The sequence below is a fragment of the Schistocerca serialis genome, chromosome 12 (genome assembly GCF_023864345.2).
Source record: "Schistocerca serialis cubense isolate TAMUIC-IGC-003099 chromosome 12, iqSchSeri2.2, whole genome shotgun sequence".
Classification (NCBI taxonomy): domain Eukaryota; kingdom Metazoa; phylum Arthropoda; class Insecta; order Orthoptera; family Acrididae; genus Schistocerca; species Schistocerca serialis.
Window position 1 is genome coordinate 73068945 of NC_064649.1, and position 72089 is coordinate 73141033.

Genomic DNA, 72089 nt, shown 5'->3' on the forward strand with positions numbered 1-72089 from the left:
TCCCATATCCCACCTCTTTGCGCACTGGTTTTTGCTGACTAATCTCTTCAACTTCACCTAAGTGCGCCTTTAATCCAGTATCTGATTTTGGAATCACTGTCTGACCATGATGTAATCTAACTACAAATTCTTCCTGTATCTCGCGGCGTTTCCCCTGTATTCCTCCTCCTCTTGTGATTCTTGAATAGAGCTTTCGGTGTTACTAGCAGAAATGTATTGCAGAACTGAATTGGTCTCTCTCCTCTCTCATTTCTTGTCCCAAGCCCACATTCTCTTGTAAACTTTTTTCTACTGCCTCCCCTACCACTACATTCCAGTCCCCTATGAGTATTAGATTTTCATCCCTCTTTGCGTATTACATTACCGTTTCAATAGCCTCATATACTTTCTGTATCTCTTCATCTTCAGCTTGCAATATCGGCATGTATACCTCAACTACCGTTGTCGCTGTTGGTTTGTCGTCGAATATAATGGAACAGTCCGAAGCTCGTGGTCTTGCGGTAGCGTTCTCGCTTCCCGCGCACGGGGTCCCGGGTTCGATTCCCTGCGGGGTCAGTGATTTTCTTTGTCTTGAGAGAACTGTGTGTTGTGTGTCTTTCATTATCATTTCATCATCATTGACTCGCAAGTCGGCAATAAGTGGCGTCAACTAAAAAGGACTTGCAATTTCGGCGGCCGAACACCCCGCATGGGGTCTCCCAGAAACAATGCCGTACGATCACTTCATTTCATGATGAGAACAGCCCTATCGCTGAACTGTACACAGTAACACACTCTCTGACCTACCTTCCTATTCGTAACGAATCCTGTTGTCTTTATACCATTCTTTGCTGCTGGTTGCATTACTCTATACTCATCCGACCAGAAATCTTTTTCTTTTTGCATTTCACTTCACAGACTCCCATTATCTGTTGACTGGGCCTTATCATTTCTCTTTTCAGATTTTGTAGCTTCTCTACCACATTTAAACTTGCGAAATTCCTTGTCTCGACTCGTATAAAGTCGTCCTTTTGTTGGTTACTCAGTCTTTTTCTCATGATCTCTTCCCCCTCGGCAGTCCCATCCCGGAGATCCGAATGGGAATCTTTTGTCAATAGAGAGATTATCAGACACTTTTTGAATTACAGGCCACATGTACTGTGGATACATGTTGTGTCTCTTTAATGCAATTTCCGTAGAATGTTGGAACACATGAGGCAATACTGACCCTACGACTTATCTTAGAAGATAGGTTAACGAAAGGCAAATTTACGATTCTGGCATTTGTAAACTTAGAAAAAGCTTTTGACAGTGTTGACTGGAATACTCTCTTTCAAATTCTGAAGGTGGTAGGGATAAATACAGGGAGCGAAAGGCTATTTGCAATTTGTACAGAAACCAGATGGCCGTTATAAGAGTCAAGGGCACGAAAGGGAAGCAGTAGTTGAGAAGGAAGTGAGACAGGGTTGCAGCCTATCCACAATGTTATCCAATCTGTATACTGAGAAAGGAATAAAGGAAACAAAAGAAAAATTTGGAGTAGGACTTAAAATCCATGGAGAAGTAATAAAAACTTTGTGATCTGCCGATGACATTGTAATTCTGTCAGAGACAGCAAAGGACTCGGAAGAACAGTTGAACGGAATGGACAGTGTCTTGAAAGGAGGATATAAGATGAACATCAACCGAAGCAATTCGAGGATAATGGAATGTAGTCGAATTAAGTCTGGTGATGCCGAGGGAATTAGATTAGGAAATGAGACACTTAAAGCAGTAAAGGAGTTTTGCTATTTGGTGAGAAAAGTAACTGATGATGGTCAATGTAGAGAGGATGTAAAATGGAGACTGGCAATGGAAAGCAAAGCGTTTCTGAAGAAACGAAGTTTGTTAACTTCGAGTATAGATTTGCCAGGAAGTGTTTTCGGAAAGGATTTGTATGGTATGTAGCCATGTATGAAAGTGAAACATTGACAGTAAATATTTTAGACAAGAAGAGAACAGAAGCTTTCGAAATGTGGTCTACAGAAACATGCTGATGATTAGATGTGTAGATCACGTAACTAATGAGGAGGTACTGAACAGAATTGGAGAGAAGACGAATTCGTGGCACAACTTGATTAGAAGAAGGGATCGGTTGGTTGGACATGTTTTGAGGCATCAAGGGATCACCAATTTAGTATTGAAGCACAGCCTGGAGGGTAAAAGTCGCAGAGGAAGACCACGAGATGAATGGTGAAAGGAGAATTCGAAAGAACAATGAAATTTATCAGCTAATGAAGCAACCCACTATCATCCAGAAATTAAAAAGTAGGAGCTGCAATGGAGATACGGCTAGAACGGAAAACAACAGAACCACCAAAGAAGTGTTTGAAGGAACTCTCTAGGCAACAAGACCATTGGGCCGACTTCGTACAAGGTGGAAAGATGACATAGAGAAGGACATCGCAGCATTAGGAATTTCTTCAGGGTGGAGAGAGACTGCGAGAGATAGAAGGCGGTGGAAGCAGCTACACTCCTGGAAATGGAAAAAAGAACACATTGACACCGGTGTGTCAGACCCACCATACTTGCTCCGGACACTGCGAGAGGGCTGTACAAGCAATGATCACACGCACGGCACAGCGGACACACCAGGAACCGCGGTGTTGGCCGTCGAATGGCGCTAGCTGCGCAGCATTTGTGCACCGCCGCCGTCAGTGTCAGCCAGTTTGCCGTGGCATACGGAGCTCCATCGCAGTCTTTAACACTGGTAGCATGCCGCGACAGCGTGGACGTGAAGCGTATGTGCGACTTTGAGCGAGGACGTATAGTGGGCATGCGGGAGGCCGGGTGGACGTACCGCCGAATTGCTCAACACGTGGGGCGTGAGGTCTCCACAGTACATCGATGTTGTCGCCAGTGGTCGGCGGAAGGTGCACGGGCCCGTCGACCTGGGACCGGACCGCAGCGACGCACGGATGCACGCCAAGACCGTAGGATCCTACGCAGTGCCGTAGGGGACCGCACCGCCACTTCCCAGCAAATTAGGGACACTGTTGCTCCTGGGGTATCGGCGAGGACCATTCGCAACCGTCTCCATGAAGCTGGGCTACGGTCCCGCACACCGTTAGGCCGTCTTCCGCTCACGCCCCAACATCGTGCAGCCCACCTCCAGTGGTGTCGCGACAGGCGTGAATGGAGGGACGAATGGAGACGTGTCGTCTTCAGCGATGAGAGTCGCTTCTGCCTTGGTGCCAATGATGGTCGTATGCGTGTTTGGCGCCGTGCAGATGAGCGCCACAATCAGGACTGCATACGACCGAGGCACACAGGGCCAACACCCGGTATCATGGTGTGGGGAGTGATCTCCTACACTGGCCGTACACCACTGGTGATCGTCGAGGGGACACTGAATAGTGCACGGTACATCCAAACCGTCATCGAACCCATCGTTCTACCATTCCTAGACTGGCAAGGGAACTTGCTGCACCAACAGGACAATGCACGTCCGCATGTATCCCGTGCCACCCAACGTGCTCTAGAAGGTGTAAGTCAACTACCCTGGCCAGCAAGATCTCCGGATCTGTCCCCCATTGAGCATGTTTGGGACTGGATGAAGCGTCGTCTCACGCGGTCCGCACGTCCAGCACGAACGCTGGTCCAACTGAGGCGCCAGGTGGAAATGGCATGGCAAGCCGTTCCACAGGACTACATCCAGCATCTCTACGATCGTCTCCATGGGAGAATAGCAGCCTGCATTGCTGCGAAAGGTGGATATACACTGTACTAGTGCCGACATTGTGCAATGCTCTGTTGCCTGTGTCTATGTGCCTGTGGGTCTGTCAGTGTGATCATGTGATGTATCTGACCCCAGGAATGTGTCAATAAAGTTTCCCCTTCGTGGGACAATGAATTCACGGTGTTCTTATTTCAATTTCCAGGAGTGTAGTTGATGCAGCGCGTGGTCTACAGGGCCCGTGATCGCTGAGGAGAAAAAGAATGATCACACCAGGGGAAAAGAAGCAGGCGATCGGAGTCAGTTTTCCCAGTCCCTACCCTTTATTAATAACCCGAGATAAACGTAGTATGCATCGCTTGGTAATTATCACATGCCTTACTAGAAGGTTTCAAACATGGAATGCTTTACATTACAATAAAAGAAAGGAGAGCCACAAAAATAGTCGGTTAAGACTGAAATGTATCAAAGTGTTGAGATATCATTCATACGATGGAAGGCAAAATTCCTATTACACTTCAAAATTTTAAATTTTGTTATAATACATTGTAGAGTCAAAGAAATTGGTACACCTGCCTAATATCATGTAGCGCCCCCGCGAGCACGCAGAAGTGCCGCAACAGGACGTGGTATCGACTCGACTAATGTCTGGAGTAGTGCTGGAGTAGTGCCGGACGACCTCAGAAGATGTCTCCCGCAGGTGGAGACGAAACGTCAGGTGGAAATTTTATACAGCGACCACGGCCTCTCAGCCCGGAAGTTTTAACTGATGACACCATGAATCCTGTAGAGCTGTCCATAAATCCGTAAAAATCTTCTGAACAACACGTTGCAAGGCATCACAGATATGCTCAATAATGTTCATGTCTTGGGAGTCTCGTTGCCAGCGAGAGTGTTTAAACTCAAAAGAGTATTCCTGGAGCCACTCTGTAGCAGTTCTAGACGTGTGGAGTGGTGAATTGTCCTGCTGGAATTGCCCAAGTCCGTCGGAATGCACAATGGACATGAATGGATGCAGGTGATCAGACAGGGTGTTTACGTACGTGTCACCTGTCAGAGTCGCGTCTAGAAGTATCAGGGGCCTCATATCACTCTAGCTCCACCAGCTTGACTATCCCCTGTTGGCAAGCAGGATCTATGGATTCGTGAGGTTGTCTCCATACCCTTACACGTCAGTCCGCTCGATACAATTTGAAACGAAACTTGTCCGACCAGGCAACATGTTTCCAGTCATCAACTGTCCGAAGTTGGTGTTGACGGGTCAAGGCGAGGCGTAAAGTTTTGTGTCGTGCATTCGTCAAGTGTACAGCAGCTACGAAAGCCCATATCGATGATGTTTCGTTGAAAGGTTCGCACTCTGACACTTGTTGACGGCTCAGCACTGAAACCTGCAACAATTTGCGGAAGGGTTTCACGTCTGTCGCGCTGAACGATTCTCATTAGTCGTCGTTGATCCCGTTCTTGGATGATCTTTTTCCAGCCGCAGTGATGTCGGAGATCTGATGTTTTACCGGATTCCTCATATTCACGGTACACTCGTGAAATGGACGTACGTGAAAATCCCCACTTCATCGCCACTTCGGAGATGCACTGTCCCAACGCTCGTGCGCCTACTGTAACACCACGTTCAAACTCACTTATATCTTGATAACCCGTCACTGTAGCAGCAGTAACCGATCTAACAACTGCGCTAGACACTTGTCTTATAAAGGCATTGCCGATCGCAGCGCCGTATTCTGCCTTTTCGCATATACACTCCTGGAAATTGAAATAAGAACACCGTGAATTCATTGTCCCAGTAAGGGGAAACTTTATTGACACATTCCTGGGGTCAGATACATCACATGATCACAATGACAGAACCACAGGCACATAGACACAGGCAACAGAGCATGCACAATGTCGGCACTAATACAGTGTATATCCACCTTTCGCAGCAATGCAGGCTGCTATTCTCCCATGGAGACGATCGTAGAGATGCTGGATGTAGTCCTGTGGAACGGCTTGCCATGCCATTTCCACCTGGCGCCTCAGTTGGACCAGCGTTCGTGCTGGACGTGCAGACCGCGTGAGACGACGCTTCATCCAGTCCCAAACATACTCAATGGGGGACAGATCCGGAGATCTTGCTGGCCAGGGTAGTTGACGTACACCTTCTAGAGCACGTTGGGTGGCACGGGATACATGCGGACGTGCATTGTCCTGTTGGAACAGCAAGTTCCCTTGCCGGTCTAGGAATGGTAGAACGATGGGTTCGATGACGGTTTGGATGTACCGTGCACTATTCAGTGTCCTCTCGACGATCACCAGTGGTGTACGGCCAGTGTAGGAGATCGCTCCCCACACCATGATGCCGGGCGTTGGCCCTGTGTGTCTCGGTCGTATGCAGTCCTGATTGTGGCGCTCACCTGCACGGCGCCAAACACGCATACGACCATCATTGGCACCAAGGCAGAAGCGACTCTCATCGCTGAAGACGACACGTCTCCATTCGTCCCTCCATTCACGCCTGTCGCGACACCACTGGAGGCGGGCTGCACGATGTTGGGGCGTGAGCGGAAGACGGCCTAACGGTGTGCGGGACCGTAGCCCAGCTTCATGGAGACGGTTGCGAATGGTCCTCGCCGATACCCCAGGATCAACAGTGTCCCTAATTTGCTGGGAAGTGGCGGTGCGGTCCGCTACGGCACTGCGTAGGATCCTACGGTCTTGGCGTGCATCCGTGCGTCGCTGCGGTCCGGTCCCAGGTCGACGGGCACGTGCACCTTCCGCCGACCACTGGCGACAACATCGATGTACTGTGGAGACCTCACGCCCCACGTGTTGAGCAATTCGGCGGTACGTCCACCCGGCCTCCCGCACGCCCACTATACGCCCTCGCTCAAAGTCCGTCAACTGCACATACGGTTCACGTCCACGCTGTCGCGGCATGCTACCAGTGTTAAAGACTGCGATGGAGCTCCGTATGCCACGGCAAACTGGCTGACACTGACGGCGGCGGTGCACAAATGCTGCGCAGCTAGCGCCATTCGACGGCCAACACCGCGGTTCCTGGTGTGTCCGCTGTGCCGTGCGTGTGATCATTGCTTGTACAGCCCTCTCGCAGTGTCCGGAGCAAGTATGGTGGGTCTGACACACCGGTGTCAATGTGTTCTTTTTTCCATTTCCAGGAGTGTAGAATCAGAACATCGAACGATAAGACTGCATAAGAACTACGCAGAATTATTTGGCCACAAGCCGAACATAATGGTCATACCGCCATAACCAGGGGAAAAGAAAGAGGCGAATGGAATCAGTTTTCCCATTCCCCACCCATTATTAATAACCTGAAATAATCATATTATGCATGACTTGGTAATCATCACGTACCTTACAAGATTACAAACATAGAATCCTTTACATTAAAAAAAAAAGAGAGCTACTAAAACAGTCGGTCAAGACTGAAATTTTACGAGGTGTTGAGTTATCACTCATACGATGGCAGCCAAAATTTTTGTTGCACTTCTAAATTTTAATTTTTGTTGGAATATTAGCATGCTAAATAATTAGTAAATTTATTAATAAATTTTGTCAGATAAAACAGATCGAAAGGGACTGCCAAACGTGGTCAACGCTATGACTGAACTGAGGTCTTCATGATGTCTGAAGACCTATAATGTAAAGTAATGAAAATGAACTTCATGTGGCTAGGGCCTCCAGTCGGGTAGGCCGCTCGCCTGGTGTAAGTCTGTTTACTTGACGGTACTTCGGTCACTTGCGTGTCGACGAGGATGATGGGATGCTGAAGACAACACAACATCCAATCCGTCTGAGCACAAGATCTGCGACTTAGCCGGGAATGGAACTCGTGTCCCCCGGATGGCATCTGCCACTCTGACCACTCATCTATGGAGGGGGACATATAGTGTAATAGGCCAATAGGCCGTCCGGTGTGGCCGAACGGTTCTAGGCGCTACAGTCTGGAACCGCGCGACCGCTACGGTCGCAGGTTCGAATCCTGCCTCGGGCATGGATGTGTGTGACGTCCTTAGGTTAGTTAGGTTTAAGTAGTTCTAAGTTCTAGGGGACTGATGACCTCGGATGTTAAGTCCCATAGTGCTCAGAGCCATTTGAACGATATAGTTTAATAAAAGTCCGGGAATAGATTTGATTAGGGAATATATGTAAGTGACTAACATTGCAAGATCACAGGTTAATGTAGGTGCCAGATAAGTTGTGAAATGCTGTTACATTAATAACCTGTTAAACCGCCAGAATGTTGAATGAAAGCCGTCCGGTGTGGCCGAGCGGTTCTAGGCGCTACAGCCTGGAACCGCGCGACCGCTACGGCGGCAGGTTCGAATCCTGCCTCGGGCATGGATGTGTGTGATCTCCTGGCAGATGTAATTCTGAGTCTAGGGGACTGATGCCCTCAGATGCTGAGTACCATAGTGGTCAGAGCCATTTGGACCATTTTGAACCTCCACTGGAGTGCTGTTGTTGAATGGCAGCACGACAGGTCGAATCAACAGACTGACGTACAAATTTGCAGCCGAGGTGCGTTGAATAACCAGAGGGGTGTTCCTACTGTCATACGAAATCGCACCTCAAACCATAACTCTAGGTACAGGTCCATTGCGTCAAATACGCAAACATTTTGTTTGCAGGCCCTTAACTGGCCACCTTCTAACGAACAGACGACAGTCAATGGCATCGAGGCAGAACCAGCTTTCACCAGCTAATACGACCTCCACCTTGCCCTTCAATGAGCTTCAGCTTGATACCACTGAAGTCGCAAATGTCGGTAGTTTGGGGGCGCTACAGTGCGTTTGGCACTGAGCTGTCCCTGAGGTTCGGTGCGTCACTGTGGTGGCAACTGCTGCTCAAACTGCTGCAGCAGATGCAGTACCTTGCGCCAGAGTCATACGCCGAACACGATGGTCTTCCCTCTGGGTAATGCCGAGTGACCGACCAGAGTCCAGTCTTCTTGCAACCTTACATTCTCGTGACCACCAATGCACTCACTCCATCTTCAGGCCACGAGTGGCCTTCCGGGACCATCCGGACGCTGTGTCATCCCCAGTGGAGGTTCAAAATGGTTCAAATGGCTCTGAGCACTATGGTACTCAGCATCTGAGGGCATCAGTCCCCTAGACTCAGAATTACATAAGCCTTAGGAGATCACACATATCCATGCCCGAGGCAGGATTCGAACCTGCGGTTCCGGACTTGAACGCCTAGAACCGATCGTCCACTACGGTCGGCCCCAGTGGAGGTTGTGCATAGGAGGGGCGTGGGGTCAGCACACCGCTCTCCCGGTCGTTATGATGGTATTCTTGACCGAAGCCGCTACTATTCGGTCAAGAAGCTCCTCAATTGGCATTACGAGGCTGAGTGCACCCCGCAAAATGGCAACAGCACATGGCGGCCTGGATGGTCACCCATCCAAGTGCCGACCACGCCCGACAGCGCTTAACTTCGGTGATCTCACGGGATCCGGTGTATCACCTGCGGCAAGGCCATTGCCGGTCACCACCACTGACAGAAGGAAAATTCAGCTTCTCATATCCCTATTACACGACCTGCTTCAAACTCAGTGAGGTGTTCATAAAGGCGTCTTTGTCGCATTAAACGCATTCTTACTAACATCAACTCACTACGTCGAATCTAAGAGGTAAGCAACGCTACGGCGTGTATTTAAAGCAACCCCGATTTCCATCCTCATAGTGACGCTACTAGCGTCATTCTTGTGCGACTGGCGCGAAATTTGAATGGACATCATCTCTCCGATGTAGAAACACGCCTATGAACCTTTCTTTACGTCGCACAACTCCTTTTGTGCTGCGATATTTTTCGTTCTTCTGTATGAATATTAAATACGTACACCATCATACATCATCAAGTGCGGCAAAATTGTTGAAATGGCTGTAAGCACTATGGGACTTAACATCTGATGTCATTAGTCCCTTAGACTTAGAACTACTTAAACCTAACTAACCTAAGGACATCATACACATCCATGCCCGAGGCAGGATTCGAGCCTGCGACCGTAGCAGCAGCGCGTGTCCGGACTGAAGCGCCTAGAACCGCTCGGTCACAGCGGCCGGCTTCAAGTGCGTCGTTAACCAACAATGACTTTTTGGCCTGAAGCTTATTTGTCATCCTTTAATTTGAAGTAAAAATAATCAATATTTCCAGCAATTTCAGCTGCAAATGAGAGTAGTTGCAACCCCCTTTTTATCGGATTTGAAGTGGACGCTTTTGCTCGAAACTTTTTACGGTGACATGACAAAAGTCATGGGATATCGATGTGCACATATACAGGTCGCGGAGTTATCGCGTAAACAAGGTATAAAAGGGCACTGCTTTGGCGGAGCTGTCATTTGTACTCAGGTGATGAATACTAACTGCCTCTCTGCATCGCGTTTGTTGACTTTTAAAAAGGCATTTGACTCCGTTAGCCATGTAGCTGTCCTCCAAGCTTTGAGTGAGCAAGGTGTGGGAGCAGCATACATTGAAGTGCATAGGAAAATCTACGAGAATTCTTCAGCTTATGTTAACATCGGCGAATCAACTCAAGAATTCCGCATCATGAGGGGTGTCAAGCAAGGCGATCCCATCTCCCCAAAACTGTTCTCTGCTGTATTGGAAATAGCTATGTCAAAGCTGAGCTGGGAAGGTAAGGGAATTAGAATTAATGGAAGAAAGCTTACCAACTTGAGATTTGCTGATGATATTGCCTTACTGGCCAAAGACTTCGCAGAGCTCCAAAACTTAGTTACAGATCTTGCATCGGAATGTCAGCTGGTTGGCTTGACCATGTACCTTTCCAAAACAAAAGTAATATCCAACAAATTGGTCCCAGCTGGAGATGTGAAAGTCAAGGACAGTCTACTAGAAGAGGTCAGTGAATATGTCTACCTTGGCCAGATTATAAATATGAAGGGAGACATAAGACCAGAAATCTATCGACGCATCATGCTTGGCTGGCAAGCATTTGGGAAGAATTCAAAAGTATTCAGATCAAAAATGCCAGTAAATCTGAAGAAAGCAGTATTTGATCAATGCATTCTTCCTGTAATGACGTATGGCTGCGAGACATACGAGACACTGAACCCATTGACAAAAGGGAAACTTAGGACAGCACAGAGAGCCATGGAGAGATCAATGATGGGCTATACAAGAAAGGACAGGAGAAGGGCATATGACATCCGGTCTGTGACGAAGGTTAATGACATCTTAGAGAGAGTAGGTTCCTTGAAATGGCAGTGGGCTGGCCACGTTGCAAGAAGAAAAGACAACAGATGGACGAAGCTAGTACTGCAGTGGAGTCCGAGAGAGCACCGGAGGCCTAGAGGAAGACCACCAGACTGATGGGACAAAGACATCAAGAAGATCGCTGGTGACACCTGGCAGAGAACTGCCCAAGACCGTCCCACTGGAGAAGACTTCTGAAAGCCTACCTGAATCCACGACTCGAAGAGGCCACATCATCTAATGATTGAATTGGCTGATTATGATTATGATTCATGTGAAACGGTTTACGAAGTCGTTGTAGCCGCAAGACGGGAATAGACAGATACGCGAAATGGTAGACGCATGACACACTCCATTTCGGAAATCGTCAAGAAATTCAGTATTCCGAGATCCACAGTGTCAAGAGTGTGTCGAGAATACCAAATTCCAGGCATTACCTCTCACCACGGACGACGCAGTGGCCGACGGCCTTCCCATAACAATCGGGAACAGCAGCGTTTTCGAAGAGATGTCAGTGCTTATAGACAAGCAACATTGCGTGAAATAGCTGCCGAAATTAATGTGGGACGTACTGCGAACGTATCCGGTAGGACAGCTCGGCGAAATTTGGCGTCAATGGGCTATGGCAGAAGACGACTGACGCGAGTGTCTTTGCTAACAGCTCGACATATCCAGCACCTCTCCTGCGCTCGTGCCCATATCGATTGGACACTGTACTTCGTTCAGATGCCCACCCATCTCCACTCGAACCAGTTTAATTGTGAGATCTTCACAGCAGGGGATATCTAGTGAAGGCATAGCACTTAGCTGTTGTCTCTTTAGAGTCGTAATAAACCAAGTCCTTATAAGCTTTGTCTATGTATAAATCTTCACCTCTTCGTGCGCACACTTGTATTATGAGTCTGCGGAGCTCACGATGATCGACTGGAAGGTTCTCTGTCCCAAGCGTCATTTGTAGGTTTGCTCTGTTGTAGGGAAACCTATTTTTTCTCCTTCCGGGTGGCTGAGGCGTATCATCAGACGCAGAGCAGCCTCTAGAATTCACCTGTTTTCTATCCTACTCATGTGTAAGTTACTTTCAAGATTATCATAATGAAACCGAGCGAGGTGGCGCAGTGGTTAGCACACTGGACTCGCATTCGGGAGGACGACGGTTCAATCCCGTCTCCGGCCATCCTGATTTAGGTTTTCCGTGATTTCCCTAGATCGTTTCAGGCAAATGCCGGGATGGTTCCTTTGAGAGGGCACGGCCGATTTCCTTCCCCATCCTTCCCTCACCCGAGCTTGCGCTCCGTCTCTAATGACCTCGTTGTCTACGGGACGTTAAACACTAATCTCCTCCTCCATTATCATAATGAATTACGTTATTATTGTGTGGCTTCGGGTTTCTGTGTGTGCCCCTTGAAACATCCTGACATTTGTTTTCCTCTATTGTTTGTGCGCACTGGGGATTGTGGTGTGTGTAGATGAAGTATTTTTAACTGTACTATTAGGTAGATTGTTTATATTTAGCATTGGACTTTCAGTATATCAAAAAATGGTTCAAATGGCTCTGAGCACTATGGGACTTGGTGCAAAGATTGACAACTTGCTCTAAATGTTGAGAAATGTAAAACTGTGCACTTCACAAAATGAAAAAAAAATGTAGAATCCAATGACCATAATATCAATGAGTCATTTTTGGGATTGGCCAACTCATAGAAATACCTACGTGTAACACTTTGTAGGGATATGAAACGGAATGATCACGAAGGTTCATTCACGGTGAAGGGCAATCAGTCTACAAAGGAGATTGCTCACAAATCACTTGTACAACCAGTTCTAGAATATTGCTCAAATGTGTGAACGCATAGCAGATAGGACTGACAGAGGATATTGAACATATACAGAGAAGGGCACCACAAATGATCACAGGTTTGTTTAATCCATGGGAGAGTGTCACAGAGATACTGAAGGAATTGTACTGTGGTCATCAGTCCCCTAGAACTTAGAACTACTTAAACCTAACTAACCTAAGGACATAACACACATCCATGCCCGAAGCAGGATTCGAACCTGCGACCGTAGCGGTTACGCGTTTCCAGACTGAAGCGCCTAGAACCGCAAGGCCACACCCGCCGGCCAGTATATCTGTTTTTGGAATATTGTTTGCCTATCTCTATGTTTGGCAACTCTTTTCTTTGTGGCTACTATTCTGTGTGTCTCTGCTGTGTGTGCTGCCACCGTACGTAAAATGTACGGGCTTTATGTACGGTCTGCATTTGCTAGAGTCATATAATTTTAATCATGTATTTTGACCTAGTGAACTATTAACAGTTGTTGTGTCTTTTTGTGTTTCTTGTATTGGTGTGTCAATATGTCTATATGTTCCTTGGTTTCGGTGATGTGAGATGAACAGGTGTTGATGTGCCTAGGGCATCATTTTGTGTTTGTTTCCTGCTTGTTTCGATACATTCACCACTACATTGGTAGAAAACATCCTCTTCAACCTCTTCCACACTTAGTCGGGTTTGGAAGATTGCCCACTGGAACATTTCGTGTTTTATCTGCCTCCCTACGTGGTAATTAATGGCTCCTGCACACACATGTCGACTACATGTTAAAATATCTTTGCTGTATTGTGTCACACATTTGCAGCTATAGAAGTTTGTTCGTTTCTAGATCTGTTAATTGTGCTACACCCACACGTTGTCGCCAAGCGACTTCACATCGCCAGTCTCTCGTTTTAGCTGATGGAGGCTTATGTTTCCTCTTGAATGTATAGCTGCTTCTCATATTTATAGCTGTATTTAAGGAGGGCTTTAATGTCTGACTGTCGCAGCTGTACTCTGTGTTAGTGTACGTCGTCGGCAATGTCGTACCGGTGACTTGTATCTGCCTATAGTACAATAGCTTGTCGGAAGGACAGACTCAGCACACACGAAAGTCAAAACAACCTTTGGTGACGGTGGTAACATTAAGAGTGCAACGGGAATTCCACTGTTAAATGCAGAGGAGAGAGCAGGTAGGTGGAGAAGATTACATTGAATGCCTCTATGAGGGTGAAGATTTGTCTGATGTGATAGAAGAAGAAACAGGGGTCGATTTAGAAGAGATAGTGGATCCAGTATTAGAATCGGAATTTAAAAGAGCTTTGGAGGACTTACGGTCAAATAAGGCAGAAGGGATAGATAGCATTCCATCAGAATTTCTAAAATCATTGGGGGAAGTGGCAACAAAACGACTATTCACGTTGGTGTGTAGAATATGAGTCTGGCGACATACCATCTGACTTTCGGAAAAGCATCATCCACACAATTCCGAAGACGGCAAGAGCTGACAAGTGCGAGAATTATCGCACAATCAGCTTAACAGCTCATGCATCGAAGCTGCTTACAAGAATAATATACGGGAGAATGGAAAAGAAAATTGAGAATGCGCTATGTGACGATCAGTTTGGCTTTAGGAAAAGTAAAGGGACGAGAGAGGCAATTCTGACGTTGCGGCTAGTAATGGAAGCAAGGCTAAAGAAAAATCAAGACACTTTCATAGGATTTGTCGACCTGGAAAAAGCATTCGACAATATAAAATGGTGCAAGCTGTTCGAGATTCTGAAAAAAGTAGGGGTAAGCTATAGGGAGAGACGGGTCATATACAATATGTACGACAACCAAGAGGGAATAATAAGAGTGGACGATCAAGAACGAAGTGCTCGTATTAAGAAGGGTGTAAGACAAGGCTGTAGCCTTTCGCTCCTACTCTTCAATCTGTACATCGAGGAAGCAATGATGGAAATAAAAGAAAGGTTCAGGAGTGGAATTAAAATACAAGGTGAAAGGATATCAATGATACGATTCGCTGATGACATTGCTATCCTGAGTGAAAGTGAAGAAGAATTAAATGATCTGCTGAACGAAATGAACAGTCTAATGAGTACACAGTATGGTTTGAGAGTAAATCGGAGAAAGACGAAGGTAATGAGAAGTAGTAGAAATGAGAACAGCGAGAAACTTAACATCAGGATTGATGGTCACGAAGTCAATGAAGTTAAGGAATTCTGCTACCTAGGCAGTAAAATAACCAATGACGGACGGAGCACGGAAGACATCAAAAGCAGACTCGCTATGGCAAAAAAGGCATTTATGGCCAAGAGAAGTCTACTAGTATCAAATACCGGCCTTAATTTGAGGAAGAAATTTCTGAGGATGTACGTCTGGAGTACAGCACTGTATGGTAGTGAAACATGGACTGTGGGAAAACCGGAACAGAAGAGAGTCGAAGCATTTGAGATGTGGTGCTCTAGACGAATGTTGAAAATTAGGTGGACTGATAAGGTAATGAATGAGGAGGTTCTACACAGAATCGGAGAGGAAAGGAATTTGTGGAAAACAATGATAAGGAGAAGGGACAGGATGATAGGATGTCTGCTAAGACATGAGGGAATGACTTCCATGGTACTAGAGGGAGCTGTAAAGGGCAAAAACTGTAGAGGAAGACAGAGATTGGAATACGTGAAGCAAATAATTGAGGACGTAGGTTGCAAGTGCTACTCTGAGATGAAGAGGTTAGCACAGCAAAGGAATTCGTGGCGGGCCGCATGAAACCAGACAGTAGACTGATGACAAAAAAAAAAAAAAAAAAAAAAAAAAAAAAAAAAAAAAAAAAAAAAAAAAAAACAATATCGCTTGTAGTCCTGCCTTGTCTCATGTCCTGTTTCCATACTTGCATGGTATACATCCAACTGTGGCGTACTCCCGGAATTCTGACATCTTGTGGTCTGGCTTCGTACATTTTCCGTTGACTGGTTCTTCATGGTAACGTTTTGGCGGGTGACCTAGGCCCCAGAAACTGAATCACCTCCAAACAGACACAAAATCTTTGATGTATACGAACTGAATGCACACTCTATCACTTTGCAGCAGCAGAAAACGAAACCTTGGAGTGGCTTCCAGGACGTTATTGTTTTGAGCCTTTTTTGAGCTTCATTTTGAGTTCCCCGTAGAACTCTTCCTTAGAGATGTGTTCGCTTAAGTTGGCCCGAAGTAGTTCCTCCCGGAAGTCCTAATCAGTTCGACTAGTTGCGACGTGATAAACTGCAAGGAGTGGTCCTCACATCTAATATATTTTAGTTGGGCTGTCTTTGCTTTGATTTTCTTTTTATCTGCTTGTGTTTCCGTCTCTAAGATGACTGTGTTTTCTGTGGATCTAATTGCTTTTAGTTTTCCTTAGTCTTGTCTGGGACTGATTTTTTTAGTGACTGTTTCACGTATGGCTTTGGCGTCTTGGTTGTTTTCCGATTTGAAGAAAACACTCTACTGTTTTGATTTGGCATGCCGCATCCGTTCTTCTATTTTGCTCTTCGGTTCTGAAGCTAAGCCAGCGGACGCAACTGCCGGAAAGGACAGTGGCGTTGAAATACTTTCTCTTCTTAATCTTTGATTTTCTGATTTGAGATGGGTTATACCTGATTACAGGCGGCAAATTCGTTCCAGCGCATCTTGTGCATTGCCTTTAGCTAGTTCTTCACGTAAACGCTCTTTTTCTTTACTTAACTCCTAATTCTGCCCGTCTAATTTTGCTTGGGTGACGACGAGCACCCAAATTTTTGTTTTTCACTGTTGCTGGTGTAACTGTTTTTCTTCTATGCCTCAGTTAGTTTTGAAGGTCCGTAAAAATTGTGTCAACTACGGCGATCTTTTCCACAGTCGACGCCTTTGAAGGTATTACCGTTGATGCCAATTCGGCAAAACTACTTCGTTTTATAGTACCTGTTTTTCTACCGCTCGGTGTGCAGTCATTCTGTTTACTATTTTTGGTGATCAGCTGTCGCTACAAGGACTAACGGCACTTGTCGCCAGCAGAGATCAAGTAGTTTTCTGCAGTATCCACGAATTCACCTCGATATGGAGACAGCACAATCAGAGGTACAAAGAGGGCGTCCCAAATTCTTCAAAATATGAGGTGTTGGTAGCAAAAATCACTTCTGTTTTTCTAGAATATACTCTGTTTCTAGTTTAATTGACTGTAGGGTAGAAACAGAAAGCACAGGACAAACTAAATCACACGCTGGTTGAACGACATTTCGCAACCCTGTTGCTACATTCCTTGTTGCTACTCACACACAGGCGCTGATGTTTATGACGCGACTGATGTTTCTGAAGTCGCCGGTGCTGTCGCTGATGCTGATGTAAGCCGCGCTGATGTTTCAAACAGACGCGGAGAGCCATGACACGGGGTATCAACAACTGCTACACACATGCGAAGTCACGATGTGTATTTACACGTCTTTTATGGTTGAAACTTCCTGGCAGATTAAAACTGTGTGCCCGACCGAGACTCGAACTCGGGACCTTTGCCTTTCGCGGGCAAGTGCTCTACCAATTGAGCTACCGAAGCACGACTCACGTCCGGTACTCACAGCTCTACTTTTGCCAGTACCTCGTCTCCTACCTTCCAAACTTTACAGAAGCTCTCCTGCGAACCTTGCAGAACTAGCACTCCCGAAAGAAAGGATATTGCGGAGACATGGCTTAGCCACAGCCTGGGGGATGTTTCCAGAATGAGATTTTCACTCTGCAGCGGAGTGTGCGCTGATATGAAACTTCCTGGCAGATTAAAACTGTGTGCCCGACCGAGACTCGAACTCGGGACCTTTGCCTTTCGCGAGCAAGTGCTCTACCTTTCTTTCGGGAGTGCTAGTTCTGCAAGGTTCGCAGGAGAGCTTCTGTAAAGTTTGGAAGGTAGGAGACGAGGTACTGGCAGAAGTAGAGCTGTGAGTACCGGACGTGAGTCGTGCTTCGGTAGCTCAGTTGGTAGAGCACTTGCCCGCGAAAGGCAAAGGTCCCGAGTTCGAGTCTCGGTCGGGCACACAGTTTTAATCTGCCAGGAAGTTTCATATCAACGCACACTCCGCTGCAGAGTGAAAATCTCATTCTGTTTTTCATGGTTACTGCATGATCTGCACGGAGTACACTCACAGTGGCATCAATGGCTCGACATTCACTCGCCATCCGAGAGCGAAAGTCATTGGATTCCGCTTTCCACCATAAATACGTGACAAGACAGCAGCGGACGTTAACGCATTACCGACACGGCGGCCACCTTGAGATGCAGTGAGTGAAGGAAAGCTGCTATTCTAGGAGAATTTTGTTGAGGAGAGAGCTAGCAAGACGTTGCAAATTTTCCGTCCAGCACTGTCCGTTGCTGATCCACTGTGGCGATTCTTGGCACGGCGGCGATGCGGCGTGGCGAGGCAGTAGCGGCTGCGCGCCTTCTTCCGTTCCTCAGAGGCCTGCCCGCTTGCCCGGGGCTTCTTTGGGCTGGTGATTAATGGTCGCCGCTGCCGGGAGCTGCAGGCGTCGCTTTCAAAGGCGCCGGCCGCGGCATAGACAAGGCGCGCCGTTTAAATGCGATTAATGACGGCTGGCGACCGTGCCAGGAGCCAGGTACGGCGAAAGTACACCAGTCTGCCAAACAGCGTGCTCAGAAATAATCAGCATTCATCTCCTCACTGTAGACAGACTTACATCCGTAATTTGGCAGCCTATAAAACTGTGTAGCAGGCATCAAAAGAGTAACCACACTCACGGGAAACTGCGGTGAGTACCTGAAGTGGGGCCTCCTCCTCCCCCTCCTGCATGGTTGCCCACATGCTAGTGAACTGGTTCCTTTCATATCAAATTGATTAATTTTCAAGATGATACACTAAGGTGACGAAACTCATGAGGAAACACTCAGTATCACAATCGATCTCCTTTTACGCTGCACAGTGCAGCAACTTGACATGGTATTGACTGAACAAGTCGTTGGATGTCCACTGCAGCCGTGCACGTGCAGAAATAATGAACCATTCTGCCTCTATACCTGTCCTTAGTTGCGAAAGTGTTGCCAGTGCAGGAATTTGTGCACGAACTGGCCTCCCGAATATATCCCATAAATTTTCGATGGGATTCATGTCGAGCCATCTGGGTGGCTAAACCAGTCGCTCAAACTCTTCAGAATGTTCTTCAAACCAGTCGTGAACAATTCTGTCCTGGTGACACAATCCTCCTACAAGAGCCATATATGCGTTGTGGGAGATTTCCAGACATTGCCAAACGTCTCATAACAATTCCTGGTACCCAAAATTCCAAGGCTACAGTTGTAATGTTGTTGTTTCTGTTGTTCAGTCCAGAGACTGGTTTGATTCAACTCTCGATGCTACTCCATCCTGTGCAACATACATCCTTTTGAATCCGCTTACTTTATTCATCTCTTGGTCTCCCTCTACGATTTTTACCCTCCACGCTGCCCTCCAATACTAAATTGGTGATCTCTTGATGTCTCAGAACATGTCCTGTAGTACCACATTTCTAACGCTTCTCTTTTTGTCCAGACTATTTATCGTCCATGTTTCACTACTATACATGGCTACACTCCATACAAATACTTTCAGAAACGACTTTCTGACACTTAAATCTATACTCGAAGTTAACAAATTTCTCTTCTTCAGGAATTTTTTCCTTGCCATTGCCAGTCTACATTTTATATCCTCTCTACTACGACCATCATCAGTTATTTTGCTCCCCAAATAGCAAAACTCCTTTACTACTTTAAGTGTCTCAGTTCCTAATCTAATTCCCTCAGCATCACCCGACTTAATTAGACTACATTCCATTATCCTCGTTTTGCTTTTGTTGATGTTCATCTTATATCCTCCTTTGAAAACACTGTCCATTCCGTTGAACTGCTCTTCCAAGTCCTTTGCTGTCTCTGACAGAATTACAATGTCATCGGCGAACCATCTCCATGGATTTTTATTACTACTCCGAATTTTTCTTTTGTTTCCTTTACTGCTTGCTCAATATACAGATTGAATAACATCGGCGATAGGCAATAACCCTGTCTCAGTCCCTTCCCAACCACTGCTTCCCTTTCATGCCCCTCTACTCTTATAACTACCAGTTTTATAGGGAAGATAAATTAGACAGTCACAAAAATAACACAACTTTGTTCTGGACATGTAGCCACTGCTGCAGTTACGCATGCACGAGAATCAGATTATCACATCCATGTATGCACAGTATTCATATGACAGAGTCATTTTCTGACCAAATAAGAGAGACTGCACAATTTTCTAGTTACACAAGATTATTCATACTTGGTGTCATCAATGAACGGGTCGAGTCTTAGGGCATGAAGACAGAGCATACAATAGGGGACAAATCGTAGTTTACACAACAAATGAATGCAGCCTCTTTGTTGTAAACAAAGCACGGCAAACACCCACATATTGCAACAACGCAGGAGGAACCAGCAATATTGATACCTCACTAGCAAATGCGAGGTCCATAATATACGTCAACAGACGGGAAGTACTAGAAAATGCGACATACAGTGACCACAACGCCATACTCATAAACACAAACACACGAACTTCACATCAAGAAAAACAACTACTTCTTTTAAACAAGGCTGGAGAATTTCCCTTTATACAGTCAATAGTAGCATAGATTGGACAGTTCAAGTTATGACTGACCTGCTTCAAAAAGCACAACAATTAGCTATTCCAAAGACCAGGCGTGCACCGAAACAAAACCTTTCCTGGTCCACTGAGTTAACAAAACTGAGGAAAGACGCTAGAAATAAAAGCAAACATTACGAAAAAGACGAAACTGCACAAGAGAGGGGTACGACTGGAACTATATCGTGAGGGAAAGAAAAATTATAAAAGCAAATTATGCAACACCAGACAGGCCCACTGGAACATTTTTGTCATCATTCAGCTACAAAACAACACATGGGGGGGGGGGACCATTTAAACTTCTAACAGATAAGGTAAAGACGCCGAGAGTACTGTAAACTCTTCGGTGCACAGACGTCATTACTGTAAGAGACTGGAGATGTTCACCAGAGTACCTGCTGAACAAGCTTCTCCATGATGATGAAAAGGCGAATGGCCAACAACATCACACAGATTTCCGAAGTAAAATAGAGGACACTTACACAAATGGCCTTGTTACTGCTCCATTTGGTCAAGAAGATGTAGAGTTAGCAATAAATTAAAGAATAACATTTCCTGTCCAGATGGCATACACTCAGGTACACTAAAAGTGTTGCAAAGGTCCCCCTCCCCCTCTAAATGGTTCAAATGGCTCTGAGCACTATGGGACTTAACATCTGAGGTCATCAGTTCCCTAGAACTTAGAACTACTTAAACCTAACTAACGTAAGGACATCATACACATCCATGCCCGAGCAGGATTCGAACCTGCGACCGTAGCGGTCGCGCGGTTCCAGACTGAAGCACCTAGAACCGCTCGGCCACACCGGCCGGCACCCTCCCTCTATCACAGTTACTGAATGAACCACAGCTGCAAGGTAGGGTTCCTGCCATGTGGAAAACAACGAACGTAGTAACCATAGAAAAGTCAGAGGATCGGGACCCAACAGACCCAAAGACTTACAGGGCCATCTGCCTCTTGAACACTTTGGCTAAGGTGCAGGAGAGGCTCCTGTGGAATCGACTACAGTCACACAGGACGCTCTTAGGCCTTTGCTCACCTCAGTATAGTTTTAGACCAAAAAGCTCAACAGACGATGCAGTTAACCACGCACTGGAAATAATATAGGACAGACAAGAGCCGGCCGAAGTGGCCGAGCGGTTCTAGGCACTACAGTCTGGAACCGGGCGACCTCTACGGTCGCAGGGTCGAATCCTGCATCGGGCATGGATGTGTGAGATGTTAGGTTTAAGTAGTTCTAAGTTCTAGGGGACTGATGACCTCAGATGTTAAGTCTCATAGTTCTCTGAGCCATTTTAACCATTTGAAACAAGAAAAATATGCAGTAGCAATAGCAACAGCAGGCACTTTCGACAGTTTGTGGTGGCCTGCCTTGTTCGCAAGGCCACGAGAGATGGAGACCCCAACAGTCTTATACACTAAAGCGCCAAAGAAAATGGGATAGGATTGCGTATTCAAATACAGAGATTTGTAAACAGGCAGAATACGGCGATGCGGTCGTCACGCCTATATAAGACAAGTGTCTGGCGCAGTTGTTAGATCGGTTACTGCTGCTACAATGGCAGGTTATCAACATTTAAGTGACTTTGAACGTGATGTTATAGTCGGCGCATGAGCGATGGGACACAGCGTCCTCTAGTTAGCGATGAAGTGGGGATTTTCCCGTACGACCATTTCAAGAATGTACCGTGAATGTCAGGAATCCGATAAAACATCAAATCTCAGATGTCGCTGCTGCCGGAAAAAGATGACTGGAAAGAATCGTTCATGTGACAGAAGGAAGTGCAACCCTTCTGCAAACTGCTGAAGATGTTAGTGCTGGGCCAGCAACAGATGTCAACATGCGCAACGAAACATCATCCGTATGGTCATTCAGAGACGAAGGCCCACTCGTGTACCCTTGATGACTGCACGACACAAAGCTTTACGCCTCGCCTGGAGCCGTAAACACCGACAATCGACTGTTGATAACTAGAAGGATGTTGCGTGGTCGGATGAGTCTCGTTTCAAATTGTATCGAGCGGATGGACGTGTGCGGGTATGAATACAGTCTCATGAATCCATGTCGGCAGCGGACTCTCAAGCTGGTGGAGGCTCTGTAATGGTGTGGGGCGTGTGGTGTTATAGTGTTATGGGTCCCCTATGTATATATACACAATCCATCTTTGTTCCACCCAACAGCAGTGGAATGATGAAATATGAGTTTCCTCTGGTTAAGTCTGGGAATTTGGTGTAGCAATTAAAATCCAAGGAAAAGAAATAACCTCGAGGTTTGGCGAAGATATTGTAATTCTGTCTGAGACAGCAAAAGCGCTGGAAGAGCAGCTGAACGGAATGGACAGTGTCTTGAAAGGAGGATATAAGATGAACATCAACGAAAGCAAAACGAGGGTAATGGAATGTAGCTGAAGTAAATCATGTGATGCCGAGGGCATTAGATTAGTAAATGACACACTTAAAGTAGTGAATTAGTTTTGTTATTTGGGGAGCAAAATAACTGATGATGGTCAATGTAGAGAGGATGTAAAATGGAGACTGGCAGTGGAAAGGAAAGTGTCTATGAAGAAGAGAAATTTTTCAATATCGAGTGTAGATTTAAGTGTCAGGAAGTGTTTTCGAAAAGTATTTGTATGGAGTGTAGCCATGGGTGGAAGTGAAACGTGGACTATGAATAGTTTAGTCAAGAAGAGCATAGAAGCTTTCGAAATGTGGTGCTACAGAAGAATGCTGAAGATTAGAGTGGTAGATCACATAACTAGTGAGGAGATATTGAATAGAATTGGGGGAAAGAGGATGTAAGTAGGCTGTTTATGTTTTCTTTATGTAAGTAGGCTGTTTAGGTTTTTTTTGGTAACGCCACCTCTCTATGAAAATCACTGGCTGTGCTGTGTGCAGTCTGTGGCTGCTTTGCATTGTTGTAATACTGCCATTGTAGTGTTGGGCAGCGGCAGCTGGATGTGAACAGCGCGTAGCGTTGCGCAGTTGGAGGTGAGCCGCCAGCAGTGGTGGATGTGGGGAGAGAGATGGCGGAGTTTTGAAATTTGTCATGAACCGCTATATTTATATATGATGATATCAAGGTAAATACATTGTTTGTTCTCTATTAATATCTTTCATTTGCTAACTATCCCTATCAGTAGTTAGTGCCTTTAGTAGTTTGAATCTTTTATTTAGCTGGCAGTAGTGGCGCTTGCTGTATTGGAGTAGTGGGAGAAACGAAGATTATTGTGAGGTAAGTGATTTAGTGATTTGTGAAAGGTATAGTTTTATGTTAGTCAGTGTCATTCTTTTGTAGGGAATTTTGAAAGTCAGATTGCGTTGCGCTAACAAAATATTGTGTGTCAGGTTAAGCACAGTCATGTAGAATTGTTCAAAGGGTACGTTCCATATGTCGACCCTTAGCCTAGGATACCTCACTGGAATCTTCTGATTTTTTCTTGTAGTTTGTGTATTTAGTGTAGCTTTTGTTTATTGCTAGCGCGTAATTGTAGAGAGAATCTCCTTTGTAGTTGCAGTCTTTCATTGTTGTACAGTAAAACAGTTGTGGCATGCATGTAGATTTGCACCAAGTTTTTCGCAGCTGCAATTAACTAGATATTATTTTCAGTGCTATTTTAATGTGTTCTCTTATTTTTGATCTTCAAATTGTGTTTTTCTGTGTTGTCGTGTGAAATACTGTAACAATAATGGCGTGTGAAAAACGTAATACTAGGCTCCAAAGTAAACTGAGAAATGACAGTGAAAATGAAAGCAGTGTGTTAGCGCCACCGAGTAATGAATTAACTGATGTTCAAAGTAGTAATTTGATAATTGTGCATAGGGAAATGGAGCGGGCGGCAAACAATGGCGTGGACAGTGAAACAATTAGTGAAGAGGGAAGCATTATCGATCGATCGGTCGGCAACAGCTCGCCTCAGGAATCCGAAATGATAGGACACAATTTTGCAAACACTGTAGATTCAGGTTTTGCGTCCTCACCGTTTTCTCAAATGAGTCAAGACACGTTTTCCGCTTGTCAAAATGTGAATGTTGCCGGTGCAAATTCACTGCCGAAAAGCACTGAGGAACATGTTTCAGACACCAGTGCATTGTTATTACAATTAATGCAACAAATGGGACAAAAGCTTGAAAAGTTAGACACAATGGAACAAAATCAGAGACAAACACAGCAAAAGTTAGACACAATGGAACAAAATCTTCGAAAGTTAGACACAGTGGAACAAAATCTTAAAAAGTTAGACACAATGGAACAACATCAGAGACAAACACAGCAACAGTTAGACACAATGGAACAAAATCTTCAAAAGTTAGACACCACACTTGAACAAACACGTGAAGATTTAACTACTGAGTTACATAACATTGAATCTAAATGTCAAAAAGTCTGTAATGACGTAAAAACACAAATTTGTGAGCATTTTCAACCTATTTTTTCGCGGCATGAAAATGCATTACAGAATCACGAAGCAGCCATAAAAGAACTGCAAATTATTGTTCATGAAAATCATGAGACCTTGCAAGCTAAATTTGACTCAGTTGCATCTACCGATTCGGTTACGCAACTTGCAAAAACTCAGGATAACTTAAAGGACACAGTAGATTCGATTTCAACACAAATGGACACTCTGAAACTTGGTTCAGAAAAACACACTGAGGAAATGTGTTCATTATCAGAGAAAGTAGTTGAACTTTCGGATCAGCTAAATAATTTATCTACGAAGGTAGATGATAATCTGAATGACGCAAAACCGGTAGTCTTTAATGACACAGAACAGAGCGAACAAATTAGGAAACTGAAACAAAATCTGAATCAAATTGATACGCAACACCAAAGAGAAATCCGGGAAGTACAAGATCAGCTGACACAGGTAATACAAGAATTACGTATTTCAGAAGACACTCGCGCTCCAACACGGGAAGAGGGACTTAGAAATACGGAAAAGCCGCAAAATAATAACACAGGGCATTTCGGAAGTTATGAAAGAAATTGGCAATGTGCACCGAATTTTGAGATGGAACGGCCGACACGACCTAACAATGACCAATATGCGACTCGCCGACATGATGATTTTGACTATAAGCTGTTCATTACTACACGTAAATTCAAAACATTTAAGAATTCTGGCAACGACATTCATCCACAAGCATGGCTCCATCAATTCTCGCATTGTTTTCCTCCCAACTGGTCGTTAGAACACAGATTAGAATTTATGTGTGGCTACTTGGAGAATGAACCAGCTGTAAGAATGCGATCGGTCATTCACGATTGTCACAGTGAAGGAGATTTTTATCATGCCTTCCTCTCAGCGTATTGGTCTCAAGCTACACAAGACCGTGTAAAACATAACATCATAATGATGAAACACTTCGAACAATCTGAATTTTCCAGTCTTGTGAAATATTTTGAAGACATGTTGCACAAGAATCAGTACCTGACAAACCCATACAGCCCCTCAGAACTCATCCGCATTTGCTTAATCAAACTGCCTGAACATTTACGACATATTATTTTGGCAGGACGTTGCAAAGACGACATTGAAGCATTTCAGGGACTCTTACAAGAATTAGAAATTGACACTGACAATCGCGGAACGCGAAACCAGGAACATAACAATTACAGGTCACATCTGTCGCAAATCCGCGATGAAAGAAGTAATAACTGGACACGACAAGGCTATTCTCACAACACAAATCGTGACCAAAATAGACACCACCCGTATGACAACCGTTGGCAGAGTAGTAATAACTACAGGGAAAGATCACCTCTCCGTGGTAATGACTATCACAGAGACAATCAGAGAAACAGACAATATGGGAACCAAAATAAATATTATCAGGGGAGACAGAATAACTTTAGACGCAACGGTCCAGCGCGCAGTTTCGATTCAGGGAGAAATTCTCCACCACGTGACCGACAAGAAAGAAACTATGACATCTACCGACATGACGACAGACGATATGATCGTAACGATAGACCTGAACTGCATCAGAACTGGCGGGATTCAAACAGAGCAGGGCCCTCTCGTCACGGTGAATTTGTAGAAGTTAGGTCTCCAAACCCCAATAACGACGCGCGCCAACAAAGAGACAATAGGCAATGACTCACACCGCTGGCAGCCACAAAACATACTTATGAAACTGACGACGCAGCTGCCGTAGCTAGTAATTACGTAAAAATGGAAGACATTAGGGACATCTTACTCCAGGAACACGACATAAAACATAACAACATTGCATATCCTGTGATTCACATTACAGTAAATGACATAAAATTTACGGCAGTACTTGACTCTGGCAGTCCCATTTCAGTAATAAGTGAAACAGCCTTTAGCAAATGCAACAAATCGAACGATTGCCCCACACTTCCGTTACGTAAGATTAAATTACAAGGTGCAGTCTTTGGAAAAAGTGTAGATGTACGCCAACAAACCAACTTAGAATTCTTTTGTCAAAGCCACAGCTTCTCTACGAACTTCCTTATTGTTCCATTATTGTCGACGGAAATTATACTGGGAGTAGACTTTTTGAATGAATACAAAGCAATCTTAAGCTTTCACGATGCTGAAATAAGTTTAGAGAAAGAAGGTAAGTCAATAGCTTTGAAATTTGAAGACTGGCTCTCAAACCATGATGAGGAAATTAATCGGCTTTACCTTCTGTTAGATAACAGTTCGGAATTTTCTACGGAACTAGACACTAACAATCACTCTGCAAGTACTGACAGGGATGACATCGACGGCATATTTGAAATTAATGAGTTAATTCAGAATAAAATTCAAACAATTGAGAATTGTAATGACACTGATAGGCAGGACCTCTTTGAGATTTTACAAGCACATTCCACAGTTTTTACTCACAAAACAGGAACAATCAAGGGATTTCAATACCAATTTCTTGTTCGTGAGCATACTAAATTTTGTGTTAGACCATACGTAATTCCAGCACATTATAGGGACCGTGTTAGAACAGAAATACAATCTATGCTTGACGAGGGCATTATTGAGCCTGCAGTAAGCTCATACAACAATCCGTTACATGTTGTTGAGAAGAAAAATGGATCGATCAGGCTTGTCTTAGATTCGAGACAAATCAATACTATCATTATTCCTGAAACAGACAGGCCGCAAACGTTGGAAGAACTTCTTCAAAATTTTAATGGTGTAAAAGTGTTGTCTTCCATTGATCTCAGATCTAGCTTTTATCAGATCGAACTTCATCCAGAATGTAGAAAATACACAGCTTTCCTTTGTTTCGGCGTTTGTTATCAGTTTCGGAAACTTCCCTTTGGTTTGAACATTTCTTCAGCAGCATTTATTCGCGGGCTAAATTCCATATTACCTGAATTCTTAAAACGTCACATCACCTTATATGTAGACGATATTCTGATAGCAGAAGCTTCATGGGAACAACATAATTGCATCCTCAACAGTTTGTTACGTAATTTTGCAGAATCTGGAATTACAGTTAACTTGCAAAGTCTGAATTCGGTAGGTCAAAGGTGAGGTTTTTGGGACATATTATTTCTTCTGAAGGCATTCAGCCGGATCCTGAAAAGTTAGAAGCAATCAGAGCCATTCCAGTTCCATCTACAAAAAGACAAGTCCGCAGTTTTCTAGGTCTCGTAAATTTTTACCGTCGTTTTCTGAATATGCAAATTCTTGTTACACCAAAACTTTGTTCTCTCACTGGAAAAAATACTATTTGGAACTGGGACGAACAAGCACAATTGGAATTCAATTCTTTGAAAGAAGCGTTACTTCACGCGCCAATCTTAGCTCATCCAGATCTGTCACAAGATTTCTGCCTTAGCACGGATTCTTCTAAAGTCGGTCTTGGTGCCCATTTATTTCAAGAAGCCATAGAAAATGACACTACCATTCAGAAAACCATTGCTTTTGCTAGCCGAGTGCTAACCAAATCTGAAAAAAATTATTCCGTTACTGAATTAGAAGCTTTAGCTATCGTTTGGGCATTTAACAAATTCCGTTTCTTTCTTTCTGGTAAGCACGTAAAAGTATACAGTGATCATCGTGCATTACAATTTCTTATGTCTTCAAAATTAAATCATGACAGGTTAAAACGTTGGGCATTGTTTCTGCAAGAATTCCGCTTCACAATAGTCTACATTCCCGGCAAGGAGAACATTGTTGCGGACGCACTGTCACGCGCACCGGCTGGGTTTGAGAAAAGTAACAAAGAAGGCAACCTCGAGAAAAATTTCAGTATTCTTTACATTCAGAAAGTCGCCTTTGAAAACTTCATCACCACATCTTTAAAAGACATTGCTCATGAACAAGATAAAGATCCGATTTGGAGAGACATCAAAAGTAAATGGCATGAAAAGACACACACTCAGATTCGGCATTATTACCTGGTTAGAAACAAGATACTCTTCAAACGCTGCACTGTTGATGACAAGCTATGGGTACTTTGCATTCCTGACGATTTTGTTAATAAGCTCATTTGGTACATTCATTTCAGCTACGCACATTTTGGTCCACGAAAATGTTATCATATTCTTCGAACGACTTGTTATTTTAACAATATGGAAAAGAGAATTCGAAGAGTCTTGTCCATTTGTAAACTTTGCCAAAAGGCGAAACCATCTACTATCTCACATCGTGCTCCGTTGTTTCCTATCATTCCTTCTAAATTAAAAGAATTTGCTGCTGTTGATCTCTTGGGACCGCTTGTCAGAACATCTAACGGATTTTCGTACGTTCTAGTCGCTGTTGAACTTACTTCAAAATTTGTTTCTTTCACACCGTTACGTAAAGCCACTGGACGGTCTGTATCCAACGCCTTTGTTAAAAATTTCTTACGTGAAGTTGGACACGTTAGCAAAGTCATTTCAGATAACGGACCGCAATTCAGATCTGCTGTTTGGTCACGCATGCTTCGCAACCATAAAATCAAACCTGTTTTTATTTCATTGTACTCACCACATTGTAACCCGTCTGAACGGATTATGAAAGAAATCAATAAGCTCTGCAGGCTTTATTGTCACAGAAAGCATCAGCATTGGGACAGATATTTACACTTATTTCAAAACGTGCTGAATGAAATGCCTCATGATTCCACTGCTTTACCACCTACTCTTGTACTGAAGAATGAAGAACCACCGAACAGAATCAGAGAGCTTGTACCTTTCCCGAATACACGTAAACTTCGACACAAAGACATAATTGATTTGGCTCTTAAAAATATAAAATCTGCAGCAGACAAACGGAGAAAACTAAACGGTAAAGCAAATGCAAAGAAATTATGTATTGGTCAGAAAGTTCTCATTAAAGCTCATTCATTGTCACATAAGAAGAAACACTTGAGTCACAAATTCTTTCTAGTTTACAATGGACCTTACAGAATCCGACGTATACCACATGATAATTGCGTTGAAGTTGAAACTCTGCGTGCTAGGAAGAGTAAAGGTTTACACCACATTTCTCATGTAAAACCATTTATTGACAGATAATCTGCCTTTTAACTTTGTCTTTGCCATAAAACGTTTCACTTCACGTTACTAGTATGCTTTAGGAACTGTTACCATGCAACAATGTTTGAAGTTAAATATCCAGCCAAAAACCAAGAGAAATTATTTAAACAGAAATTACGAATGCATTGTTATTGCGAACAGACGACACAGTGTAATTGTGTGTGTACATTCTTGCTTGTTAGTTGCACGATTAGAACATTTACCAGTACTGCTAATGAGATTTTAATGCAACTTTTGGTTTACTTGTAAATACATTCTGGGTTTAAAGTACTTTCTGTGAGATACCAGACGACACAGTGGTTAGTTTATGTGACAACTACACGGTTTTATCACGACGCTACTAATGAGTGACAATTTACAATGTTGCTTTTGCGGTGTATCTGTTTTATATCTGCACAGTTTTCTGAATTATTCTGCAAAGTAAAACATGTTTTAGTAGTAACTTGTGTGGTATAGCAACAATGAGACAGCCTTTTTCGTGGCACAACAATACGTTACTGCACAGTACTTTCTTCATCACGGCAATAAGCGTAATAACTAAGACATTTATACGCAAAGCATTTCACTTTTGTGTATCATGAGGTAAGTACATTGGCTTCTGCAGAACTTAGCTTTCGGAGGAAAATAACTACGACACTTCCACAGAGATTATCTTACAACAAGATGCACATTTAGCGCTACAGGACACGCATTTCAGTGATCAATTTTATACTTAAAACATTTATTTTTAAAGATTTTTGAATTACAAAGAAAGTTTTGCGTGATATATTTCATTCCATTGGTGTAATCTGTAACACTTGAGGGTATAATTACATTAATCCTCAGGGGGTACACGCCTACTTTGTGTACCATGTGTGTGGCAACCACAAGGAACCCTAGCTAATATGGTATTTGCTTATACAACTTTACACATCGGTACCATATTTCTCTAACACACAAATTACACAGCTATCTGATCATTTAACTGAGAGATAAACTTTTTTTATTACATCAGTGACATATGTTTACGCAATTACAGAGTTGGATTACTTCACACTTACGAAATTGTATTTTGTCTGTACTGTGTGAACTCTTCATAGTTTTTCGGACCCATTGTGATACTATGAGAGCTTTGAATGATGTATTTGGTATGAGATCATGATTTTTAAAGTACGTTTGAGGCAGATGACACTTTTGACATGAGCAGAGAATTTTCTTTAGGTTTGGAATTATTGCAGAAAGCTACGACGATTTTGAGATTTGACTGAGGTGTTAATGACGTTATTTTTACGACGACGATGTGTATTATGCTGCTGACGTATGTTTATGATTAATAGGCTGAGGCTATATGAGTTATTTGATTATGCTTCAAATTTATAATGACGAAATATTGACGAGTGTCGATGAATATGTATATGTGTAATAAGGTAAGGAATAAGGAGTAGGGGTTAGGGACTCTGATTTATGAAAAGGTTGTTGGAAACCAAGAATCGTACTTTAAGAGTTATGAAATGTGTGTGTATATGCATGAATGTATTACAATGCAGACGAAAATTTTTTGGACACTGTTATATCAATAGGATTTTGTTTCTACAGATTTGCAACGCTAATTCTTGACCTGTGAAATATTTTTATATGAGACTACCACGGTAGTGCTGTCGTAAATATTTCCGTACGAAAGTTAAGTGACCACCTGCACGTAATGCGTCGCGGGCACCCAGCTGTGTCAGACGCCTGGAGAAAAAGCCATTATTGTGAGCCCTTTTCAGCGGCACAGGTAGAAAAAAAAAGGGGACGCCATTAACCACATATGATTTTTGTAATGCGTTGTGGGCACACAGCTGTGTCAAACACCTGGAGAACAAGCCATTAGGGTGTGCCTTTCATCGCTAATGCGACACCCTCGTTACTTGAAAACATATGATTACTCGCACTTTGTGCTAATTACTGAAATGCTTATGAATTGATGGGAAATATTCGTACATCTGCACACCTGATTACGACAAGCGTCTTTCTACGAGAGTTGAGAGAATTTCTACTAACTTATGAAATGTCACATGACTATTGAATGATATTTTTATGCTTTGGTTTGCGTAATTGCTTATTTCATTTGATACCTGTTTTTCAGCTGTGTTGCAGCATTGCTTTTATAAAATAAAATGCATTTGCTAATGTGAACACTTTCTGTCAACAGATCTATTAAATAATTATTTTATGATCCACATTCTTTAAAAAAGGAGCACTTGGAAAGGAAAGAACAATAAGAAGGAACTAGTAACTGCATTCATAATTTTCTTTTCAAGTAATTGGTAACTTTTTGGTAGAATAACTTCTTGTGGTGCACCACTTTAATTACATAGATATTAAGATGTGAATATACATTTCCCTTATCTGCATTGTTGTTTTTACTGTAATATCTTTTCTGCTTGAGCTTTGTCATGTATAGATATAAGTTTTTATTTTTTTTATATTTGCTGCTGCTGTTTGCCAGGCATAGTGCTACTGAACTTTAATTTGTGTTACTCTGCTAAGCCAATTTTACTACTCATTGATTTTTCATGTTGCTGCACATTGGCTCATATTAGTTGTAATTTTGCATTTTATCTGTTAATTTAGATTTACTGTAGCTTGCTTTGCAATTTTCCAATTTTTGGTCATTGCTGTTTGTGTTACTCATTTTGTGCTGCTGCATTGCCTCGTCCCTTAGTTTAGCATCTGAGCTCAGTAGATTTAAGTTAGCTTAAGAGGGGGTAGCCTCTAAGAGAATGAGTTGCGATGAATTGGAAGAAATGCATTGAGAAAACAGGTTTAGGTAGGATTTTCTTGGAAATAAATGATGAGGTAAGATAATGGAAAATAAAAATGAGGTAAGAAACGTGTGAACATATAAACACAGAAAGCATGCTTAGATAGAATTTTTTTGGTGGAAACAAAGGATGAAATAAGAGGAAAGATATATGAAGTTTTGGGATGGACTGCAGTACCAAATGTTACACTGAAAACGAACCCTGTCCTTTCCTTTTGTGTTATCCCAGTACGTGTTTGTGTACCCTTGTGTATTTGTTTTCTTCCTGTCTCTGTGTAGTTTCATAGAATTTTTTCTTCTTTTAATATTAAGCTACATTCACTATGATGAGGAATACTGTTATCCTCAAATATAATTGGCATTAATAATATGTTAATTACCTTATAAATATGCTTACACATTATTTATTCTGTTTAATGCTCATGTGTGAAGTTGATGTTTCAAAAGTTATTGTGATCTTTTATGTATGTACTCATGTCATAATTCCTGTAACACTGACGTATATGTCTATTTCTATTCTTTTGTAAAGCCCCTATTACTACAAATGTTATCTATATTGTTATGTTCTTTAATGATGTATTTTGTACCTTTGTAATTGTATTTTCATGTTGTAAATTTATAAAATTGTAATTGACACCAGTTGATCTTATTATTAACTTGTAAGTTACATTTCACTGCACACGTTTCTGTTGGTCATAGTGTATGGACAGTATGTGAGAAGTAGGGACTGTTAATGTTTGCACGTGTGTTGATAATTCAGCAAGGGACTGGATAACAGCATTGCTGGTTCTAAGGACAATTCCAAAAACTTTGTGAGTGCACAAGTGGTGGTTATGGACTTGCTAAATTATTCGCAAGACTCTTCGATGGTGATTGTGCACCTGCACAGTCGCAACAGGTCGCAACAGATGGCTGCTGGCCATCTCTACAAGGACTACAGTGGGTCTGCATCTTTGATGACCCACCAACGCCATTATTTCTACAAGGACTACAGTGGGTCTGCACCTCTGGTGGCCCACCAATACCGTAATCTCTACCAGGACTACAGTGGGTCTGCTCTGTGGTGACCTACCTACCAATATTCTTCCAAACTACGACTGACTCTGCTGTGGGTTTGCTCTGTTGTGGCCCATTATCTGTCAGCATGTCAAGAGTCAGCACTGTCTTTCCGTTGGAAGGACAACACTACTTCTTCAAGACTGCATGGAAATCCACTACTTCTGTGTGCATTTTCTTTTACTGCTCAGACTTTGAAAAAAACACTGCAATTCAACGATCAGGACTATCTTTATGGACTGCGAGAAAATTTTTGCTTTTGACCAACATTGTATCAATAAGTGTGTGCATTTGATATCTTTGTTATTGTAATTATGAAAAATTTCTTCAAATCTGTATTGGGCACTGCCCAAAAAAATTTGTAAAATTTTTCGTGGGGAGCATGGGGGCTATGTAAGTAGGCTGTTTATGTTTTCTTTATGTAAGTAGGCTGTTTAGGTTTTTTTGGTAACGCCACCTCTCTATGAAAATCACTGGCTGTGCTGTGTGCAGTCTGTGGCTGCTTTGCATTGTTGTAATACTGCCATTGTAGTGTTGGGCAGCGGCAGCTGGATGTGAACAGCGCGTAGCGTTGCGCAGTTGGAGGTGAGCCGCCAGCAGTGGTGGATGTGGGGAGAGAGATGGCGGAGTTTTGAAATTTGTCATGAACCGCTATATTTATATATGATGATATCAAGGTAAATACATTGTTTGTTCTCTATTAATATCTTTCATTTGCTAACTATCCCTATCAGTAGTTAGTGCCTTTAGTAGTTTGAATCTTTTATTTAGCTGGCAGTAGTGGCGCTCGCTGTATTGCAGTAGCTTGAGCAACGAAGATTATTGTGAGGTAAGTGATTTAGTGATTTGTGAAAGGTATAGTTTTATGTTAGTCAGTGTCATTCTTTTGTAGGGAATTTTGAAAGTCAGATTGCGTTGCGCTAACAAAATATTGTGTGTCAGGTTAAGCACAGTCATGTAGAATTGTTCAAAGGGTACGTTTCAAGGAGTTTGTGGCACAACTTGACTAGAAGAAGGGATCGGTTGGTAGGACATGTTCTGAGGCATCAAGGGATCACCAATTTAGTATTGGAGGGAAGCGTGGAGGGTAAAAATCGTAGAAGGAGATCAAGGCATGAATACACTAAACAGGTTCAGAAGGACGTAGGTTGCAGTAATTACTCGGAGGTGAAGAAGCTTGCACAGGATGGAGTAGCATGGAGAGCTGCATCAAACCAGTCTCTGGACTGAAGACCCCCACAACAACAACAACAACAACAACAACAAAGACTGGGACAGTCCCTCATACTCATTAAGTGCCAAGAACAAATGGACGTAAATCCTCTCAAGACGGAGAAACTGCAGGACATTTCATGCATAACTGAGATCGTCACTTGGGATTGACGTAAGTATTTTGTAACATTCTAATTTGCCACTAGTCAGGTTGCTGGTGGAGAGGAAGATAATGAACCTGGAACTGAAGTTAGGGACAGTGATCAAGAGTGATAAATTTATGACCAAGTGTGTGTGACGAAATAAACAGGATTGTTCAACAAGTAAAAAATGTGGACTGTATCTCTCATGTCACAAGCGAAGAACTGAAAAAGCGTTTTGACTTCCATTATATTGTCTATTTTGATATGTACTGTTTAGTTGTGAATGGCACAAAAAATAGGAATGCGTACGAATATTTTGAAAAAATTAAAAAGAATATTTTGCTTGAAAATATATTATTTTTTTCAGTTATACGGTATTTATGATGAAATAAGTGTTGTTTAAATCAAAAAGGGTATATGTCAGTCATTTTCTATTACCGTTTTCTATCATTTGCCTTCCGAGATGCTACTCCAAGCGGGTGTAAAAGGAATGTGCGCAACGGAAAATAATAAACGCTCAAATGAAGATTTGGCACTGTCTGACTACCCCCTGTAGCAGATCTTAGGATCTCTTAATTCTAACTGTACTCGCATTCGGAAGGAGGACGGTTCAATCCCGCGTCCGGTCATCCTGATTTAGGTTTTTATGTGATCTCTCCAAGCTTGTTTATACAACTGCCTACCAATTTTAATTGTATATTACAGTACTGTGAGGATGGTCACTAAGTGGCCGAAAATCGATTTTGCGGATAATAAAACAAAAAAATACGACCAATGCTGATTCTCCTTCCAATTCTATCCACTTTTTGGTCGTGGTGCACAGAACACTTCATGGATTCGCCAATCAATCCTTTATATATTCATATATACGATGTACAACCTATCACATGATACCTAATTGTGTTTGTAGATCACGGTAAAGTATGTGGATGATTTCTTGTAAGTGCGAAATTATAGCCACCTTACAGCCTTTATTCTACGATTTCAGATTTTGGTATTAGGTTGTATTCTTCCTGACGAGCGTGTGGTAGTAACTATAGGGTTTGGCAATAACACTACTCAATGTTCAAATAACTTACGGGTTTGCTGCCGGGTGACGTCGTCGAACACCGCCGATATTCTGACAGGAGCACACCCTGCCATTCTCAAGGCACAAATGCAAGGAAGGAAAAATGTGCAAGCAAATTTAATGCCTCGGTTCACAGAGGAGAAACAAGGAAGGCACCACACCCAAGTGTCAACACAACCAAAGATAACCAACATCAACTCAAAAGGTGAGGTAGCTCTAATTCTGTCCCTCTGTTTTTTGATGAGAGACAGAGCCGGATTCCAAGCAGCATTTAAACAATAACCACCACCTCTGTTAATAAGGTTGCTTGATAGTCTGATTTCAACAGCTTCCTTTATAACACTATTCCAATAGCTGGACGTGCAAGCCAGAATCTCCGTGTTGCTGTATTCCATAGGATGGCCGGTGTCAAGGCAATGTTCTGCAATAGTGGATTTGCTCGGCTGTTGTAAGCGTGTGTGACCCTTATGTTCAATACACCGGTCTCCCACAGTTCTGATTGTCTGACCAATGTATGACATGCCACAACTGCAAGGAATACGATAGACCCCAGACTTACGCAAAGCAAGATCATCTTTTACGGACGCCAACAGGGCCTTAATCTTAGAAGGTGGTCGAAAAACACATTTCACATCATATTTCCGCAAAAATACGGCCAATCCTATTGGAAATGCTTCCTGCGTAAGGCAAAAAGGCCGTAGACTCAGGTGCAACTTCGTTGCTATCGTCACTCACCCGTTGCACGGAAGGCTGATGGCGCAACGCACGTTTGATCTGCCTCTCACTATAACCATTCTGACTAAAGGTGACTTCGAGATGTGCTAGCTCAGCTGCCAAACTTTCAGGGTCTGAGATAACGTGGGCCCTGTGATCCAAGGTGCAAAGTACTCCTTCAGGCTGAGCTGGATGGTGACAACTATCAGCTCGCAGATACAAGTCAGTGTGGGTGGGCTTCCTATAAACAGAATGTGCCAACGTACCATCAGTCTTCCTTTTGACCAACACATCAAGGAAAGGAAGGCATTAATTCTTTTCCACCTCCATAGTGAACTGAATATTTGGGTGGATTGAATTCAGATGTTCCAAAAACCGGTTTAAATTCTCACTACCATGAGGCCACACAACAAAACTGAAAAAAACACGCAGGTTTCAAGGTCGCTGACTCCAATGCTCGTTCCTCAAAGTCCTCCATAAACAAATTGGCCACAATAGGTGACAACGGGCTTCCCATTGCATCAGTCTGTTAAGGTCTAACACTATTCAAGGTTACACACTATTTTCAATATGCCTCAAAACTACTGTTGAGTGACATGTCCCCATTTTGATGTTCCGTAGCGTTTTAAGATAAAAATTAAAAACTTTTTCGACTCACTCACGTACCAGTCCCCTTCTGTCTAATCCTTGATGCTGATGAAGATGCACGATTCCGTGAGGGGTTCACTAATTTTTCACGAGCCGACGAGTATTTAAATTAGGCCCGTGCAGCAATTGGTAACGATTGCCGCCATTTCGTCCGCACGTGGAGCTCGGTTTGGCCTGGGAGCATTGCCAACGTCGCTGTCACGGCGCCGATATTAATGACGCCGTGCAGTTGGCAGCCCTGTGGGTACAGTACCGTGTGCCTCCGCATATGAATACTCTCGCCAGAGCCAGAGTCGCAGAGCATAAAAGCGGCGCTGTTTGCTCGCGCGGAAGAATGGCAGAGGAGACTGTGTGCCGCTATTAATCAGTCATTAATCACGCCCTGCTCGCGAGTCGCTGCAGCAACGGACTCTCCGCCTGGCCGTCCGTCTCTTTCTTAAACGTCCGTTTACGGCCGCTTCTGTTGTTTGGCAGCGCCTTTAGAAGGCGGTAGGTATCGCTCAAGGCGGCCTGCCTGTCTGTTTATACCCAGAAGGACTGTCCGCCCTCATTTGCATACACGCCAAGCGAAGCTCTCCAGCTTTTCACGTCTCAGCTGTTGCGCCCCGGTTCTGCTAATGGTCTCAAAAAGGTGCGCGTGACTTAGAGGGCACACTTCTTTCTGTCACTTGTTGCTTTCCGTTAGGACAGCGGTGTGAAACTCCTCATTCAGAAATATCAAAAGAAATACACGTCCTTAGAATTACTCGTGGGAAGACAGAAGAGAAAACTCGAGGGCGTGCCAGCTGCTGAAGAAAATGGTCATTAAAATTGCTACACCAAGAAGAAATGCAGACGATAAACGTGTATTCATTGGACAAATATATTATACTAGAACCGACATGCGATTACATTTTCACGCAGTGTGGGTGCATAGATCCAGAGAAATCAGTACCCAGAACAACCACCTCTGGCCGTAATAACGGCCTGGGCATTGAGTCAAACAGAGCCTGGATAGCGTGTGCAGGTACAGCTGCCCATGCAGCTTCAACACGATACCACAGTTCATTAAGACTGGCGTATTGTGACGAGACAGTTGCTCGGCAACCATTGACTAGACGTTTCCAATTGGTGAGAGATCTGGAGAAAGTGCTTAACCAGGGCAGACAGTCGAACATTTTCTGTATCCAGAAAGGCCCTTACAGTACCTGCAACATGCGGTCGTGCATTATCATGCTGAAATGTAGGGTTTCGCAGGGATCGAATAAAGGGTAGAGCCACGGGTCGTAACATATCTGAAATGAAACGTCCACTGTTCAAAGTGCCGTCAATGCGAACAAGAGGTGACCGAGACGTGTAACCAATGGCACCCCATACCATCACGCCGGGTGATACGCCAGTATGGCGATGACGAATATACGCTTCCAATGTGCGTTCACCGCGATGTCGCCAAACACGGATGCGACCATCATGATGCTGTAAACAGAACCCGGATTCATCCGAAAAAATGACGTTGTGCCATTCGTGCACTCAGGTTCGTCGTTGAGTACACCATCGCAGGCGCTCCTGTGTGTGAAGCAGCGTCAAGGGCAACCGCAGGCACGGTCTCCGAGCTGATAGTGTATGCTGCTGCAAACGTCGTCGAACTGTTCGTGCAGATGGTTGTTGTCTCGCATATGTCCCTATCTGTTGACTCAGGGATAGAGACGTGGCTGCACGATCCGTTACAGCCATGCGGATAAGATGCCTATCATCTCGACTACTAGTGATACGAGGCCGTTGGGATCCAGCACGGCGTTCCGTATTACGCTCCTGAACCTACCGATTCCATAGTCTGCTAACAGTCATTGGATCTCGATCAACGCGAGCAGCAATGTCGCGATACGATAAACCGCAATCGCGATAGGCTACAATCCGACCTTTATCAGAGTCGGGAACGTGATGGTACGCATTTCTCCTCCTTACACGAGACATCACAACAACGTTTGACCAGGCAACGCCGGTCAACTGCTGTTTGTGAATGAGAAATCGGTTGGAAACTTTCCTCATGTCAGCACGTTGTAGATATCGCCACCGGCGCCAACCTTGTGTGAATGCTCTGAAAAGCTAATCATTTGCATATTACAGCATCTTGTTCCTGTCGGTTAAATTTCGCGTCTCTAGCACGTAATCTTCGTGGTGTAGCAATTTTAATGGCCAGTAGTGTAAATGTACAGGCGATGCAGAAAAATATGGAAACACCAAGAACAAACAACACTTTTTTATGCATCAGTCGTTTGACTAGTCTGATGCTGCCCGCCACGAATTCCTCTCCCGTGCCATCCCCTTCATCTCAGAGCAGCACTTGCAACATACGTCCTCAATTATTTGCTGGATGTATTCCAGTCACTTCCTCTACAGTTTCTGCTCTCTACAGTTCCATCCAGTATCATGGATGTCACTCCTTGATGTCTCAACAGATGTCCTTTCACCCTGCCCCTTCTCGGTATCACTGTTTTCCACCTATTCCTTTACTCTCCGATTCTGCAAAGATCCTCCTCATTCCTTGCCTTATTACGAGGTGCGACAATAAAGTAATGAGACTGATTTTCTTTGCAAGATGTGGCAGCCCTGCAGGCTTGTGTAGGCACAATATCTTTGACCTTGGTCTATAAGCTGCTTCTAGTCCAAGCGGCACATCGATGCAACTGCTCAATCGTTAGTTGTGCTGTAATAAGTTAACACGTGTTTCTCTTCACGGAATTGGAACAGCATAATAATGCGCAACAGTATGCCATTTCTTTTTGCGTTAAACTGGGTGAAAACACGACGACAACGTACGGTAAGCTTCAGAAGGCTTTTGGATAGGAGGTTATGTCAAGAGCTCAAGTTTTTTGTTGGCATAAAATGTTTAGTGAAGGCAGATCGAATGTTGAAGATGAAGACTGCAGTGGACGACCATCAACCTCATGGACAGATGTCAACTTGACCAGGGTGCGGGAACTCGTACGATCTGATCGAAGATTATCCGTGAAAATGAGTGCAGAAGAGTTGAACATCAATCGAGAACGGTTCGTCTAATAATAACTGAGGATCTTGGTATGAGAAAGATTTGTGCAAAAATGGTCCCCAAAAATCTCACACCACAACAGCGAGAAACACGGAAAAATGTGGCAGCCGATCTGTTATAGCAAACGGAAATCAATGCAGAATTGTTGAGCCATGTTATAACTGATGATGAAAGTTGGTTTTTTCAATACGATCCAGAGACAAAACGCCCAAGTTCGCAATGGTGCTCAAAGGGATCTCCCAGACCAGAAAAATCTCGCATGTTGAAGTCTGAAGTTAAATGCATGCTTGTGTGCTTCTTTGATTTCAAGGGAATTGTTCATAAAGAGTGGGTGTCTCCTCGACAAAGAGCTAACCAATATTACTAGAAAGAAAATTTTAGAAAGAGTTCTTCGTGTCCGTGACAACACTGCTGATAATTGGATTCTGCATCACGATAATGCGGCATCCCATACTGCTCTGTCAGTACAGCAATTTTTAACCTCAAATCAAATTTCAGTACTACCACAGCCAACTTATTTACCGGGTATCGCTCCGTGTGACTTTTTTCTATTTCCAAGAGTCAAAACGGCGGTCAAGGGACACCATTTTCAAACAACACAAATTGTCCAAAAAGCTGTGACTAGGGTCTTGGAGGACATTACAGAAGATGAGTTGCAGAAATGTTACTATCAATGGCAGAAGCGCTGGAAGAAGTGTGTTCAATCAGCAGGGAACTACTTTGAAGGAGACAACATTAAACATGACTAAAATGGTAAGCAACATTTTTTTCACATCAGTCTCATTACTTTACTGTCGCACCTCGTAGTCCACCTAATTTTCAACATTCGTCTGTAGCACCACATCTCAAATGCTTTGATTCTATTCTGTTCAAGTTTTCCCACAGTCCACGTTTTACTAGCATACAATGCTGTGCTGCAAACGTATATTCTCTGAAATTTCTTCCTCAAATTAAGGCATACGTTTGATTTTGGTAGACTTTTCTTGCCCAGGAATGCCCTTTTTGCCAGTGCTAGCCTACTTCTGATGTCTTCCTTCTTCCGTCCGTCATTGGTTATTTTGCTGTCTGGTTAGGGGTATTCCTTAACTTCATCTAATTCGCGACCATCAGTCCTGACGTTAAGTTTGTCGCTGTTCTCATTTCCACCACTTCTCGTCTTTCTTCGATTTACCCTGAGTCCATATTCTGTACTCATTATACTATGCATTCTATTCAGCTCATTGTGTAATTCTTCACTTTCACTCAGCATATATCCTTCCCCCTTGTGTTTTAATCCCACTACTGAATCTTTTTTTTTTTTTTTCTCCATCACTGCTTCTTCGACGTGCAGATTGAACAGTAGGGACGAAAGCTACATCCCTGTCTTACAGCCGGCCGGAGTGGCCGAGCGGTTCTAGGCGCTACAGTCTGGAACCATACGACCGCTACGGTCGCAGGTTCGAATCCTGCCTCGGGCATGGATGTGTGTGATGTACTTAGGTTACTTAGGTTTAAGTAGTTGTAAGTGCCTAGAGCCATACATATTTAATTCATTCTTAGTAACAATAAGCTTTAGTCGCTGCTGCTGTATGCTGCTGCGCATTGCTGTAAAACAAATGGAAAAATGCGGACATCTAAAGAGGTGACTGCAAAACTTAGGGCCAAAACAGAGACACTGACACATCACAACATGTCACGTACTCTAATCCAGTAAATTCCGTTGCAGAAGCCAGATTCCTTATCACTTGTAAATTCTTTTTCAAAAACGCAGTCAGATAGCTTGGTTATTCATTGCTACAGGTTCGTTTGTTCCTGCAGTTTTTCATATTCAAATACGCGGTCAGATAGCTTATGCAAATTTTATTTTTAAGTTTTTCGTGTAACAATCTGTTGAGGACTTAAAATCACAGTGAAAGTGACACTCAGACAACACGCACGCACTGTTACGCAGGTTAGATTCCATTTACAGATAGCTCAGGTTGCTTATCGAGTCCAGTTCCACATTAGAACATAGGCAATATTAGCTGTAGCTAGGTTACATATTTGTTGCATATACGTTACACTATGAACGTGTATTGATTTTTCTGTAGTCCAGCTTCCACTGTCGACCACAACGTCAGAATTGCCTCTCTGCTACCTTTACCTTTTCTAAAGCCAAACTGGTCGTCATCTAACAAATTATCAACTTTCTTTTCCATTCTTCTGCATATTATCCTTGTCAGCAACGTGGATGCATGTGATCTGTTAAACTGACTGGGCGATAACTCTCGCACTTGTCAGCTCTTTCCGTCTTGCATATTGTGTGGATGATATTTTTCCGAATGTCAGATGGTATGTCGCCACGCTCATACATTCTAGACACTAACGTTAATAGTGGTTTTGTCGCCCCTATGATTTTCGAAATTCTGATGGGTCCCTTCTGCCGTAAATGTTGACCCAGTCCGAATCTGCGGAAACATCGATATTTGGGTCAACATTTGTAAAACTCTAATTCCTTTCTCTCAAACTCCATCCTATGGGAAAAGAGGGAGAGTTTCAGGTTTAGAGAATCAAAATTTACGAAGTAAATAAGTGGGGTTGGCTTGGGTTGTTTGGGAGAAGAGACCAAACAGCGAAGTCATCGGTGTCATCGGATTAGGGAAGGGTGGGGAAGGAAGTCGGCCGTGCCCTTTCAAAGGAACCATCCCGGCATTTGCCTGGAGCGATTTACGGAAATCACGGAAAACCTAAACCAGGATGGCCGGACGCGGGATTGAACCGTCGTCCACCCGAATGCGAGTCCAGAGTGCTAACCACTGCGCCACCTCGCTCGGTAGTAAATAAGTATTTTTTATTTATCCGTAATCGTTTTCCACGCGAAAGTGAGAGCTTGGCGTTTCTTGCATTTCAGCGCCAATTACCAAGAATCAAAACAAATGTTTAAGACAAGATGTACGTAGTTTTTTATGTAGAATCTGATTCTGCAATACAAAATGGGGGTTCCAATTTGAAATTTTAAAGTTGTCTCCGGTCCCACCCCTAGGGGGTTGGGGTGGCGGGCTAATTTTAGCACCAGCAGATTTCTCTCTCGAAAATTATCAACTTTGGATTCTACACATTTTTTCGTGCGAAGCTTATTTTCCGAGTTTTTCTGGTTTGTCAACTTAAAATTTACACCCTGTATACTTGGTCCAATCATATTAGTGTGACTGCTGCCTATGTTCGACGCCAGCGATCAGTATCCATCCACTGACGGCAGGTGGCAGCAGTAAAGCGTACATGAAGTATGTCGGAGATGCGGAAAACAGTGCAGTCACTGTTGAAATGCGGAAACGGAGCGATTTATATGACTTCGAAAAGGCCATGATCATTGGCTATCGGGCCAAAGGTAGAAGCATTCCAGAAACGGCTAAGTTGCTAAACGTTTCGTGTGCTCCGTGATCGCCGCCCGTTGTGGCCGGGCGGTTCTAGGCGCTTCAGTCCGGAACCGCGCTGCTGCTACAGTCGCCGGTTCGAATCCTGCCTCGGGTATGGATGTGTGTGATGTCCTTAGGTTAGGTTTAAGTAGTTCTAAGTTCTAGGGGACTGGTGAGCTCCGATGTTAATTCCCATAGTGCTCAGAGCCATCTGAACCATTTGTGCTCCGTGATCAAGGGACAGTTCATCGTGCGTGACACAATGGCGATACCCAAAATCGGGGCTAAAGCAATTGTGGTGCATCACGAACCATAGATGATACGGGTGTACGACGGCTGCGTAGATCTGTGCTGGTGAATAGACGTGCAGCAGCTTAGCAACTGACCACCCAAACGAACCAAGAGTCTACCTACAGTGTCTCTTCAACGACTGTTCAGCGAACTTTGCAGCGTATGAGAAGGAGCCTGGTTCGTGCACCGATGCTCACTGCCGTTGATCGTCGAAGAAGGCTGGAATTTGCACGCCTTACCGCAATTGGACGTTCACTGAGCGGGAATAGGTAGCCTTGTCAGATGAAACAAGCTGTGTGCTCCATCGGACAGATGGCCGTTGGTGTGTTAAACATCTGGAAGCAAACAAGGTGGGAGCGTTACGATCTGGGGAATGTTTACATGTCATTCCCTGGGTAATGTTATCGTTCTGGAAGGGACTGTTGATCAACACAATTGTGCATCTATTCTTTGAGACCATGCCTAACTCTACATACAGTTTGTTTTGCCTCGGCTCGAGGGTATCTCGTAGCAACACAATGCAACGTGTCACACATCTCGCAAAGTACACTACTGGCCATTAAAATTGCTATTCCACGACGATGACGTGCTACAGACAGGAAATTTAACCGACAGGAAGAACATGCTGTGATATGCAAATGATTAGCTGTTCAGAGCATTCACACAAGGTTGGCATCGGTGGCGACACCTAGAACGTGCTGACATGAGGAAAGTTTCCAACCGATTTCTCATACACAAACAGCAGTTGACCGGCGTTGCCTGGTGAAACGTTGTTGTGATGTCTCGTGTAAGGAGGAGAAATGCGTACCATCACGTTTCCGACTTTGATAAAGGTCGGATTGTAGCCTATCGCGATTGCGGTTTATCGTATCGCGACGCGTTGGTCGAGATCCAATGACTGTTGGCGTAATATGGAATCGGTGGGTTCAGGAGGGTAATACGGAACGCCGTGCTGGGTCCCAACGGCCTCGTATCACTAGCAGTCGAGATGACAGCCATCTTATCCGCATGGCTGTAACGGATCGTGCAGCCACGTTCCCTGTGTCAACAGATGGGGACGTGTACAAGACAACAAACATCTGTACGAAAAGTTCGACGACGACGTATGCAGCAGCATGGACTATCAGCTCGGAGACCATGGCAGCGGTTACCCTTGACGCTGCATCACAAACAGGAGCGCCTGCGATGGTGTATTTAACGACGAACTTGGTTGCACGAATGGCAAAACGTCATTTTTTCGGATGAAACCAGGTTCTGTTTACAGTATCATGATGGTCGCATCCGTGTTTGGCGACATTGCGGTGAACGCACATTGGAAGCGTGTATTCGTCATCGCCATACTGGCGTATCACTCGGCGTGATGGTATGGGGTGCCATTGGTTACACGTCTCGGTCACCTCTTGTTCGCATTGACGGCACTTTGAACAGTGGACGTTACATTTCAGACGTGTTACTACCCGTGGCTCTACCCTTGATTCGATCCCTGCGAAACCCTACATTTCAGCATGATAATGCATGACCGCATGTTGCAGGTCCTGTACAGGCCTTTCTGGATACAGCAAATGTTCGACTGCTGCCATGGCCAGCACATTCTCCAGATCTCTCACCAATTGAAACGTCTGGTCAATGGTGGCCGAGCAACTGGCTCGTCACAATACGCCAGTCTCTACTCTCGATGAACTGTGCTATCGTGTCGAACCTACATGGTCAGCTGTATATGTACACGCCATCCAAGCTCTCTTTGACTCAATGCCGAGGAGTATCAGGGCCGTTATTACGGCCAGGGGTGGTTGTTCTGGGTACTGATTTCTCAGGAACTATGCAACCAAACTGCGTGAAAATGAAATCACATGTCAGTTCTAGTATAATATATTTGTCCAATGAATACCCGTTTATTATCTGCATTCCTTTTTGTTGTAGCAATTTTAATGGCCATTAGTGTATGTGCGTCGCTCGAAGAGCACCCATGGCCACCGAACTCCCAGGATTTAAACCCAATCCAGAATATGTGGGACCAACTTGATCGGCTTGTTTGCGGCATTGGTCCTCAACCGAATTACCTGGTGCAGCTGGCCACAGGACTCAAAAATGTGCAAATGTGTGTGAAATCTTATGGCACTTAACTGCTGAGGTCATCAGTCCCTAAGCTTACACACTACTTAACCTAAATTACCCTAAGGACAAACACACACAACCATGCCCGAGGGAGGACTCGAACCTCCGCCGGGACCAGCCGCACAGTTCATGACTGCAGCGCCCAAGACCGCTCGGCTAATCCCACGCGGCGCCCCAGAACTCTGCGTGGTTCCACATTCCTGTCTGAACCTTCCAGAACCTCACTGACTCTCCTTATGCCAGTGTCGCAGCGGTACGGGCTGCAAAATTAAGTTATTCAAGCTTTTAGAAGGTGATCACACTAATGCTGTTGGATAGTGTATATTGTGAGAAGTACGATCCTGTAACACTACCGTGGGGTAAGCCAGAAGTTATTTCTTCGTTTGAAGACCGCAACATTGTGAATGACATGCTGAGTTCTGTTCGCAAGAATTTCTTCCGTACGTTAAGACGGTCTGATATTCCGTACGCTCGTTCATCGTTCAAATGGCTCTAAGCACTACGGGACGTAACATCTGAGGTTGTCAGTACCCTAGAACTTAGAACTACTTAAACCTAACTAACCTAACGACATTACACACATCCATGCCCGAGGCAGGATTCGAACCTGTGACCGTAGCAGCAGCGCGGTTCCGGACTGAAGCGCCTAGAACCGCTCGGTCACGGCGGCCGACCGAACGCTCGTCTTTAGTTCATTAGGCAGCACTGCGGAACTGAATCAAATGCCTTACGGAAGTTAAGGAACGACTGATGGCCTCAAATGTTAAGTCCCATAGTATTCAGAACCATCAGTTAAGGAACACGGCATCTAGCGGGCTCCGGTTTCTACTGCGATATCACCACCTACACTCTGGTAGGACTGCAACTGCACGCGCACGCCCGTCGTGCGGGTGGCCTAGCGCCAGGAGTCATTCGCTGTTGGCACAAGTGTCCCCAAGCGAACTGAGACAACAGTTTCGGGTAGCGCAACAGCCATTCCGACAAATCAGCTTGTTATTGTAGGAAACCTTCGAGGTCTGGCGGCTTTTCAATGGACCAGAGGAGGCACAGCTAATGCGCAATTCTTTCCCTCGGCAAACCACATGAGAGGAAATAGTCAGCGCACTACACTTCCACATCACTCATAGGGGTCCAACACACAATTTTATCGGAGTTACTAGCATGTTAATGTCTTCTTGTATCCCACATTGATTGTACAGTTGCTTCGTAGTGTTATTTCTTCCTGTAACTGTATTCTGAGGAAAAGTGTTATTATAAGGGACAGTCAAATGAAAACAAGATAGAAAAAACTGTTGTTGTTGTTGTGGTCTTCAGTCCTGAGACTGGTTTGATGCAGCTCTCCATGCTACTCTATCCTGTTCAAGCTTCTTCATCTCCCAGTACCTACTGCAGCCTACATCCATCTGAATTTGCTTAGTGTATTCATCTATTGGTCTCCCTCTAGGATTTTTACCCTCCACATTGCCCTGCAGTACTAAATTGGTGATTCCTTGATGCCTCAGAACATGATCTACCAACCGATCCCTTCTTCTAGTCAAGTTGTGCCACAAACACCTAATCTCCCCAATTCTATTCAATACCTCCTCATTAGTTATGTGATCTACCCATCTAATCTTCAGCATTCTTCTGTAGCACTACATTTCGAAAGCTTCTATTCTCTTCTTGTCTAAACTATTTATGGTCCACGTTTCACTTCCATACATGGCTACACTCCACACAAATACTTTCAGAAACGACTTCCTGACACTTAAATCAATACTCGATGTTGACAAATTTCTCTTCTTCAGAAACGCTTTCCTTGCCATTGCCAGTCTACATTTTATATCCTCTCTACTTCGACCATCATCAGTTATTTTGCTCCCCAAATAGCAAAACTCCTTTACTACTTTAAGTGTCTCATTTCCTAATCTAATTCCCTCAGCATCACCTGATTTAATTTAACTACATTCCATTATCCTCGTTTTGCTTTTGTTGATTTTCATCTTATACCCTCCTTTCAAGACACTGTCCATTCCGTTCAACTGCTCTTGCAAGTATTTTACTGTCTCTGACAGAATTACGATGACATCGGCGAATCTCAAAGTTTTTATTTCTTCTCCATGGATTTTAATACCTACTCCGAACTTTTCTTTCGTTTCTTTTACTGCTTGCTCAATATACAGATTGAATAGCATCGGGGTGAGGCTACAACCCTGTCTCACTCTCTTCCCAGCCACTGCTTCCCTTTCATGTGCCTCGACTCTTATAGCTGATATCTTCTTTCTGTACAAATTGTAAATAGCCTTTCGCTCCCTGTATTTTACCCCTGCCACCTTCAGAATTTGAAAGAGAGTATTTCAGTCAACATTGTCAAAAGCTTTCTCTAAGTCTACAAATGCTAGAAACGTAGGTCTGCCTTTCCTTAATCTAGCTTCTAAGATAAGTCGTAAGGTCAGTATTGCCTCACGTATTCCAACATTTCTACGGAATCCAAACTGTTCTTCCCCGAGGTCGGCTTCTACCAGTTTTTCCATTCGTCTGTAGAAAATTCGCGTTAGTATTTTGCAGCTGTGAGTTATTAAACTGATAGTTCGGTAATTTTCACATCTGTCAACACCTGCTTTCTTTGGGATTGGAATTATTATATTCTTCTTGAAGTCTGAGGGGATTTCTCCTGTCTCATACATCGTGCTCACAAACTACGTAAACTTAAATTTTTTCCAAAAGTCATAACTGTTACTACATTTTTTTCTCTTTGTCTCCACGCTGACGAATATCGTGACATTCTGTTCGGTGATTAAATGCAGCTCTGCTCTACCCTGAATGAACATTGTTGGGAAGTATTTTGGCATCCTTGGGAGGTTTCCCATTGTCGCAATGTTTTGGAGAGGTGCAGCAGTGGCGTAATAGTCTGGGGAGCCAGCTGGTGTGGATTCAAGTCACAGCTGGTAGTGATACAGGGAATTCTGATGGCCCAAGAAAACGTCACAGGCATTTGGCTCCTCAGGTGTCACCCCACATGCAAGAGCATCATGGTGCCATTTTTGAACATGACATTGCACTTCCACACAGCATTTGTCTCTATGAACTGTTTGTGCGATGCTGAGGTACTCGTGTGAGGAGAAAGATCCACAGGTCTGTCCTCTATAGGTGTGGGGAGCCATCTGGTGTGACTTAAAGTCATGGCTGGTAGTGATACAGGGAATTCTGATGGCCCAACAGTATGTCACAGACATTTGGCTCCTCAGGTGTCACCCCACATGCGACAGCATCATTGTGCCGTTTTTGAACATGACAATGCACTTCCACACAGCATTTGTCTCTACAAACTGTTTGTGTGATGCTGAGGTACTCATGTGTGGAGGAAGATCCACAGGTCTGTCCTCTATAGGTGTGGGGAGCCATCTGGTGTGACTTCAAGTCATGGCTGGTACTGATACAGGGAATTCTCATGGCCCAACAGTACATCACAGACATCTGGCTCCCCAGGTATCACCCCAAATGCGACAGTATCATGGTGCTATTTTTCAACATGACAATACACTTCCACACAGCATTTGTCTCTATAAACTGTCTGTGCGATGCTGAGGTACTCATTTGTAGAGAACTACTGTGGGGAGCCATCTGGTCTGGCTTCAAGTCACAGCTGGTAGTGATACAGAGAATTCTGATGTCCCAGCAGTACGTCACTGACATCTGGCTCCTCATGTGTCACCCCTCATGCAAACGCATCATGGTGCAATTTTTCAGCATGACAATGCACTTTCACGCAGCACTTTTCTCTGTGAACTGTCTGTGCGATGTGCGGAGAAAGATCCTCAGGTCTGTCCTCGATACAACACGTGTGGGACCAGCTCTTACATTGATTCTGTTCCAGAGCAAGTATCCAACATATCAAGGGCAGTTGCTACAGTTGTTGGTTAGTCTGATATCAAGGCTCCTACTGACAATTTCTTTGTCCAGTTAGTTCTCTTGTGTTATTACTGCAATGATGTCATATACCCTTTCAACTCTTTTCCTTCTTCACTTCTGCTTACTTCACCTCATTTGTCAGGTTGTGTACTTCAGCATTTCAAAACCAAGACTTGAATATTTGAAATTAATTATAAAACAGTCTATACCGCAAGCCACTTTTATTAAAAGCTGACTGGTTTCGATCATCATATGATCATCTTCTGCCCTTCAGCAACATTGGAGGTTGTCTGCGCACAGAGTAGGAACCGCTAAATGACCGTGTAGTCCCCTAACGCTGAAGACTGAAGGGTATGATCAAATTTTACAGCAGTGTGTGCAGCATACAGCAGAGGAACGGTTCAGAGACGATGATTGTATCAGCAGGTCTAACCATCCTATCATAAAGCACCATTTTCGAGGCGATGGTTTGTGGACAATAACATCCTTGAAATGGACTGGTCTGCTCAAAATAGCAACATGAATTGAATGGAACACCTTTGGGATGAGTTGGAAACTCTACTTCGCTGCAAACCGAAGGGTCCAACATCATAACATTCTCTGGTTCCCGCTCATGAGGAAGAATGGGTCTCCATTCCTCCACATTCAGACACGCCATTGAAAGTGTCCCCGGCGGAGAGCAACCCATCATAAAGGCACTATTAGATATGTGGGTGCTTTTGAGCAGATAGCGTATCTGAAATGTGCAACAAAGGAATTTCCATAAAGATGGTCGAAGGTCTGAAGATGAAGCCACGTCTCGATCCCTGAGTCAACAGATGGGGACGTTTGCAAGACAACAACCATATGCACGAACAATTCGACGACGTTTGCAGCAGCATGGACTATCAGCTCGGAGACCATGGCTGCGCTTACCCTTGACGCTGCATCACAGACAGGAGCGCCTGCGATGGTGTACTCAACGACGAACTTGGGTGCACGAATGGCAAAACGTCATTTTTTCGGATGAATCCAGGTTCTGTTTACAGCATCATGATGGTCGCATCTGTGTTTGGCGACATCGCGGTGAACGCACATTGGAAGCGTGTATTCGTCATCGCCATACTGGCGTATCACCCGACGTGATGGCATGGGGTGCAAATGGTTACACGTCTCGATCATCTCTTGTTCGCATTGACGGCACTTTGAACAGTGGACGTTACATTTCAGATATGTTTCGATCTGTGGCTCTACCCTTGATTCGATCCCTGCGAAACCCTACATTTGAACAGGATAATGTACGACCGCATGTTGCAGGTCATGTACGGGCCTTTCTGGATACAGAAAGTGTTCGACAGCTGCCCTGGCCAGCACATTCTCCAGATCTCTCACCAACTGAAAACGTCTGGTGAATGATGGCCGAGCAACTGGCTCGTCACAATACGCCAGTCAATACTCTTGATGAACTGTGGTATCGTTTTGAAGCTGCATGGGCAGCTGTACCTGTGCACCCCATCCAAGCTCTGTTTGACTTACTGCCCAGACTTATCAAGGCCGTTATTACGGCCAGAGGTGGTTGCTCTGGGTACTGATTTCTCTGGATCTATGCACCAAAATTGCGTGAAAATATAATCACATGTCAGTTCAGATATAATATATTTGTCCAATGACTACCCATTTATGACCTGCATTTTCTCTTGATGTAGCAATTTTAATGGCCAGTAGTGTATGTTCACACAGCAGACGATTATTCAGTGTGTGGTTGATTAATGAATACGCTTAGGAATTGGAAATAATTGGATTGTTTTTGCAAGTGCGATAATTGAGGTATTGTCAGAAGTAATACTAGTTTAGCTTAGATAAAAGAGAGACAAGTAAAATGCATGACAAAGGCACAGACATGGTCTGTTAGTACTAACAAGTCGATGGACGCTGTTGTGGAACATGTTCCCAACTTGTTAGGGGAAAATGAGAAACAGAAAGCATTTAATGAACAGACTAGTCAACAGCTTCAAACTTTATTGCCACCAAAGCAGCCACAATCAGTTTTGAACGAAGTTAAAACTTCAGTAAATGTTCCCTCGTCATCCGGCCGCTAATTTTATAACTCTCTGTTTGCAATGTGGTTGTCGATCCATCAGTCTCAGAGAATAGTAATCCTACCTATTCGCTCACCTGCCGATTGTATGTGCACTTCGTGGTCGTTGGCAATGAAGGTAAAATCTTTTGGCTTGTTTAAGCTGTGTCACATTTCTTCTATACGATCGATGTTTCGACCCTTCTGGTGGGATCTTCTTCAGGTTTTTGCGGTGTCCATGGTTAACTGAAGTGAGTGTTCAGCGAACATCGGGCACCACACGGTCTTGATGATAGTCCCAGCACAGGCCTTCAAACGTCGATCGTACAGAAGAAATATGAAAATATGATACGGTTTACGCAACAGAGAAGATTTATGATGAATTATGCTGTTTGTTACCTCACTTTGTTTCTATGGTGATGACCTCACAGCTGTAAAAAGTCTGTACTATGCAGTCATTTTAAGACGTGAAGATCACATTTCTCGTAGGAGTCTACTTACAAATGCAGAGGAAGATTACACTGTAGTTCCTTCTCTAGATTGTCGCACAAATGACAAAATGGTAGATATCGAAATAGACGACAGAGGGATAGAGAAACAAATAAAATCGCTCAAAAGAGGAAAGGCCTCTGGACCTGATGGGATACCAGTTCAGTTTTACACAGAGTACGCGAAGGAACTTGCCCCCCTTCTTGCAGCGGTGTACCGTAGGTCTCTAGAAGAGCGTAGCGTTCCAAAGGATTGGAAAAGGGCACAGGTCATCCCCGTTTTCAAGAAGGGACGTCGAGCAGATGTGCAGAGCTATAGACCTATATCTCTAACGTCGATCAGTTGTAGAATTTTGGAACACGTATTGTGTTCGAGTATAATGACTTTTCTGGAGACTAGAAATCTACTCTGTAGGAATCAGCATGGGTTTTGAAAAAGACGGTCTTGTGAAACCCAGCTCGCGCTATTCGTCCACGAGACTCAGAGGGCCATAGACACGGGTTCACAGGTAGATGCCGTGTTTCTTGACTTCCGCAAGGCGTTCGATACAGTTCCCCACAGTCGTTTAATGAACAAAGTAAGAGCATATGGACTATCAGACCAATTGTGTGATTGGATTGAGGAGTTCCTAGATAACAGAACGCAGCATGTCATTCTCAATGGAGAGAAGTCTTTCGAAGTAAGAGTGATTTCAGGTGTGCCGCAGGGGAGTGTCATAGGACCGTTGCTATTCACAATATACATAAATGACCTTGTGGATGACATCGGAAGTTCACTGAGGCTTTTTGCGGATGAAGCTGTGGTGTATCGAGAGGTTGTAACAATGGAAAATTGTACTGAAATGCAGGAGGATCTGCAGCGAATTGACGCATGGTGCACGGAATGGCAATTGAATCTCAATGTAGACAAGTGTAATGTGCTGCGAATAGATAGATCCTTTATCATTTAGCTACAAAATAGCAGGTCAGCAACTGGAAGCAGTTAATACCATAAATTATCTGGGAGTACGCATTAGGAGTGATTTAAAATGGAATGATCATATAATGTTGATCGTCGGTAAAGCAGATGCCAGATTGAGATTCATTGGAAGAATCCTAAGGAAATGCAATCCGAAAACAAAGGAAGTAGGTTACAGTACGCTTGTTCGCCCACTGCTTGAATACTGCTCAGCAGTGTGGGATCCGTACCAGATAGGGTTGATAGAAGATATAGAGAAGATCCAACGGAGAGCAGCGCACTTCGTTGCAGGATTATTTAGTAATCGCGAAAGCGTTACGGAGATGATAGATAAACTCCAGTGGAAGACTCTGCAGGAGAGACGCTCAGTAGCTCGGTACGGGCTTTTGTCAAAGTTTCGAGAACATACCTTCACTGAAGAGTCAAGCAGTATATTGCTCCCTCCTACGTATATCTCGCGAAGAGACCATGAGGATAAAATCAGAGAGATTAGAGCCCACACAGAGGCATACCGACAATCCTTCTTTCCACGAACAATACGAGACTGGAATAGAAGGGAGAACCGATAGAGGTTCTCAAGGTACCCTCCGCCACACACCGTCAGGTGGCTTGCTGAGTATGGATTTAGATGTAGATGTAGATGCTGATGCAAGGTGCATTTCGGACAATTCGGTACACTTATCCATAGAACTACTGAGTATCACTGTGAACGTATAACTAACACAGAAAAAAAGAAACGCAAAGTCGAATCGTACAAATGAGACGGAAATCAAGAGATGTGTTGTACATGCACAGACAAACAAACGATCGCAATTTCAGAAAGATAGGATGATTTCCATATTCTCTTGTGCGGTACGCGCTAACTGTTGTCCCACAGAAAAAAAATGAACAGGATCTTTTTGTAGGAAGTTTAATGTAGTTAAATTTTGAACTGAGATACGTTTTTGCTGGCGATCACGGTTTTCGAGTCATTCAAGACAAACTTACAAAAGTGACCTTCGAATGAAGCTGCAGACCCACGCTTATCCCTCATCAGTCAGGATTTCTAGTATGTTGTTCATGGAACCCCCCCCCCCCCCCCCCCAACGTAGTAGCAAAAATTTCCTGCTACATGTACTATTCCCGATATTCGACCTCTTTTGATCTCCGTTGATTGGACTATTACGCCATCAGTTTTGGTGTTTATTTCGTGAACATTATTAATTTAAATGTGCCCGTGACGGCAATGAACGAAATACGATTTATGCAGCCCTTATGTTATAACTAATTACATTGACACTTGACGCGAACTTAAGCACAGTAGTTTCGTCGTCGGAAGACATGACGAGTACAACGATGTTATTGTTTATTTTGTGTTGTTAAAACTCACAAATTATTTGGTAAAATTCACACAAACATCCGTTTTACAATTTGAAAGTGCTCAAATGGTTCAAATGTCTCTGAGCACTATAGGACTTAATTTCTGAAGTCATAAGTCTCCTAGAACTTAGATCTACTTAAACCTGACTAACCCAAAGACATCACACACATCCATGCCCGAGGCAGGATTCGAACCTGCGACCGTAGCAGCAGCGCGGTTTCAGACTGAAGCGCCTAGAACCGCTCGGCCACACTGGCCTGCTGAAAGTGCTCGGCTAAGCAGATGGAGTAATACGGCCAGTCAATGAAAGTCAAAAAAGATAGAACGTGGGAAATAATTCGTGCAGCCGCAAATTCTTGTACAGTGGTAGAAGGGAGTGCCATGATAAACATACTAGAAATCCTGACAGCTGGGGGCTGAGTGTCGGGGTGGCGGTGCGTTGGAAGGTCGCCTTTTTACTTTTTCCTTGAAATACTCGAAAAGTACGGCCTCTAACGGAGACGTGTGCCAGAACAAAATTTAACTACATTGACTTTGCTACAAAAAGGTCCCTTTTATTTTGTCTGTAGGTCTAATAGTTGACGCGTAGCGAGTGGGAGAATGTGAAAATCATTCACGTGGGTTTTGAAGACCAGATGTAATATTATGAGTTGCATAAAATGACATCGGTAGGGGCAGCCGAATCACCCTACATATAGATACAGGGTGTTTCAAAAATGACCGGTATACTTGAAACGGCAATAAAAACTAAACGAGCAGCGATAGAAATACACCGTTTGTTGCAATATGCTTGGGACAACAGTACATTTTCAGGCGGACAAACGTTCGAAATTACAGTAGTTACAATTTTCAACAACAGATGGCGCTGCAAGTGACGTGAAAGATATAGAAGACAACGCAGTCTGTGGGTGCGCCATTCTGTACGTCGTCTTTCTGCTGTAAGCGTGTGCTGTTCACAACGTGCAAGTGTGCTGTAGACAACATCGTTTATTCCTTAGAACAGAGGATATTTCTGGTGTTGGAATTCCACCGCCTCGAACACAGTGTTGTTGCAACAAGACGAAGTTTTCAACGGAGGTTTAATGTAACCAAAGGACCGAAAAGCGATACAATAAAGGATCTGTTTGAAAAATTTCAACAGACTGGGAACGTGACGGATGAACGTGCTGGAAAGGTAGGGCGACCGCGTACGGCAACCACAGAGGGCAACGCGCAGCTAGTGCAGCAGGTGATCCAACAGCGGCCTCGGGTTTCCGTTCGCCGTGTTGCAGCTGCGGTCCAAATGACGCCAACGTCCACGTATCGTCTTATGCGCCAGAGTTTACACCTCTATCCATACAAAATTCAAACGCGGCAACCCCTCAGCGCCGCTACCATTGCTGCACGAGAGACATTCGCTAACGATATAGTGCACAGGATTGATGACGGCGATATGCATGTGGGCAGCATTTGGTTTACTGACGAAGCTTATTTTTACCTGGACGGCTTCGTCAATAAACAGAACTGGCGCATATGGGGAACCGAAAAGCCCCATGTTGCAGTCCCATCGTCCCTGCATCCTCAAAAAGTACTGGTCTGGGCCGCCATTTCTTCCAAAGGAATCATTGGCCCATTTTTCAGATCCGAAACGATTACTGCATCACGCTATCTGGACATTCTTCGTGAATTTGTTGCGGTACAAACTGCCTTAGACGACACTGCGAACACCTCGTGGTTTATGCAAGATGGTGCCCGGCCACATCGCACGGCCGACGTCTTTAATTTCCTGAATGAATATTTCGATGATCGTGTGATTGCTTTGGGCTATCCGAAACATACAGGAGGCGGCGTGGATTGGCCTCCCTATTCGCCATACATGAACCCCTGTGACTTCTTTCTGTGGGGACACGTGAAAGACCAGGTGTACCGCTAGAATCCAGAAACAATTGAACAGCTGAAGCAGTACATCTCATCTGCATGTGAAGCCATTCCGCCAGACACGTTGTCAAAGGTTTCGGATAATTTCATTCAGAGACTACGCCATATTATTGCTACGCATGGTGGATATTTGGAAAATATCGTACTATAGAGTTTCCCAGACCGCAGCGCCATCTGTTGTTGAAAATTGTAACTACTGTAATTTCGAAAGTTTGTCTGCCTGAAAATGTACTGTTGTCCCAAGCATATTGCAACAAACGGTGTATTTCTATCGCTGCTCGTTTAGTTTTTATTGCCGTTTCAAATATACCGGTCATTTTTGAAACACCCTGTATGTGCGCTGTTGATGGTGTAGAACAGGGAAAGTACACTGAATAGGAGGGTGTCGAGGTCCATACACATGACACTGATTAGAACTCTGATGACGTACACAGCTCCTGTCTAGGGATACGCAGCTCCTACACGCCCGCGCCGCCTACAGATCATACAGAACAAAGTGCTACGCATCATTAGCAACGCTCCACACTACACACGCACCGTGGACCTTCACAATGAATACCGTCTTGAAACCCTCAAGGAAGTATTCAAAAAACACACACGACTATACAGGAACTCTAGACACTCGGACAATCCTTTCATCCTTACTCTGGGAAACTATGATCACAACCGTAGGTGGAAGCATAAGCGGCTAAAGACACTACTAGCTACGGCATAACATCCTATGGCAAGCCGGCCGCGGTGGTCTCGCGGTTCTAGGCGCGCAGTCCGGAACTGCGTGACCGCTACGGTCGCAGGTTCGAATCCTGCCTCGGGCATGGATGTGTGTGATGTCCTTAGGTTAGTCTGCTTCACGTCTGCTGTGCAGCGAGCTACCTTAATTTAAGTATTAACTGTATTTTTCTTACTTGTCACTTCTTCTTCCGTGTGTATTTGCTTTTAGGAAGCTTTAATTGTCGGGTGCTATTAATAGTGTTCCATAGATTTCGTGTTTGTTTTGAATACAGTCAGAGAGAGTCCCTTTAGGCAGCCATAGTGCCAGTAGTGCTAGTGTTTGTTTTCAATACAGTCCAGAGACAGGTAGTGCTAATTTCATTGTTTTCTACAAGAAGTGTCTAGCAACCACAGTTTAGTTAATAAACAACCGCCTTTAGTGAATTAGCAGTCTAGTTAAAGGTTGATTAACTCTCTTCAGTAAATTGATTCCTTATGATGGATAGGATGTGTGACTGCTGTGTACGGACGCAGGAGTAGCTGGCCACTGTTCGCGAACAGCTGAGCGTGTTGATGGCCGCGGTCAGCCGTCTTCAGGCTGCTGCCTCGGAGTGTAGCGGCAGTGGGGAGTCTGGTGCGTCGCATGGTACACCCCAGGTGTTACATGCTTCACCCACTGTCCCCGCTGTCGAGACATCTTCGCGTGTACTGGGCGCGGTTGGGCCACCCTCTCCCCAAGGGGAGTGGCGGGTTCAGCGGCGTTCGCGGCGCACGAGGCGGAGGGTCAATGTGGAGGCTGGCCGTGTGGCATCGGCCGCTCTGCCTGTGAGTGGACATGTGGCTGCTCCTTCAGCAAGGTCCGAGCAGGCACACGGGGGAAGGGGTTTATTAGTTATTGGGAGCTCCAACGTTAGGCGGGTGATGGAGGCCCTTAGGAAAATAGCGGAAAGGTCGGGGAAGAAGGCCAGTGTTCACTCTGTCTGCTTGCCGGGGGGTCTCATCCGAGATGTGGAGGAGGCCCTGCCGGCGGCGATAGAGAGCACTGGGTGCACCCGACTGCAAATTGTTGCTCATGTCGGCACCAATGACTCCTGCCGTCTGGGTTCAGAGGTCATCCTCAGTTCGTACAGGCGGTTGGCGGAATTGGTGAAGGCGGAAAGCCTCGCTCGCGGGGTGAAATCAGAGCTAACTATTTGTAGTATCGTCCCCAGAACCGATCGCGGTCCTCTGGTTTGGAGCCGTGTGGAAGGCTTAAACCAGAGGCTCAGACGATTCTGCGGAGATCTGGGGTGCAAATTTCTCGACCTCCGCTATCGGGTGGAGAAATGTAGGGTCCCCCTGAATAGGTCAGGCGTGCACTACACGCCGGAAGCGGCTATAAGGGTAGCGGAGTACGTGTGGAGTGCACATGGGGGTTTTTTAGGTTAGAGAATCCCCTCCCTAGGCCCGACAAGACGCCTCCTGAGACGCAGCAAGGTAGGAGTAGGCAAAATGCAACAGGGAATAACAATATTAATGTGCTAATAGTAAACTGCAGGAGCGTCTACAGAAAGGTCCCAGAACTGCTCTCATTAATAAACGGTCACAACGCCCATATAGTACTAGGGACAGAAAGTTGGCTGAAACCAGATGTAAATAGTAATGAAATCCTAAACTCAGATTGGAATGTATACCGCAGAGACAGGCTGGACAGTGAAGGGGGAGGCGTGTTTATAGCGATAAGAAGTGCAATAGTATCGAAGGAAATTGACGGAGATCCGAAATGTGAAATGATTTGGGTGAAGGTCACGGTTAAAGCAGGCTCAGACATGGTAATTGGATGTCTCTATAGGCCCCTGGCTCAGCAGCTGTTGTGGCTGAGCACCTGAAGGATAATTTGGAAAATATTTCGAGTAGATTTCCCCACCATGTTATAGTTCTGGGTGGAGATTTTAATTTGCCGGATATAGACTGGGAGACTCAGACGTTCATAACGGGTGGCAGGGACAAGGAATCCAGTGGCAGGGATAAGGAATCCAGTGAAATTTTTTTAAGTGCTTTATCTTAAAACTACCTTGAGCAGTTAAACAGAGAACCGACTCGTGGCGATAACATATTAGACCTTCTGGTGACAAACAGACCCGAACTATTTGAAAAAGTTAACGCAGAACAGGGAATCAGCGATCATAAAGCGGTTACGGCATCGATGATTTCAGCCGTAAATAGGAATATAAAAAAGGGTAGGAAGATTTTTCTGTTTATAAAAAGTGTCAAAAAGCAGATTTCAGAGTACCTGTTGGCTCAACACAAAAGTTTTGTCTCAAGTACAGATAGTGTTGAGGATCAGTGGACAAAGTTCAAAACCGTCGTACATAATGCGTTGGATGAGTATGTGCCAAGCAAGATCGTAAGAGATGGAAAAGAGCCACCGTGGTACAACAACCGAGTTAGAAAACTGCTGCGGAAGCAAAGGGAACTTCACAGCAAACATAAACATAGCCAAAGCCTTGCAGACAAACAAAAATTACGCGAAGCGAAATGTAGTGTGAGGAGGGCTATGCGAGAGGCGTTCAATGAATTCGAAAGTAAAGTTCTATGTACTGACTTGGCAGAAAATCCTAAGAAATTTTGGTCTTATGTCAAAGCGGTAGGTGGATCAAAACAAAATGTCCAGACACTCTGTGACCAAAATGGTACTGAAACAGAGGATGACAGACTAAAGGCGGAAATACTAAATGTCTTTTTCCAAAGTTGTTTCACAGAGGAAGATTGCACTGTAGTTCCTTCTCTAGATTGTCGCACAAATGACAAAATGGTAGATATCGAAATAGACGACAGACGGATAGAGAAACAATTAAAATCGCTCAAAAGAGGAAAGGCCTCTGGACCTGATGGGATACCAGTTCAATTTTACACAGAGTACGCGAAGGAACTTGCCCCCCTTCTTGCAGCGGTGTACCGTAGGTCTCTAGAAGAGCGTAGCGTTCCAAAGGATTGGAAAAGGGCACAGGTCATCCCCGTTTTCAAGAAGGGACGTCGAGCAGATGTGCAGAACTATAGACCTATATCTCTAACGTCGATCAGTTGTAGAATTTTGGAACACGTATTGTGTTCGAGTATAATGACTTTTCTGGAGACTAGAAATCTACTCTGTAGGAATCAGCATGGGTTTTGAAAAAGACGGTCTTGTGAAACCCAGCTCGCGCTATTCGTCCACGAGACTCAGAGGGCCATAGATACGGGTTCACAGATAGACGCCGTGTTTCTTGACTTCCGCAAGGCGTTCGATACAGTTCCCCACAGTCGTTTAATGAACAAAGTAAGAGCATATGGACTATCAGACCAATTGTGTGATTGGATTGAGGAGTTCCTAGATAACAGGACGCAGCATGTCATTCTCAATGGAGAGAAGTCTTCCGAAGTAAGAGTGATTTCAGGTGTGCCGCAGGGGAGTGTCATAGGACCGTTGCTATTCACAATATACATAAATGACCTCGTGGATGACATCGGAAGTTCACTGAGGCTTTTTGCGGATGATGCTGTGGTGTATCGAGAGGTTGTAACAATGGAAAATTGTACTGAAATGCAGGAGGATCTGCAGCGAATTGACGCATGGTGCACGGAATGGCAATTGAATCTCAATGTAGACAAGTGTAATGTGCTGCGAATAGATAGATCCTTTATCATTTAGCTACAAAATAGCAGGTCAGCAACTGGAAGCAGTTAATACCATAAATTATCTGGGAGTACGCATTAGGAGTGATTTAAAATGGAATGATCATATAATGTTGATCGCCGGTAAAGCAGATGCCAGACTGAGATTCATTGGAAGAATCCTAAGGAAATGCAATCCGAAAACAAAGGAAGTAGGTTACAGTACGCTTGTTCGCCCACTGCTTGAATACTGCTCAGCAGTGTGGGATCCGTACCAGATAGGGTTGATAGAAGATATAGAGAAGATCCAACGGAGAGCAGCGCGCTTCGTTACTGGATCATTTAGTAATCGCGAAAGCGTTACGGAGATGATAGATAAACTCCAGTGGAAGACTCTGCAGGAGAGACGCTCAGTAGCTCGGTAGGGGCTTTTGTCAAAGTTTCGAGAACTACCTTCACCGAAGAGTCAAGCAGTGTATTGCTCCCTCCTACGTATATCTCGCGAAGAGACCATGGGGGTAAAATCAGAGAGATTAGAGCCCACACAGAGGCATACCGACAATCCTTCTTTCCACGAACAATACGAGAATGGAATAGAAGGGAGAACCGATAGAGGTACTCAAGGTACCCTCCGCCACACACCGTCAGGTGGCTTGCGGAGTATGGATGTAGATGTAGATGTAGATGTTAGTTAGGTTTAAGTAGTTCTAAGTTCTAGGGGAATGATGACCACAGCTGTTAAGTCCCATAGTGCTCAGAGCCATTTGAACCATTTTTTCTATGGCAAGCTGACATACACCCACAAGCGACAACGTTGGCAAGCCCCCGCATATCAGCAACGTTGACTGGATATGCCAGCTGCTATTAAAAACCGACCAGCAGGCTACAGCAGGGAAACCGACAAGCTCGCACACTAACGCACAAACAAACTGCCAACATTACCCTACACTGTGAATCTGGTATATGACCTATCGGACAGAAAACGATGATAAAGCTGTTACAGGTATGCTGACGCTGACGGAGAAATCAACAGCGGCACTCAGCGGCAGCCGCTATAAAATGACTTTTTTGTTAAATAATATGAATATTTATATATGTGTTTGGAGAGAGAGAGAACGATTTTTGATTGAGATTTTTTACTTTTAAGTCGTAACTGGTACCTGAATTTTGGTTGCTGCCTCCTTGAATTATCAGCTTCTGCACCAGTTGTTGACGTATTACAATTTGGAGGAAGTTATTGTTCTTTAAGGTTTAAAATACCACTCTGTTAGTTACTTGGCCGTATTGCGGATAGCTCTGACCCCAAGTTTTCGTAGCATTTCATACCTAAGGGACCACTGTTGTAAGTAAATAAGATCAAACAGCAATCTGCTTTTCGTGAGAAAAGGAGAATGCTTGGCTCACAAACTTCCTTCAAACTACACGTCCTGCTACATTAAAATTGGTCAGTGGAGTTCAGTACCATAATGTTGTACAAGAACATAATCCAATTACTGTAATTAAGAAATTATGAGAGGTTGTTACTTATTGAATGAGAACTATAGAGAATGCATTTCTTTTGCTGTATTTTAGTGAACTTTGTACACCTACAATTCTGTCGATTGATAGACGGCGACGACAATGAAGTTCACCTCCATTTCCAAAAACAAGATATTTCTATTCTTCACTTCCAGACAATTTGTATACATAAATGTTTGGCAACTCTTACACATAATTTACTTGGTTTTATCACTAAAATATCAATTTTCATTAAATGTAACAATACATTCTGAGCGACGGCCTAGCAACACGCCCTCTTTCCACAAGATACAGATTAACAGTCCTTTTTTTTTAATAAATCAATTGTCTTTTTTTATTTTGAGTCTATATTCAAAGATTCACAACTACTATCGTTGCAGGGATTTGACGCTAAAGAGTTTGTTGCTGTCCAACTGCGCTTCACTTCACTTCAAGTACTTTTTGAATCAAATTTACATTAAAGGTATTTACATACATTATTGAGCTTCCCAGAATAAAATCAGACACAAATTGTGGGTAAAATCTTCTCAGGTATTGTTGAAAGGAAAGTGCGAGTATTAGTTGAGGACAAATTGGATGAAAATCAGTGTGGGTTTAGGCCTCTTAGAGGTTGTCAGGACCAGATCTTTAGCTTACGGCAAATAATGGAGTAGTGTTATGAGTGAAACAGGGAATTGTATCTATGCTTTATAGATCTAGAAAAGCCATATGACCGGGCTCCTAGGAGGAAGTTAATGTCTGTTCCACGAGATTATGGAATAGAAGGCAAACTTTTGCAAGCAATTAAAGGACTTTACGTGGATAGTCAGGCAGCAGTTAGAGTTGACGGTAAATTGAGTTCATGGTTCAGAGTAGTCTCAGGGGTAAGACAAGGCTGCAACCTGTCTCCACTGTTGTTCAAATTATTTATGGATCATATGTTGAAAACAATAGACTGGCTGGGTGAGATCAAGATATGTGAACACAAAATAGGCAGTCTTGCATATGCGGATGACTTAGTTGTGATGGCAGATTCAAAAATGGCTCTGAGCACTATGGGACTTAACATCTGTGGTCACCAGTCCCCTAGAACTTAGAACTACTTAAACCTAACTAACCTAAGGACATCACACACATCCATGCCCGAGGCAGGATTCGAACCTTCGACCGTAGCAGTCCCGCGGTTCCGCACTGAGCGCCTAGAACCGCTAGACCACCGCGGCCGGCATGGCAGATTCGATTGAAAGTTTGCAAAGTAATATTTCAGAGCTAGATCAGAAATGTAAGGACTATGGTATGAAGATTAGCATCTCCAAAACGAAAGTAATGTCAGTGGGAAAGAAATATGGTGTAGAACTAGTGCAAGACGTCATGTTGGCCTTCACCGGTGAGGTAAGCCATTGCTGAGCAGTTGTATATTTACGGCATTCGAGGTGATATACTGGGGTGCTAGAAACGTCGACGGGAAATATCCCATCCAGTGGCTTGCTGAGTGAGTGATGAGTGGGAATCATTCGACGCAATTTCCCCTCACCTCTAGGCAGCCCCTCCCCTATACGCCGCGCCCCTGTAATCCTGCTGATCTACCCCTGGCTCTGGCAGACTCTCCCCTCCCGGATTCTATCGGCGACCCCATCCGCGCCTGCCGATGCGACGTTTCAATTACGCTCCGACGCGATACGATGGGAACGCGCGAGTGTGGGAACCCCTGCCGACGCGGCAACCCGCGCTACGCGGGCTGCGTGGAAATGCCGCCTCATCTCTGCGCGTGGTACGACGGAACCCTTGAGGCTGCGATTTTCCCTGCCTCTCAAGCGTGACCGAGCACTGACTGTTTTTTATCGAGTCCTCAAAGGCCTTGTACTTGTGGCAACTCTTCATTTATTTCTACTTCTTACAATAGCGACCTAGGTCGGCTTCGCACGGGTAGTACAAAGTATCTGCTTCCAGACGACTCATCTGGTTTAGGGGTGGTAAATCATACACAAAAACCTTTTATGTCAGTCAGTCTACCTATTGGCCAAAACAGTATCATAATCCCTACAGTAGTTCCTGAGATTAGTCTTCAAATACAGACAGAAAAACGCGTAGGGGTACTTTATAATATGTATAGATTTACAGTTGTTTGTGGGGCGTTCAGTAAATAATGCAACGCATTTGCGTCTCTGCTAGTTTCGACTGGAAAGGTGTGGAATTTGTTGTGGGACGTCGTCCAATACTTCCACTTCGGTATCTATAGTTCCATAAAGTTCCGCCACCTAGAGGCGCTATGAGTAACCTTCAAATGTCGTTTCAGAGGGAGGTGCGTTTCAAGCAGAGAGCTGCCATTGACTTTCTTTTGGAAAAAAAACCAAAGCATCGCAAATATTCATAGGCGCTTCCAGGAAGTCTACGGAGACTTAGCAGTCAACAAAAGAACGGTGAGTCGTTGGGGAGGCGTCTGTCATCATCGCAACAAGGTCGCGCCAACCTATCCGATGTCCCGCTTGCCGGCCAGCCGCACACATCTATGACTTCCGCACTGATGGAACGTGCGGGCACTCTCATTCGAGAAGATCGAGGGATCGCAATCAAACATCTCGCTGCACGGCTGGGCTTTTCTGTTGGTGTGTATATAATCATTCTTTATCGAACAAACCTCGTATATATATATATATATATATATATATATATATATATATATATATATATATATATATATATATATATATACAGGGTGTTACAAAAAGGTACGGCCAAACTTTCAGGAAACATTCCTCACACACAAAGAAAGGAAATATGTTATGTGGACATGTGTCCGGAAACGCTTACTTTCCATGTTAGAGCTCATTTTATTACTTCTCTTCACATCACATTACTCATGGAAAGGAAACACACAGCAACAGAACGTACCAGCGTGACTTCAAACACTTGGTTACAGGAAATGTTCAAAATGTCCTCCGTTAGCGAGGAATCATGCATCCACCCTCCGTCGCATGGAATCCCTGATGCGCTGATGCAGCCCTGGAGAATGGCGTATTGTATCACAGCCGACCACAGTACGAACACGAAGAGTCTCTACATTTGGTACCGGGATTGCGTAGACAAGATTTAAATGACCCCCTAAATGAAAAGAGGGTTGAGGTCAGGAGAGCGTGGAGGCCATGAAACTGGTCCGCCTCTACCAATCCATCGGTCACCGAATCTGTTGTTGAGAAGCGTACGAACACTTGGACTGAAATGTGCAGTAGCTCCATCGTGCATGAACCGCATGTTGTGTCGTACTTGTAAAGGCACATGTTCTAGCAGCACAGGTAGAGTATCCCGTATGAAATCATGATAACGTGCTCTATTGAACGTAGGTGGAAGAACATGGGGCCGAATCAAGACATCACCAACAATGCCTGCCCAAACGTTCACAGAAAATCTGTGTTGATGACGTGATTGCACAATTGCGTGCGGATTCTCGTCAGCCCACACATGTTGATTGTGAAAATTTACATTTTGATCACGTTGGAATGAAGCCTCATACGTAAAGAGAACATTTGCACTGAAATGAGGATTGACACATTGTTGGATGAACCATTCGCAGAAGTGTACCCGTGGAGGCCAATCAGCTGCTGATAGAGCCTGCACACGCTGTACATGGTACGGAAACAACTGGTTCTCCCGTAGCACTCTCCATACAGTGACGTGGTCAACGTTACCTTGTACAGCAGCAACTTCTCTGACGCTGACATTAGGGTTATCGTCAACTGCACGAAGAATTGCCTCGCCCATTGCAGGTGTCCTCGTCGTTCTAGGTCTTCCCCAGTCGCGAGTCATAGGCTGGAATTTTCCGTGCTCCCTAAGACGCCGATCAATTGCTTCGAACATCTTCCTGTCGGGACACCTTCGTTCTGGAAATCTGTCTCGATACAAACGTACCGTGCCACGGCTATTGCCCCGTGCTAATCCATACATCAAATGGGCATCTGCCAACTCCGCATTTGTAAACATTGCACTAACTGCAAAACCACGTTCGTGATGAACAGTAACTTGTTGATGGTACGTACTGATGTGCTTGATGCTAGTACTGTAGAGCAATGAGTCGCATGTCAACACAAGCACCGAAGTAAACATTACCTTCCTTCAATTGGGCCAACTGGCGGTGAATCGAGGACGTACAGTACATACTGACGAAACTAAAATGAGCTCTAACATGGAAATTAAGCGTTTCCGGACACATGTCCACATAACATATTTTCTTTATTTGTGTGTGAGGAATGTTTCCTGGAAGTTTGGCCGTACCTTTTTGTAACACCATATACATACATACATACATACATATATATATATATATATATATATATATATATATATATATATATATGAGTGTTGTTCAGTAAAGAATGATTAGAACTTTTTTTGACAACATACATTTATTAATCCTCATAACTTTGATAGTGCTTCTCAAAGTAGTCTCCTATGAATGAGATGCACTTGTCCCAGTGTTTCTGCCAGTCTTCAAATACATGCTGGAAACCATTTTTTGAGAGGACCTTCAAAATCGCCTCGGCGGCCTTCACCATTGCTTCTGATGATTGATAATGCCTCCCGCGAAGGTGTTTCTTCGTGTTAGGGAATAGAAAAAAGGCAAATGGGGCTAAATCCGGGCTGTAGGGAGGGTGAGAGCTGCACTTCACGTTGATTTTTGCAAGACACTCAGCAACCACATTGGCAATATGCGGCCACGCATTATCGTAGTGGAGCATCCAGCCTGCTCCACGGAAATTTGGTCTTTTGCGCCTGATATGAAAGGTGGGAATTTAAGGAGATGGGACCTGGATAAACTAAAAGAACCAGAGGTTGTACAGAGATTCAGGGAGAGCATAAGGGAGCAATTGACAGGAATGGGGGAAATAAATACAGTAGAAGAAGAATGGGTAGCTTTGAGGGATGAAGTAGTGAAGGCAGCAGAGGATCAAGTAGGTAAAAAGACGAGGGCTAGTAGAAATCCTTGGGTAACAGAAGAAATATTGAATTTAATTGATGAAAGGAGAAAATATAAAAATGCAGTAAGTGAAACAGGCAAAAAGGAATACAAACGTCTCAAAAATGATATCGACAGGAAGTGCAAAATGGCTAAGCAGGGATGGCTAGAGGACAAATGTAAGGATGTAGAGGCTTATATCACTAGGGGTAAGATAGATAGAGCCTACAGGAAAATTAAAGAGACCTTTGGAGAAAAGAGAACCACTTGTATGAATATCAAGAGCTCAGATGGAAACCCAGTTCTAAGCAAAGAAGGCAAAGCAGAAAGGTGGAAGGAGTATATTGAGGGTCTATACAAGGGCGATGTACTTGAGGACAATGTTATGGAAATGGAAGAGGATGTAGATGAAGATGAAATGGGAGATACGATACTGCGTGAAGAGTTTGACAGAGCACTGAAAGACCTGAGTCGAAACAAGGCCCCCGGAGTAGACAATATTCCATTGGAACTACTGGCGGCCGTGGGAGAGCCAGTCCTGACAAAACTCTACCATCTGGTGAGCAAGATGTATGAAACAGGCGAAATACCCTCAGACTTCAAGAAGAATATAATAATTCCAATCCCAAAGAAAGCAGGTGTTGACAGATGTGAAAATTACCGAACTATCAGCTTAATAAGTCACAGCTGCAAAATACTAACACGAATTCTTTACAGACGAATGGAAAAACTAGTAGAAGCCAACCTCGGGGAATATCAGTTTGGATTCTGTGGAAATGTTGGAACACGTGAGGCAATACTGACCCTACGAGTTATCTTAGAAGAAAGATTAAGGAAAGGCAAACCTACGTTTCTAGCATTTGTAGACTTAGAGAAAGCTTTTGACAATGTTGACTGGAATACTCTCTTTCAAATTCTAAAGGTGGCAGGGGTAAAATACAGGGAGCGAAAGGCTATTTACAATTTGTACAGAAACCAGATGGCTGTTATAAGAGTCGAGGGACATGAAAGGGAAGCAGTGGTTGGGAAGGGAGTAAGACAGGGTTATAGCCTCTCCCCGATGTTGTTCAATATGTATATTGAGCAAGCAGTAAAGGAAACAAAAGAAAAATTCGGAGTAGGTATTAAAATTCATGGAGAAGAAATAAAAACTTTGAGGTTCGCCGATGACATTGTAATTCTGTCAGAGACAGCAAAGGACTTGGAAGAGCAGTTGAATGGAATGGACAGTGTCTTGAAAGGAGGATATAAGATGAACATCAACAAAAGCAAAACAAGGATAATGGAATGTAGTCTAATTAAGTCGGGTGATGCTGAGGGAATTAGATTGGGAAATGAGGCACTTAAAGTAGTAAAGGAGTTTTGCTATTTGGGGAGCAAAATAACTGATGATGGTCGAAGTAGAGAGGATATAAAATGTAGGCTGGTAATGGCGAGGAAAGCGTTTCTGAAGAAGAGAAATTTGTTAACATCCAGTATTGATTTAAGTGTCAGGAAGTCATTTCTGAAAGTATTCGTATGGAGTGTAGCCATGTATGGAAGTGAAACATGGACGATAAATAGTTTGGACAAGAAGAGAATAGAAGCTTTCGAAATGTGGTGCTACAGAAGAATGCTGAAGATTAGATGGGTAGATCACATAACTAATGAGGAAGTATTGAATAGGATTGGGGAGAAGAGAAGTTTGTGGCACAACTTGACTAGAAGAAGGGATCGGTTGGTAGGACATGTTCTGAGGCATCAAGGGCTCACCAATTTAGTATTGGAGGGCAGTGTGGAGGGTAAAAATCGTAGGGGGAGACCAAAAGATGAATACACTAAGCAGATTCAGAAGGATGTATGTTGCAGTAGGTACTGGGAGATGAAAAAGCTTGCACAGGATAGAGTAGCATGGAGAGCTGCATCAAACCAGTCTCAGGACTGAAGACCACAACAACAACAACATGGACTTGCAATGTTTCCAGGACATCCCTGTAGTACTATCCGGTTACTGGTGTGTGAGGAAGCCTCAGGTGAAGATCTGTTGAGGCGAAAGCAGAATTTCATAGGCGCATATTGTCCCTCGCGTGTTACCTCCATTGCAGCGGTAGGCGATACTGAATATGTCCGACCTCGCCCGCCTCTCATAGACGGAAACCATGAGTCCCAACAATGAAACGGTTGCACATTGCCGCGCGGTCTAAGGCGCTTCAGTCATGGACTGTGCGGCTGGTCCCGACGGATGTTCGAGTCCTCCCTCGGGCATGGGTGTGTGTGTGTTTGTCCTTAGGTTAATTTAGGTTAAGTAGTATGTAAGCTGAGGGACTGATGAACTTAGTAGTTAAGTCCCATAAGATGTCACACACATCTGTTGCACATTAAACTAACAGCATATCATAAGATGAAATAGCGCAAGTAATTATGACCACAAAAAAATTATGATCATTCATTCATTCATAGTTTCGCCCTCATCTAAAAAAATCTCTACATCGCTATTGCTTCTCTACTCTTACACAGTACATAAACACACAGAAACATAATTAAATAGATTTACACACATACACCAATCTAAATTATAAAAAAAAGTTGTAGGTAAAAGACAAAGCAGCGAAAGGTTATGTTGGCAACACTACAAAAGACAGACAACAACACATACTTAAAGGACAAAAAGAAACAGAATACAGTGGTGCTATAAAAGCGTGCTGTGAGAAACGCATAATACTGCAGAACATTTAAAAATTAGACGAAAAAGTGTCATAGTGCATTTCCCAATGTAAGCTAGAAATCAGCGGGAAAATCACCGTAAGTACACATCAACCTATTCTTAACGAACTGTTTTTCGATCTAAAAAGCAAACCAATATGCAAATAACTTAATTACAGGCCACTGATGATGCTTTACCTCAATGAAGCGAAACGCGTCTGGTGAAAAAAATCACACGTTCTTGTAGTTGCAACGACAGATCAAAAATACCCCCAAGAATTATAAAGCAACTACGGACACTATGGCCACACAAATGAAGAACCCAAAATTATGTATCATAGTGACATTCTCTCCACTACTTCGTGATAATACATAATGTGCTGCTCTTCTTTGAAGTTTCTCGATGTACTTCGTTAATCCTCTTTTGTAAGGATCCCAGACCGCTCAGCAGTATCCAAAAGAGAACGGACAAACGTAGTGTGGGCAGTCTCTTTAGTCGATCTGTTACATTTTCTGTTCTGCCAGCAAAACGCAGCCTTCGGTTTGCCTTCCCCACAATATTTTATGTGGTCCTTTCTAATTTCAGTTGTTCGTAATTGTAATTCCTAGGTATTTAGTTGCATTTACGGCCTTTAGAATTGACTGATTTATCGTGTAACCGAATTTTAGCGTATTCCTTTTAGCACCCACACGGATGACCTCAACTATTCATCAATTAGGGTCAATTGCCACTTTTCATACCATACGGGTATCTTTTCTAACTCGTTTTGCTCTTCTCATGACTTTACTAGACGATAAACGACAGCATCACGTGTAAACAACTCTCTACGTACTACACCTGTAGGGACCATGAAGACAATGTTACGCTCATTATAGAATGGACAAACGAATATTTAAAAAGCCATTCTTAATGCGGTGGTAAGACTACGATGATTTAGCCTGCACTTCACAGTAGCTGCATAGTGCATAATACGCTCATGTACACTTGAAACACAACGTTTTGTTGGAAACAGCAATGAGAAAACGAACACATTACGACGAAATTTATTCGCAAGCTTATCTGTGTCTTCTTGTCATCCAGCAGACGAAAGTTGCTATCAGACACGCCATAAACAAACCAATCAACGACCAGTGAGAACTGAATTCCTGGTAACCAGTAACAACACAAATTTCTATCCTTTAGGAATATTTTAACGAACACATTACGACGAAACTTATTCGCAACCTTATCTGTGTCTTCTTGTCATCCAGCAGACGAAAGTTGCTATCAGACACGCCATAAACAAACCAATCAACGACCAGTGAGAACTGAATTCCTGATCAACCAGTAACAACACAAATTTCTATCCTTTAGGAATATTTTAAGTATCATGAATGATGTAATTCAACTGCGGGTTATTGGAACATTCTTCGGCTCTTAAATTTTGCAGTAAGCATGTGGGTGGGTGAACGAATTCATGAAGAAAGCTGCCGAAATACGAAAGTGTAAAAGAAAGTTTCAACCCGAAGCATATCCTACAGGAAGGATAATTTTTGCGTTCACCTGAATCACACATTCTGATAGTCATGGTACTGTGATGCTGTCAAAGATCTGAAGCATCCTCC